General features: G+C 36.1%; 3 protein-coding genes and 2 pseudogenes across 3 annotated transcripts; 3 read left to right on the forward strand and 2 right to left on the reverse strand.

Moving 5' to 3' along the window:
* The first annotated feature begins 18,309 nt into the window (after window positions 1-18,309).
* LOC128053950 (olfactory receptor 4K15-like) lies at window positions 18,310-20,764 on the forward strand. Its single transcript, XM_052646458.1, is given in 2 exon segments — window positions 18,310-19,216; window positions 20,727-20,764. Coding segments are annotated over 2 exon segments (945 nt in total).
* An 8,845-nt stretch (window positions 20,765-29,609) lies between these two features.
* On the forward strand, window positions 29,610-30,639 carry LOC128054103 (olfactory receptor 4K15-like; annotated as a pseudogene).
* Window positions 30,640-33,266: 2,627 nt separating this feature from the next.
* On the reverse strand, window positions 33,267-33,913 carry LOC128054775 (olfactory receptor 11H6-like; annotated as a pseudogene).
* Window positions 33,914-36,803: 2,890 nt separating this feature from the next.
* On the reverse strand, window positions 36,804-37,808 carry LOC128054776 (olfactory receptor 11H4-like). The gene has a single exon (XM_052647346.1). The coding sequence runs from the start codon at window positions 37,806-37,808 to the stop codon at window positions 36,804-36,806; it is 1,005 nt and encodes a 334-aa protein (XP_052503306.1).
* A 14,469-nt stretch (window positions 37,809-52,277) lies between these two features.
* On the forward strand, window positions 52,278-53,219 carry LOC128054249 (olfactory receptor 4Q2). Its single transcript, XM_052646866.1, has one exon. It carries the CDS (start codon window positions 52,278-52,280, stop codon window positions 53,217-53,219), a length of 942 nt encoding a protein of 313 aa, XP_052502826.1.
* Window positions 53,220-60,588: the final 7,369 nt, after the last annotated feature.

The raw sequence follows: 60,588 nt of genomic DNA on the forward strand, positions 1-60,588 counted from the left end.
GACTCCCTCTCTTATTTTTCTATATATTCAGGGCTGCATATAGTCTTTTTCAGGATGTGTTAAAACCTCTCACCAGATTAAAGTCAAAATTTACTGGCCTAAGAGTCACTGTAATTGAATTGAAGAGAATTGACATATGTTCTATCCATTATGTATGCTTATAAAACCTAATTCTCAAATAATAACCATATTTTACTATTGCTAAACACTCATGAGTCATATATCATAGGCAGCAAATTTCATGAAAAGCTATGCAAATGATAAACACAAACAGAAAAAAAGTTAATCTGTTAGGTAGTAAAAATATGATTTGAAACAAGAGAGAAGTGTTATGTTCTCTGTTATACTGATAAGGACTAAAATAAGACTGAAAATTTGGAAATGTGGAAGTTCTATTCAGTCAAATATTACTGATAAATTTTTAGAAAGCAACCTGATATATTTATCAAAATATGTCTGTATTCATAACTGAATAAATTTATCTAGGCATCTTCTATCTTGAGTAATTAAACTCCCAATCCTCAAGCACAAAATTAAATATTTATAAACATTATACATTATGGACTCTAGAAAATAGAGTCCCCATTAAGAACTGGATAAAGCTAGTCATAAAGAAAATATAAATTTTGACTCCTTTCATGCAAGAATGCCATTGAAGACAGAGATTGATATTTTTTCCCCTTTCTGGAAGAACATTCCTCCACCCAATGGAACCAGAATAAACTTCATTCTAAAATTTGACAAGCATCATTATAAGGGAATATTTTAAGTGAATTTCACTCAAAAAAGAAGTATAAAAAATTCCTTTAAAAACAGCAATACAAATTCAAGAATATATAAAGACAGGAAGCAAAAGTGATGATCTAGTTAAGATACCCAGAAATATAATATTGGTTTGAACTTTGACTATCATTCAATATAATTCACTGTACTAACAAAATACAAGAAAATAAACATATGATTATCTCAATATATGGGAAAAGTCTTTAATAACAGTCATTGTTGAAAAACAAAACTTTCATTAACTAAGAACAGAAAAAATATCTATGGCTGAAAACTTCAATATGAGGCACAAAGAACATAATAGTACCTATAAATAGAATTGTTATCTACTAAACTGAAATGCTAGTTCAGAAAACAAAACAATGTCAACAAAAAGTTTTAAAAAAATTTATAAACAAGAAGTAGAAGGAGGTGGGATTCACAGCAAATTGAATTCAGATAAACTTTAGAGGTTAACTAAGTGAGTAGAAAAAATCCACCCTAAAACATTTAAAAACTGCAACCTGGAGAACTTTACACTAAGTGCAATCAACCAGACACAGAAGAATAAATATTACTTGGTATCACTTATACAAGAAATCTAAAATAGTCAAAATCATAGAAAATCTCATAGAAGCAGAGAGTAGCAGTTGCCTGATGAAAAGGAAAGCAAGGAAATACTAGTTTAGTAGTTTCTATTATAAGATTAAAAGCTCTGGAGTTCTAATATTCATCATGGTGACTATAGTAAACAAAACTGTATTTTACACTTGAAATTTGTTTAGAGAGTATATCTTATGTTGAATGTTATTACAAAAGAAGCAACAACAATAGAAAGGAAACTTTCAGAAGTAGCAGATATGTTTGTGACACACATTGTGGGGACAATCTCACAAGTGTATAATTATCTTCAGATTCAGGAAATTATATAAATTAAAAATGTTCAGCTTTTGTATGTCAGTCATACATCAATAAAATGTTTCTTAAAAAGTTAAAGCTCCACATCTAACAAAAAATTAGAGCATGACAAAGTAAATGATATAACATTTAGTGAATATTTGAAATAAAAACATTAGATATAAAAAAGAAGTGTACTTATATGATAAGATGTTACAGTATCATTTAATAAAGTGAAAGATAAAAAGTATAGATCAATTAAAAGGTAAAATAAACCCAACAGAAAAAATAGAAAACTAAAAAAAGAAAAATCCAATAGAGGAAAGAATGAGTAGGAAAAATGAGCAGATATTGATAAAATAAAGGGCTTCCCTTGTGGCTCAGCTGGTAAAGAATCCACCTGCAATGCGAGAGACCTGGGTTTGATCCCTGGGTTGGGAAGATCCCTTGAAGAAAGGAAAGATTACCCACCCCGGTATTCTGGCCTGGAGAATTCTTGGGGTCGCAAAGATAAAATAAATAGAAAAAAACCAGCAAGATAGTAGATATACAGTCATTAAAGTAATTACATGTGAATGGTCTAAGGACTTCACTAAGAAACAGATACTGTCAAGATGAACCACAAGCAAGAACCAGCTATTTGCTGTGTATAAGGAATCAACTTTAAATATAAAGACATAGACTGCTTAAAATAAAAGGATGGAGAAAAGACATACAATGCAAACAGTAATTATAAGGGAACCAAAGAGATCAAATCAATATCTGACTCTGACGACTTCAGAACAAGGAATATTACTGAGAATAAATAGAGATATGCTGTGATAGTTAAGAATTTAATCCATCAAGAAGGCATAGTGATCCTAATCTACTCACACCTGATTGATAAGCTTTTATTCAATACATTGAGCCAAACATTTCTTCTAAATGTATTTATTTATTTGTTTGTTTTTGTGTAGCAGAGTTTTATTAAAGTAAGAAAAGGGACAGGGAAAGCTTCTGACAAAGACATCAGGAGGGGGGCAGAGAATGACCTTTGCTAGTCTAGCACTGAAATTAGCTATTCAGTTCAGTTCAGTAGCTCAGTCGTGTCCGACTCTGTGACCCCATGAATCGCAGCACACCAGGCCTCCCTGTCAATCACCAACTCCCAGAGTTCACTCAGATTCACGTCCATTGAGTCAGTGATGTCATCTAGCCATCTCATCCTCTGTCGTCCCCTTCTCCTCCTGTCCCCAATCCCTCCCAACATCAGAGTCTTTTCCAATGACTCAACATGAGGTGGTCAAAGTACTGGAGTTTCAGCTTTAGCATCAGTCCCTCCAAAGAAATCCCAGGGCTGCTCTCCTTCAGAATGGACTGGTTGGATCTCCTTGCAGTCCAAGGGACTCTCAAGAGTCTTCTCCAATACCACAGTTCAAAAGCATCAATTCCTCGGTGCTCAGCTTTATTTATAGTTCAACTCTCACATCCATACACGACTACTGGAAGAACCATAGCCTTGACTAGATGGACCTTTGTTGGTAAAGTAATGTCTCTGCTTTTTAATATGTTGTCTAGGTTGGTCATAGCTTTTCTTCCAAGGAGTAAGGGTCTTTTAATTTCATGGCAGCATCACCACCTGCAGTGATTTTGGAGGCCCCCAAAATAAAGCATCTCATTGTTTCCATTGTTCCACATCTATTTGTCATGAAGTGATGAAACCAGATGCCATGAAGTGATGAGACCAGAAGCCATGATCTTAGTTTTCTGAATGTTGAGCTTTAAGCCAACTTTTTCACTCTCCTCTTTCACCCACATAAAAAGGCTCTTTAGTTCCACTTCACTTTCTGCCATAAAGGTGGTGTCATCTGCATATCTGAGGTTATTGATATTTCTCCTTGCAGTCTTGATTCTAGCTTGTGCTTCACCCAGTCCAGTATTTCTCATGATGTACTTGGCATATAAGTTAAATAAGCAGGATAACAATATACAGCCTTGACGTACTCCTTTCCCAATTTGGAACCAGTCTGCTGTTCCATGTCCAGTTCTAACTGTTGCTTCTTGACCTGCATACAGATTTCTCAGGAGGCAGGTCAGGTGATCCGGTATTCCCATCTCTTGAAGAATTTTCCACAGTTTATTGTGATCCACACAGTCAAAGGTTTTGGCATACTCAATAAAGCAGAAGTAGATGTTTTTCTGGAACTCTCTTGCCTTTTCTATGATGCAACAGATGTTGGCAATTTGATCTCTGGTTCCTCTGCCTTTTCTAAAACCAGCTTGAGCATCTGGAAGTTCATGGTTCACATACTATAGAAGCCTGGCTTGAGGAATTTTGAGCATTAGTTTGCTAGTGTGTGAGATGAGAGCAATTGTGTGGTAGTTTGAGCATTCTTTGGCATTGCTTTTCTTTGGGGTTAGAATGAAAACTGACCATTTCCAGTTCTGTGGCCACTGCTGAGTTTTCCAAATTTGCTGGCATATTGAGTGCAGCACTTTCACAGCATCATCTTTTAGGACTTGAAATAGCTCAGCTGGAATTCCATCACCTCTGCTAACTTTGTTCATAGTGATTCTTCCTAAGGCCCACTTGACTTTGCATTCTAGAATGTCTGGCTCTAGGTGTGTGATCACATCATTGTGATTATATGGGTTGTGAAGGTCTTTTTTTATATAGTTCTTCTGTGTATTCTTGCCACCTCTTCTTAATATCTTCTGCTTCTGTCAGGTCCACACCATTTCTGTCCTTTATTGAGCCCATCTTTGCATGAAATGTTCCCTTGGTATCTCTAATTTTCTTGAAGAGATTAGGCTATGTTCTCTCCCTATTGTTTGATCTGAGGCCAAACTATGGTGGAGGTAATGAAGATAATATTGACCTCCCTCAAAAGGTCCCATGCAGGCACTGCTGCGTGCAGTGCCCCCAAGCCTTCAGCAGGCCACCACTGACCCTGAGACTCCTGGCCACTCAAGGGCAAGAAGTTTTTCAGGAAGGAGAAACTGTCCTCAAGCAGGATACATTGTTGTTGTGTAATCCTTAGAACAGAGTTCAAACTGAGTTGTTTGTTTTGTAATCATCAGATTTGAGCTTAAAGAAAAACAAGTTTTATGTGACTAAGGAATGTAGAAGAAAAAAAGATGTTTGTCCTTTCCTCCTCCTTGAGAATTCCAGACCATTCTCTCTGCTTCAAGAGCCGCAGACCCTTTTCTCATCCTCCGGGAACCCTGGACTTCTTATCAACCTGCCTAAGAATTGACTCTCTCATTCCCCCCTTTTCTTTTAGGAGAATTATCTTGCCAAGGGAAAGGGGCATCATTTTCATTCCATAACTACTTCCTGCTGCAATAGGGTGCTGTCCCTAAATTGTTGAGGCAACATATTTTCCTAACCCTCTTGAGGGTTTCTGCTCCAGAGGCCTCAAGTAAGAGTTGGAGGAGTCTGTGGTGCTCATAGGAGCCTGAACAACCAATCATTTGTAACTTAAAAGATTTCAAATGGTTAAAAACAAATCCAGTTACACAGTTACAGACGCAGGCAGCAAAGACAGAGCAATTAGAATTATTACGATTAAAATAGTTTTCCACCATGGGGAGCTTCTTAATGTTTCCCAAAGTGAGGTGACTGAGGCTTCAGGAGAATCCATAGCCTGAATCATCTTGTTCATGTGTTTAGTAAAGTTAGTAACATTAGTACTCATATTGGGCATGAATAATGGCACAAGCTCCTCCTTGTGCAGCCCTTAGAATATCTAAGGCCAATCTGTTTTGTAAAACTGCCTTTCTAATTTGTATCTGTTCAGCATCAAGGGCTGAAATTTAGTCACAGCATCAACTCATGGCATAACATCTGATCTGTAGTTCCCAGAGATGGAACGAATATTGCAGCCAGATAATCATACCAGTGAAATACATATCTTGCCCAATTAGTTTTAAGATGTGGCAGATAAGTAGGCTTCTCTGGAAGCTCTGAAACTACGAAGAGTAAAAGCTAGACCTAGGGTGCATCTCCCTATCCAGCCAGGGGGAAGCCACACCCATAGGTAAGAATTTCATATTCAGTAGGTCCCATTTGGTGCAAGCCAGCATGACTGAGGGATCCAGTCCCAATCATTGCCTGGCCAGGCAAAAGGAGGACTTGAGCTGGGATTGGAAAACAGGAATGATTACATTGCATATTTCTTGAGGCAAAAATCCCAATTGTTTCTAATCTTTATAATTAAGTTGTCAGCTAACTTCTGGGGATGGCTCTATTTGTTCCCAGCATATGGGAGCATTAGATAATAGATGTCCCTTTTTAGGAGTTAGCCCTATGACCTCATCCCATATTTGATAAACATCAGGTAGAAAACCACCAGATCTAGACTCTTTTACCTTCTTAAGTGCAGCAAAATAGTCATTAAACCAAGACAATGTATAGTCAAAGTTGAAAGTCACATTATGTCCATAGTTAAGATACAATATGTTACACCAGTCCATCTTAAGAGTGTTAGATGTCATCACAGAGTTGAAGAAAGTCCTTCCCTTGAAGCAGAGAAACCCATCATGGGAGGCCTTCAACTGATGAGGAGGGGAGTGCTCCGCAGACCCAGCAATTACATTGATTGTGGAATGCAGCGTAGGAATGAGCCCAGGACAGGAAGGCATTGTCTTGAGGGTCAAACTGCAGACTCAGGACTTTTGGAGTCAGCAGAAGCAAGCCTACATAGATTCTCAGGCCCATCTTGGTTCCTGGCTCAAACAGTGGCTAGTTTGACTCAAAGCCTGGGTCAGAAGTTAACCTCCCAGTAATGTCTGTTGAAAAGCTAAAAGCTGAGTCACATAGTTAATTTTAATGCCTCAGGATCTATGACAATATCTGTGCATTAAAACAATCTGTCATAGAGACAGTACCTTCTTCTTAGCGGCAGTTCAAGTCCTTATTAAAGCTATGGGTAGAAGCTTTAAACCAACTGTCTTGTGTTTCCTGAGTTAGCTTACACAGATGCCTCTTAATAATGTCATTAGCCTTTTCAACTTTTTCTGAAGATTGGGGTCTCCAGGAACAGTGTAAGTGATATTCTATTCCTAGAGCTTTCAACACCCCTTGAATTACAGCAGCTTTAAAAGTGGAGCATTGTTGCTCTGAACTTTAGAGTTTAAGATCCTACTTACATCATAAGAAGTCAGTACAGTAAAATTTTGCCCATTAATAAACTTATGAGCTTTCAGTTCAGTTCAGTTCAGTCGCTCAGTCGTGCCCGACTCTTTGCGACCCCATGAATCACAGAACGCCAGGCCTCCCTGTCCATCACCATCTCCCAGAGTTCACTCAAACTCACGTCCATCGAGTTGGTGATGCCATCCAGCCATCTCATCCTCTGTCATCCCCTTCTCCTCCTGCCCCCAATCCCTCCCAGCATCAGAGTCTTTTCCTTTTTTTTATTTTTATTTTTACTTTATTTTGCTTTCCAATACTGTATTGGTTTTGCCATACATTGACATGAATCTGGCACGGAGTGAAGTAAGCCAGAAAGAGTCTTTTCCAATGAGTCAACTCTTCGCATGAGGTGGCCAAAGTACTGGAGTTTCAGCTTTAGCATCATTCCTTCCAAAGAAATCCCAGGGCTGATCTCCTTCAGAATGGACTGGTTGGATCTCCTTGCAGTCCAAGGGACTCTCAAGAGTCTTCTCCAACACCACAGTTCAAAAGCATCAATTTTTCAGCGCTCAGCTTTCTTAACAGTCCAACTCTCACATCCATACATGACCACTGGAAAAACCATAGCCTTGAATAGACGGACCTTAGTTGGCAAAGTAATGTCTCTGTTTTTGAATATGCTATCTAGGTTGGTCATAACTTTTTTTTCCAAGGAGTAAGAGTCTTTTAATTTCATGGCTGCAGTCACCATCTGCAGTGATTTGGGAAACCAAAAAAATAAAGTCTGACACTGTTTCCACTGTTTCCCCATCTATTTCCCATGAAGTGATGGGACCAGATGCCATGATCTTCTTTTTCTGAATGTTGAGCTTTAAGCCAACTTTGTCACTCTCCTCTTTCACTTTCATCAAGAGGCTTTTTAGTTCCTCTTCACTTTCTGCCATAAGGGTGATCTCATCTGCATATCTGAGGTTATTGATGTTTCTTCCAGCAATCTTGATTCCAGCTTGTGTTTCTTCCAGTCCAGCATTTCTCATGATGTACTCTGCATATAAGTTAAATAAGCAGGGTGACAATAGACAGCCTTGATGTACTCCTTTTCCTATTTGGAACCAGTCTGTTGTTCCATGTCCAGTTCTAAATGTTGCTTCCTGACCTGCATATAGGTTTCTCAAGAGGCAGGTCAGGTGGTCTGGTATTCCCATCTCTTTCAGAATTTTCCACAGTTTCTTGTGATCCACACAGTCAAAGGCTTTGCCATAGTCAATAAAGCAGATATAGATATTTTTCTGGAACTCTGTTGCTTTATGGGCTTTAGGCATTAGTAAAACAATAGTAATAATTTCCCTTAAATAATGTGGCCATAGCCTTTATTTTCAGTAATAAACAAACTAAACTCAGATCCTGTGGACAAGCTCAAAGTTGGAGCCTGCAAGACAGCAATTTGAAGAGCCTTAAAAGCCTTTTGAGTAACTAGAGACCAAACCGGCTTGTCAGTTTGGGCCTGCTGAGTCTCAGTTTTGAGTTTATATAAAGGTCAGGCAAGTTCTCCATAACCTGAAATCCACATGTGGCCATAGCCTGTAATGCCCAAGAATCCTCTCAATTGTCTTAAAGTCATAGGTAGAGGATGATCTAATATAGATTTAACTCTAGAAAGCATCCTTCAAATCAATGATTGAAAAATATTTGGCTCGTCCAGACAGCCCCATTATGGTAGTGGATTGGGAGGAAAGCAGACCAGGGGCTTTAGTGAGCAGAAAGTTGCCCCAGTGTCCAAAAGAAAATCAACTTATTGGCCCTCCACAGTTATTAATACCCAGGGTTTCTCAGGTGTTACTAGGATGGGAGCTTGTTTGTGGACCCCCAGGCACCTTCGGTCCCTATTGTCGTGAGAGTCCAAGCCCTGGGGCCTACACCTCAGAGGGCAGTCTATTCTCCAATATGGTCTTTTGCAGACAGGACATGGAGCCCGGGGTGGCTTAGATGCCTGAGGGCAATCCAGCTTGAGATGCCCCTCTTTTCCACAGTAATAACAAGTCCATCCCTTTTCACCTGGGTCCTTCTGGGCATTTTTTCTCAGGCTGTTTCAGAGCAGATATATCAGCCATTGTTGGAGCTTCAGTCTTTTGCCTGGTTCTTTTTTGCCTCTTATTTTCCTCCTCATATTCTTTACCATAGTATATTGTCTGAGCCAGCTGCAACAGTTTTTCTACAGACTGATTTTGTCCAAACGCCTGTTTTCGTAACTTAGGGCAGATATCTGGAGCTGGCTGAATGAGAAATAAGATCTTTTCCTCCTTCTGCACTTTCAAGATCAACATCAGTAAACTTGTGGAGAGCCTCCCATGATCTATCTAGGAATTTACCAGGAGTTTCCTTCTCTTCCTGCTCTGTGTCAGCCAACCTAGCATACTCTAATGTCTTAGTGTGCGCTTGCTTAAGTCCTTCAAGAATACATCTGGCAAAGCAGCTCTGTTATTGGAACTACTTGGCTCCCAGTTGGAAGGAGGGCTATTTTGTGTTCCCTCTTTCCCCTTGTCTCACGTCCAATCCATTCATCTCCAAAAGTAGTAACTTCCCCCCAAACTCAAGTTTTCGAGTCAGGAGTCAGTGTCTGTCCCAAGACATACATTACATCTCTCCAAGTAAGGTCATCAGTAAAGTTAGTCCTGTCAAGTCTTCTATGTACTTTTTGGATCCTCTAAGTAGTCTTGACCGCAATTGGGACTGTTTGAAATTCTACCGAGACTGAGGCAACCCTTCCTAGAAGGTTGCCCTGATTCTCAACCTGTTCAGTTGGGAGCCCCAGATAAAGGGGTAAAGTAAGAGAACAGGAGGGAGCTGAAGGTTTCACATGCAAATCTGCACCCTTAGGACATAAGTCTGCCATGTCTGTCAGAGAGATAAAGAGCAACACATATGTCACTTCTACCAGTTTCCCTTATTTTCTACAGGACCAGTCTAGTTGTAAAACAGTAGTAATTGAGATCCTTCAGCAGGTCAGCGTTCCCCGTCTTCCAAAGGATACAGTGGCAATTCAATATCACAGAAGATCAGTTATGTCTTTTTAAACTCAGGGGATCAGACTTGTCCCAGCTTGTTTTTTAAAACACATTTTAAAGGAGTGGTTCTGGAATTGCTAGCTCCCATCTGTAAGAGAGAAAAAAGCGGCATCCACAGCCATGACTTCTTTCCACCAGAGACATCCCTCCCTGCTCTAGATGGGAGTGTAGACAGACTTTCCACCAAAGCTTCCCTTCCCTGGTCAGACTTAGTTTGTCCCTTACCGATGCAGGCATCTTACTCATACCGGTTCTTACCTGGTTCTACCACCTCGGCGGGGAGAGATGCACAAGGGGTAGACCTGATGGTATCCCAGATTGACTTAGTTCCATACGACCAAGACCTTCATTAGATTTGCCCTTTTCTCTGATGCCACCCGTGGTGGAGCAGAGAAGCTTTTTGGAATGTTTCCCAAGCTAGGACTACTAGGGGAAGCATCCATCTTACCTGTGCCTGTGCACATTCCTAAGTACAGTCCTAACCCCAGTAGAAATGGTGAGTCATAAAGGGATGAACAACAACCAAAATGTCCCTTCTGAGTGTCACCACGCCAGTATATATGATAGCAAAAGAGGTGGTGGAGGGTCGGCCAGTGAGGAAAAAGTGATTTTTATCCTCAAGCTATTAGGGCCAATCCTTCCAGTTCATTCCCACAGATTCCACAAAAGAATATCTAAGGAGTTGAGGCAAAAGCCACCTGAGAGCCTCCTCTGGTCCACTGAGAGCGAGCGCTACCAAAGGAAGAAGCCCACTGTATTTCCAATATGAACAGATCCTGGCAATTTCCGATCTGTGTTCTCAAAAACATCATTGTCACCAGCAGTGCTTCTATCCATATAGATAGGCAGCACAGCTATGATAAGACTCACTTTCAGGCCGCTGGCCCCTGAGGCAGGCAGTCAAGAGAGTAACCTCTAGCCTGAGAGGTGTTCCTAGAGCTAGACTTCCACCTCGCTCCATACATGCTTCTAGTAAATTTCAGCTCCTAGCAAATCTAGGCGCTTCCATATTTGGGATCTAAGTAAAAGTACATAGTAACAGCCTGGATCACAAGTCCCTTGAAAGTCTATGATCTGACAGATTAGGTTAGTAGTTCTAATTCCCCAAGCAATTACAAAATTGTCAAAGGGACCAGGAAAAGTTGACTGAGAAAGGAAAGTTCGGTCCACATGCTTCGCCCATTTCTGGCTGCTCTCCTTGCAGGGACATTGGGTGTCTCTTGGCACTGACAGGTCGGTATAAATCCCTGGCAAGGTTCCCCTTTGGGGACTGCCTTCAGTCATTACAAGGCACTGTGAAACCACAGAGCAGGGCTCATCACTTTTAACGCAGGGCGTGTCATTCATTCACACTAGCACACCAAAGAGTTAATAAAGTAAAGCAGAAAATGTGCAGACTGGGAAAGCAGAGAGACTAGAGCTCTGAGTGTTCCTACTTTGTCCTGAAGATCCCGGACAATCTCTCTAGGTGCTAACTTACTGTGAACGATGTCAGATTCGTGATCTCCGAAGAAGATTTAACATCGGGCCCAGGGACCAGGCTTGATCACTCAAGAGCTTTTGTGTAGCAGAGTTTTACTAAAGTAAGAAAAGGGACAAAGAAAGCATCTGACAAAGACATCAAAAGGGAGATGGAGAATGCCCCCATTTCTTCTAAGTTTATTTTAAAGAACACATTCAGTTAAGAAAAAAACTAAATTTTCTACAATGTGAGAATAATCATTTTATTAAATCTACAAATTGGAGGAAGATCCATATACTAAGAATAAAGTTTGCAAATTACATGTAACAACCAGGGGAAAGGTTCATGATTCATGTTTAGAGAACATTAGGCATTAAAAAAAACCTGTATAAACAGGGTGATCCCATCCATCAAAATAAATGATATTTAGGAATTAAATATAGGAATATTAGAGAAGTAGATATCACCCATATTGATGATTTGAGCCTGAATGTTTCCTAGAATGTTAAGGATAACATTAGCAGTATTGGTATTATAGTAAAGGTATATTTAGGGAAAATGTGTTAATTTGGAGGGCTTCCCTTTTAGCTCAGATGGTAAAGAATCCACCTGCAATGCAGCAGACCCTGGTTTGATTCCTGGGTGGGGAAGGTCTGCTGGAGAAGGGATAGGCTTCCCTCTCCAGTTTTCTTGGGCTTCCCTGATGGCTCAGCTGATAAAGAATCTGCCTGCAATAATGGGGACCTGGATTTGATCCTTGGGTTGGGAAGATCCCCTGGAGAAGGGAAAGGCTACCCACTCCAGTATTCTGGCCTGGAGAATTCCATGGACTGTATAGTCTATGGGGTCACAAAGAGTTGGACATTTTGGAGATGATAAATTTGTGGTTCAGAGGCATCTTGTGATACATTTTGGAACTTTAGAGGTGTATACTTAGGGCTCTTTCTGGTGTAAAGTTACTTAAATGTATTAATCATCCAGCAGGAGACCCTAAGGAGAAAATGATTCCAAATGACAGACTTTTGGAGATTATCTACAGGAAAAGGATAGTAGAAAGGATAGATATCAAGGGTACTAGGAAGTACTTGTCAACAAAACATTTAAGAGTGCTTTAGATGCATGTGTTTGGGAAGAGATGAAGAATCAGTTTAGCTCTAATCATGAAATCAAAATGTTCCAAACTGTGGAAGAGGCATCATGGTAGAGAAGAAAGGACATTAGGCAAAGGGTTAGAAAGTGGTATTGGTCAGTATCAACTGAATCAAACAATAATTCTTCGAGACCTCTTTCAACCAATGTATAAATTTAAGATGTTGGACTAGTTGGCTTTAGTGTCCACACTAATTTCAAAATTCTATGTTATAATAAGGAATTCTTTTCTTTAACCTTTTATATATATATATATATATATATATATATATATATATATATATATATATATCTTTTTCTTTTTTTATTTTACTTTACAATACTGTTTTGGTTTTGCCATACATCAACATGAATCCGGGAAGAGAACATAGCTTCACTTAGCTTTGGTTTCCCTAAAAACTTGAACTAAAAAGTTTAAATTTCTGGAAATTACTTGAAGTTTATTTAAAATCTATTCAGCATGATACAGTGTTTCTATTATAGAAGATCTTTCCCTGCCTTACCTTGAAACCAAGCACATGGCTCTTCTAGAGCTATCAACATACCAAGATGATGCACTGTTGTTTAGTACACAGAGGCACAAAATGGCTCCTCATCAATTTTTAACACCCCCAATGGCCCTGTTCTAAAACTCTCCTGAAGCAGAAAGGACTAGCTAACAAAACTGCTCATTGCTCTTCTTTCCACCTTGTTACATTTTGTCCAATAGGACAAAGCATTACCATGAGTCCTCCTGCTTTGTCCATTTGTGAATGCTCAAGGTGATGTACTGTAATCCTGTGAGCAAACAAGCTCTCATGCAATCAGCCTCAATGAAGGTAATTTCTGTTATTACAAGTCTCTGTGTCTCCTGGTCACTACAATCTAGTGACGTCAAATCACTAATTAGCTTCTCACACTCGTGATGGTTTTTCTTATATCTATGTGTTGAGGACAGTGATACTTCAAAGTGTAAATGGTGAAGACTGACGTCCATAAAGACATGGTTTCAGTGCATTTGCCCCCATCCAGGGGATCCTGAAGAATGTTGTTTTTTCCTGGTAGGTACAAAATAGAGGCTATTCTAGAGGCTAGGCACTAGAAGAGAGCTGTTTTTCCTCAGCCTTCTAATTCAGTTAGAACAGAAAACAAAGAGAAGCAATCATACTCTGCTCTTTCAACCTTGGATTATTCTATGTCCATTTTGCTTATTATTGTTATCCAAATATTTATATCTCAAAAGTATTAGATAGCTGTATTTCTTTGCTAAAACCAGGATGGATTTACTTTTTTGATTGAATATGCTTTTATTTTAATACAAAATTTTGTAATAATTTTTATAATGGAACTAACACATTTTGGGGATTATGCTTTCAAAAGGCAGAGAATTATAGAATCATAAAGATTAGGAGGGAGAGTTCTTATCCTCTTTTGAAAAGAAATGGTGCACCTTCATATCGGTAAATTGCCTAAAATTGCAGTTATTTAGTGAGAGGTAGAATAAGAACATACACTTCAGTGACTCAGGCTACTTCTTGTATAGTCCATGATATCTTTGGACATCACCTGCTGATTTGGGTTTCAGGTTATTTTAAAGCTTATAATGTAAATGGCTTTTGTTGGTTCATGACAAAGAAATACCAATATAAATAAATTATGAAAATCAAAATATCCTGCTGAATATATGCCTTACTTGTGAAAAGAGAAGATATGTCATATATGATTACTATATTTTAGAATCTTACTACTACTATGATAAATTTACTACATGGTAAATTCATTATTGCACAAAATGTTTCATTCAAGTGTTTGATGATTATATATCGCTGAGAAGCAGGGGGAAAGTTACCTACACTTTGAATCAAGGGAAAGTAAGATAAGAGGAAGAAAAAGCCTAAATGTTCCCTAAACATGGTTCTGATAAATGACACTATACTCTTGATATTTCAATATTTTCACAGACCCTAAATCATATAATAATCACTATCATTGGTGATGCTTCCTAAAAATATTCTTGCTAATTAAAAACAAAGTTTATATGAAATTGTAGATTAAGTTCACTAAGAGTTTCCCCTTGAGAACAGTGTTTGAATCCTTCAAAAATTTCATCGGTTCTCTGGACCTCTCAAATGAGGTTAAGTTGAAAGAAAGCATTCTCCTAGAATATGTGGGTAAACAATTCTATACTTAAAGCTTCAGTGGAGACTAAAAACTAATTCTCATGTATGCTCATTGACATTTAATTGGTTTTAATTTCTGGAGATCTTTGAAAGTCATTTATGCTAAATTCTTTACAAAATTGTAAAAGAGCATTTTTTTTTTTGCATTTATTCCTTTTTATCTATTGCTTTGTCTTTTAGATTTCTGACTGCTCCAAGTACTCCCCCAGTTACTTAAGATCTACATTAGGACACAGCATCCAGGTTGATGTCCCCTTAAACAGCTCATCCTGGCTACAGACATCTTGAGTCTATTTCCTACTTATTTTAAAGTAAACTTCTTTATAACTCATTTCTTCAAGGCCAGGTCTGTTTTCTTAGAAGATGCAGAAATAACAACTAAATTTGATCCATGAATTAATGGCTATAGATTATAAGCTTTCTCCACACTTTTCACTTCATCTTAGGTAAATGAAAGCATTTTGTCAATATCCTTTTGAAGATGACACACACGCTTTGTCTCCACAGAGTTGGTTAAATCTCTGATCTGGATTTACATGGAGAAGGTAAAAGCAGCAGAAATGTTGGAAAGCTTCTAAAAGATGTATCTTTGACTGGTAGAGTTTGGTGGCCTCTGTAAACTATACTCAATTATTTCACTTCATCTACCAGTATTAAGTTCTGAGATAGAAGTATTGGAGAAATAATTGTTTGATAGAATTTCATATAGAAGGGGACTGAGGGTCACCTAGTAAATCTTATATATGTGTTAATTTATCTTTAATTATTATAAGAAATGAAAAATTGGTGTTTACATGAACACATCTACTAACTGGAACTCATTCTTAAATAAGACAGATAATACCATCTTTGAGCAGTAAAATAATCTGAAAATGGTAATAATTAGTTATTCTGGTCTGAAACAATACATTATTCAGAACATTTGCATATATTTAATCATTACAATTGATTAAAGATGTGTCACTGATGTAATTGGTTAAGAAACATTTTCAGTGTCTCCTTGAGAGCAACATCATTTTCAATATCTGATATTTGAGGATGATGAACCCTGAAAGACTAAATGTTCAGTACCATATAGCTGCCCAATGACAACTGTTTTTATTCTAACAGCTTCATATTTCCACTAGCACAGTAGTTTTATTTGATGTAAAAAGACAGTCCAATTCCTCTAAAAAGGAATATTGTAGGGAATGAAGGGAAATGAGGATTCATCAACTTCTCTAAAAGAAAAAAGGCATTATAAATGTTAATAAATGAGCTTCAGGGAGGCAAGTTATAAACCTAAGTGATCTATCACCAGCTCATGGCACAGAACCTTGGGGAAAATGGACAGTTATGTACTTAGAGAATAAATGAACTAAAAAAGAGTGAACTTTATTAGAAGTAAAGGATTTATACTTAAAGTAATTAATTTAGGATCTTTTGCTCACCACTTTGATCTTGTGTGTTAAGCTCAGATGTTGATTGAATCAGTTTTATCAGTATTCTCTCTGGAAAGCAATATCTTTTCTTTTCCTGGGAATCCCAAGAAGCCAATGACAGTGAAGAATACACATATGCAAAAGACTCAATGGGAGGGTGACTCTTAGGATGATTGTCTCACATAACAGATTTCATTCTAAAGTTGTCAGAATGTCTTCTCTACTCACAAAGACTCCTGCTGCCCCCTTCTGTTCTAGCACCAAAATATCTCTCTTGGAAGCTTCCTGTGCTTAAGACTTTGCTTTTTCTGATAGGGCAGATATGAACCCTTATTTGCTGGTTTTGTTAGATATTAAGTTCTGCCCTGTATCAGAGAAGGCAATGGCACCCCACTCCAGTATTCTTGCCTGGAAAATCCCATGGATGGAGGAGCCTGGTGGGCTACAGTTCATGGGGTTGCAAAGAGTCGGACACGACTGAGCGACTTCACTCACTCACTCACTATGCCCTGTATCTAAGGATTCAGTGTAAGATTCATGTCAGGGGTATAAGAGTCAGGGTGTTTTCCAAGGAGGATACATCAAGATGGGTTCCTGGAGTTGACTTGCTAATACAAAACTCCCGAGAAATGATGAGGAGGGAGAATGGCACTGAAGAGAATGTGGTGGCTCCTTAATATAAAGTTGTTTCCATGTGTAATTTTACTGGCCACCTGTTCTGACTTCAACCTCTACTAGTTAGCTTTTTGAACAGCCTGGGATCATATGTTTTGATATAATCTGGGATAAAATGTGAATTAATTCTTTGGTAGATTTTTTAGAGAATCAGAGATTTGAAATATACAGGTGAGTTCCTGAACTTGATTCTTGGGGGTTGAAATTATTCATTAATATACCCTGTCTTTATGTGTAAACCTTCCAGTTAAACTCAAAGGATGCTAGGCAATTTTAAATTATAATCTAAGAGGACATTAAGTTAAAAAATTGCAGATGAGTAAAAATCAGTAAAAGATATTCTTACCCAAGACCTAATTTAGATCCAGAGAAAGGTTCTTTAAAATCATATGCTTCATTACATTTAATCACACAACTTTTCCAAGTTTTTTTAAAGTTAAAGTAGCTTAAAAGGGAGAAAGTTCTGATAAAATAGAATATAAAATAACTGAATATAAATGAAAAAACAATTTTCCTATGATACAAATTTCTTACTGGATACTCTTATGCAATATAATTTTAAGCCCTGCCAAATCAAATAAAATATATCAGTCATAATTCAATAATATGTCTACATTACAAACACCAATGCCTGAGTTTAAAGAAGCTTAACATCTTTGGGGAATAACTGGGAGGAACTAACAGTACATTCTTTCATATGATAGAACTGCATGAAGAGATGAATCACAGCTCTAGGAAGACTTACAGTAAACTCTGGGTCTTTAAGTTTTGCTGTGGTTTTGTGTTTTAGTTGAGATAATTTGTAACTCAATAGGGAAAGGGATAAGATTTAATTCCATAGGAAGGCAATGACTTCCTAGGAGCTCTCTCACATAATGAAATGCCATCTTTTCTTCTCCTGTTTAAGTTTTTGAACATATATCACATACACTCATAAGCACATGGAGCGGAAGTAGATATCTTGATATCTTTTCACAAAATGAATACTCCTATGTAACTATCAACCACATCAAGAAACAGAACATCACCAGCAGTTCAGAAGGCCCTTCTTATCCGTTCTGTCCCCAATTTCCCTTTAAGGATAGTCATTATTAAAGCTTATTCAACCCTAGAGTTTAGTTTCACCTATTTTTGAACTTTATTTTAAAAGGTTAGCACAATATATACCTCTTTGTATCTAACTGTCTTGGTCAACATTAAGTCTGTGAAATTATCTTCGTTTGTGTTAGCAGGGTAAAAAGAATTTATGCCCTTTACTGCAGAAAAATGATTTAGTCTCTGTAGATTCTTAGACTGGATTTCTGTGATGTCAAAAACTTTTCAGATAATTTCATTTTTAAATTAGTTTATTACATTTATTAAGTTTATGTAATTGGATATGCCAGTTGGTTGAACATCTCTCCCTTCCATCCTTCTTGAATACTGTTGTTATGCTCTCTATATGATCTTTGATGATATGTGAAAACTTAGATACAAATATAAATAGAAACTAGAATCCTAGGGTATGAGGCAGAACTGGGAAATCAAACCCATGCTCAGTTCACTGATGGATATCTGTTTCTCTCACATTCAGGTGACTAAAGAGAAGTCCTTTCCAAAGTCAATGTATGAGACAAATCATTCTCAGGTGACTGAATTTGTGTTGCTGGGACTCTCTAATTCCCAGGAGCTCCAACCTTTCTTGTTTCTCATATTTTCACTACTCTACCTAGCAATACTGCTGGGCAATTTTCTCATCATCCTCACTGTGACCTCAGATTCCCGCCTTCATACCCCTATGTACTTTCTGCTCGCAAACCTCTCTCTTATAGATATATGTGTTGCCTCCTTTGCTACCCCCAAAATGATTGCAGACTTTTTGGTTGAACGCAAGACTATTTCTTTTGATGCTTGTCTGGCCTAGATTTTTTTTGTTCATCTTTTCACTGGCAGTGAGATGGTGATTCTCGTATCCATGGCTTATGATCGTTATGTGGCTATATGCAAACCTCTTCACTATATGACAATCATGAGCCGCCGTGTATGTATTATTCTTGTACTCATCTCCTGGTGTGTGGGTTTCATCCATACTACTAGCCAGCTGGCATTTACTGTTAACTTGCCTTTTTGTGGGCCTAGTCAAGTGGATAGCTTTTTCTGTGACCTCCCTCTGGTGACTAAGTTGGCCTGCATCGACACTTATGTTGTCAGCCTACTAACAGTTGCAGACAGTGGCTTTCTTTCTTTGAGTTCCTTCCTCCTGTTGGTTCTCTCCTATACTGTGATACTCATCACAGTTAGGAGCCACTCCTCTGCCAGCATGGCCAAGGCCCGCTCCACGTTGACTGCTCATATCACTGTGGTCACACTCTTCTTTGGACCATGCATCTTCATCTATGTGTGGCCCTTCAGCAGTTATTCAGTTGACAAAGTCCTTGCAGTGTTCTACACCATCTTTACTCCTATTTTAAACCCTGTTATCTATACTCTAAGGAATAAAGAAATGAAGGCAGCTATGTCAAAACTGAAGAGTCACTATCTGAAGTCTGGCCAGGTTCTGCAGTCATAAGAAATATTGTATTTCTGGAAACAAAGTAAATTCACAGGACTGTTAACACTGTAGTTGTGTCTTCACATATTTACAAATGGAATCACGGTCATGTTAAAACCAATCATTTTAACCAGTGGGAAGCATTGATTAAGTTGAAATAAAGGTTAATAGTAATAATGAAAAATACAACAAACCTTAGCAATTTTCATCTTTTCTTCCTTCTATTATGTTTACTTGCCTTTTTGACTTCCTTTCCTCCTTAATTTTTAAAATTTAAATTTGTTTTAAGATAAAGAGCTACTGACTATGATGTCAGTGGTACAACGTCTTTAACTTTATAAAGTGTAAATACATCGGGCCTTCTTTGGGTGGAAAAAGTATTGTTTATACCACAACGAACAGAATTATTTTTACTGTGTATAAATAAGGCAATGCACTGTTTTAAACAACTTTTCAAAATTGGAAGAATAGTGGCGTGTACTTTTTGTTTTGCTGTTTTATGTTCACTCTGCTGCTATCACAGGAGAATATTGTGAATACTGTTCCGAGTCATTTGTTTGGTGACTTATCATTGGATTGTTAGTTTTCAAGGGGTTCCTCTACCAGCTCCATTTTTCCTTGTAAACTTCCTTGCCATTTGGGTCATTTGGGCAATGAATTCCAATTAAATGGAAGTATTCACAAGACACAAGGTCATTATGGGATTCACTAACAGGGTCAAATAGATGAGCAGCAATGATAACTCTAAGGCTTCTGGAAGAAAATTCTGTACTCTGCAACTCAGCACCACCCACCATTTGAAAAGCAGATTGTAGGACCCTCTTGGGACTTATTCTGAATTGAGTTCCTAACCATGAGTTAACAAGTGGCTATGTGACTAGGATTTCCCACCATTTAAAAAAAAAATCACAATTTCTATCATTCACTGTTCTTACATCAATGTCCATTATACACCATTGTCCATAGAGAAGGCAGTTAAGGTCTGGAAAAGGATAATCTGTTAGCCCACTTTGGTTCTGTATCCCCTCAGTACTTACATAATGGAGACATAAATCAGCTGGAATTTAGGCTATGGATCAGATCGTAAAGAATCTCCCTGGAATGCAGGATACCCGGGTTCTATCCCTGGGTTGGGAAGATTTCCTGGAGACAGGAATGTCTACCCACTCCAGTAATCTTGCCTGGAATATTCCATGGACAGGGGACCCTTGCAGGCTACATTCTGTGGGTTTGCAAAGAGTTAGACACAACTAAGCAACCAACATACACCCTGAAGCACTGGATTCCCTTTCACTAAGGCTTTTTGACTACAACTACTCTTAAAACTTTACCTGTAAGTAGAAGAGATTGATATTGAGAACTTGCCAATCAGTGGCAAGTAAATTACATCAGACCTCCTCCTACACAGGTGGTAGTGACTTGTCTTTACAGGAATGAAATTTTACTTTAGATATGAATTTTCTCTCTCTGCTTGCAGTTCTTCTTCCAAGATCACTATCTGAGGCCTCAGAAAGGCTCTGATCTATGAATTTAGGATTCTACAAAGATTACCTGTGGAACACATTTTACTCTGAAAAATATTGTGACAATGGACACAGGACCATGAGATCAATTTTCCTGAGCAAGTTCAGGCTCAAAGAACAATTGAACGTACAATTAAATGCTCAGAAAAGAGTCTAGCATTATGATTATACCTACTTGGAAACAATGAACTCTAAGATATGATATATGCATTGAGTGCTGGGTGCTGTCATGTCTGACTCTTAGCAACTCTGTGGACTGTAACCCATGAGGCTCCTCTGTCCATGGGATTTCCCAGGCAAGAATACTTGAATGGGTTGCCATTTCCTTCTCCAAGGGATCTTACTAACCCAGGGGTCAAATCCATATCTCCTGCATTGGCAGGTAGTTTTTTTTTCTACCAATGAGCCATCAGGAAACCTATATACGTTGAACTAACAGTTAATTGTAACACTGTGTTATCAACTTTTAATATACAGTTTTGAAAAGTATAGAGTAAAAATAAAAGTGTTCCTCTTTCCATCATTCTTAGTGACCTATTTATGAATTTTTTGCTTCTTGCCACTGCAATTCCAGGCTTTGCTATACTGACGATTCTGATTGCCAGAAGAACAACACTTATGAGAAATACACTATGATTTCCACTGAGCCACATCTTTGCCAACTGCTTGACCGCATTGGTATTTTCATGTTAGTAGACAAGCAGCCCACAAAAGGGGAGTCACTGCATTAACTAGAATAGATGGCATAGTTAACATGAGGAGCTAAATAATGTTAGTAAGTTCAGTCTCTCAGTCATGTCTGATTCCTTGTGACCCTATGGACTGAGGCACTCCAGGTTTCCCTGTCCATCACCAACTGCCAGAGCTTGCTCAAACTCATGTTAATAATGCAGACTGCAAAAACATATCAAAGTAAGACATAGAAGAAGAAAACCTATAAGAAGTTAATTAATGATCAGGTTAACCCTATAGGAACTGAGCCTGATATTCCTAGAAGCCTTTGATGAACCACATGTCCCAGGACCATATTGTTTTGATTACTATAGCTTTGTAATATAAGAAAGGAGAGGGAAATTTATTGAAAGAAATAATGACAGAAAATTTCCCAGATATGAGGAGGAAAATGAACATCCATTTCCATAATACCTAAAGAACCCAAATAAGCTGAGCATCAAGAGATCTTCACTAACACATATTTTAATCAAATGGTCAAAAGTTAAAGACAGAGGGAATTTTGAGAATGGCAAGAGAAAAGATACTGAAGACATAAGAGGGAATTCTTATAAGTCTATCTGCAGATTCCTCTGCAGAAACTTTGCAGACCAGGAAATAGTGAGACAATCTATTCAAAATACCTGAGAGAGAAAAGCTTCCAGTCAAGCTGAAGACCTTAACCCTGATCATCTTGCTGAATGTCACTCCACTCCATATTTATGTATTTGTTCAGCCTCAGCATACATGCAAGTCAGTTTTAGAATTATTAATATATACTCCCTGAGAAACAACTTTACCAACTATAGTACAATGCTAATGTATAATTATTTTTATCTTTAAACTTTCAGGTTAAAATTGGAATGCTCCAGTTGTGTAGGGTGGTTCCTTCCTCCTTCAGTGCAATTATGTCATACATTTCTAACACAGTTAGAGCTGTTTTTCAGATTCTGAATTCTAGGAGGGATGCCTTTACAACCTGGTTGATGTTTTGCTTGTTTGCTTATTTGTTTATGTCTGCTACTAAAATTAAACACTTGTTTACATGTCTATGAGTTTTGAAAAATACATAAAGTCATTTATCCACCAGACTTGTAACATACAGAACAGTACAAGGCCCTTTTTAATGTAAAACAATAAAAACATAAAGAAAAGAATAGGGAAAAAATTTTAAACACATTTACCTTTCCTCCCATAGATATCAAATGTTGGTATTGTACCATAGCTGCCTCAGATCTTTAAAAGTATATGTAATATCACTGATCCAGTTGAAACAAGTTTCAGCTCACTTCCTATTCCTCTTATCTTCCATTCAAATACTACTTGGAATTTGGTGTTTATCATTTCCCTGGATGTTTTGGAACATTTATTGTCTATAATAATTTATACCTGTGAAAATGTGATCACTTAAATTGTGGTGAAAATGTGATCATTTAAAAATGATCACTTCATTTTTAAACTTCCTTAATGTTCATATATAAAATTCAATTTTAACTGTTGGTAGTATGCCATTGTGTTAAAATATTATAATTTTTTTCATTTCCCCATTTATAAATACTTAAATTATCCTCTTATTTGAAAATATTTTAACAAACAGCATTGTGCATGTATCCTCGTACATGTAAAATTTTACTAGAGTATACAGAAAACTGAGTTTGCTGAATGGTACAGAATCCCATCTTCCGTTCTTTAAAAATGACCGGTTATAAATTACAGCAGAATCTCTGAGGACAGTCAGGGATGTAACACATGTAAAATATCTAAACTATGGTCTAATAGACTATAGGTGTATTTGTCCAGGAGATAGAAGATTTGTCATGGAGAAAAAACGAAAGCATCTTCAAATATTTGAAGAACAAATATGTTGAAGGAGGAGATTTCTTCAACTACAGGTGGTAGAACCAGTTGAACATTATAACAACAAACTAAACTGGCTTGCAAAGTAGTGAGCTCCTTGTGAGTGGAGAAAACCTTCCCAAAAGTTGGTGATCATTTATAAAACTGTATGATGTCTCTAATGATAGAAATTTGGGGGTCAAAAAGATTACTGACTAGGAGTCTCAGTGATAATCAAACAATATTTTGCTTTCGTATGTACCACTTAGTTGAAGTTTATTTTCTTTCAGCTTCTGTTAAAATTATTATGTAAAATATAATTATTCCCACTGCAGGATGACTTCACAGTTTTACAAAGGGTGATATTTCACTTCTCCAATGAGATCAGTTTCCTGGCATCCTGGTAATATAAAATGTCTTATCTTAGGATACTGAAATTTTATGGTTGAAAGAAAGAGGAGCAGAGCTTGCAGTACCTTGGCACAGAACCTGAGAGGCTTAGCACATTTCAGTGCAGAGACCAATTTAAAATCATGTCAAGAGTCTATTGAAAATGCATTTGACATGAAAATTCACAGGTTATTGGAAATTTAGAAGAGTCAGAGAAACAAGGACTGGGAGAGTTATTAGAACGTGTAAGTATCATAAGTACATTTTGAACAGATTTTCTTGGAATAGAGAAAGAAATAGAAAGCTGTTTTCTAGATGCAAAATTGACAACTAGAATTCAGAAAAAGAAAGTCACTGTTGTCTCAAACTGGAAACTCCATTTAGAAAAAGCAAATTTCTGTTTTTTTCTCTCTGCATATAACACAGACTCTCCTACTGCACTGGCCTTAGGGATAGCCCTGATAGGAATAGGATTAAAATTTGACGAATTGAGGAAAGTATGTTATAACCATTATCTATGCCTTCTTTGCTCCTTTTATGCTTTCTATTCAAAGGATATTTAGACACTAGTAGCCTGGTGGGCTACAGTCCATGAGGTCACGAAGAATCGGACACGACTGAGCGACTTCACTTACGTCTGTATTTACTGCCTATCAAAATTTACCTGGAATAAAGACAGGAATTGCTGTTCTTTATTTAATTTTGCTTTTAGTCTTACAGGAAAGTAAGTTTTATAAGATACATTATGGACAAGAAGAATTATGCATACCTATGTCTCAGAGTTCTATTGATACTTTCTAGAGAAAGATATTAATGTAAGATTAATTCCCTAAGTATCAAACTTCACATAAAACCAGGAGGGAAAATTTATTTTATGATGGCTTTGCAGTCTGAAAATATTTTTATGCCTGAGATTTATTGGCAGTGAGAAAATACATAATTCATTAACTAAAATGCTGCTGGACTTTTTAAGGAAATTCTAAGAAATTTGAGTGATTTTTCTGAAATTCACATGTTCCCATTACATAACTGCCTCTACATTTCTAATTTTGGGAATGAAAATAGCCTTGGAGATTATCTAGTCTTATTTTCTAAGCTAATAAATGGAAGAAGTTTATTTATCTATACTAATATGTGCCTATCTAAATTACTAAAAAAAAATGCAAAATATTATATTGACCTGGTCTGTAACACTTGTATTAATAGTAAAGTCAATGTGGACAGGATATTCTAGTTACTTCTTTTGTTTTGAAAAGCAACTGACCATTCTATTGGCAAGATGGATATTATATGAAATTGGGAAGTTTCAGGAAATTTTTTAGAGATAAGACAATCTGTACAATAGATAATGTGTGATAACACTTCCTTGTGTAACACTATAAAACCCTGGGCTTTCTTCTCTCTTCAACTCCCATGCCTGCCCTTGTCCCTCTCCCCAAACCTTCTCTCTGAGTATCTATTACGTTCAGCATACATATCTCTTGTCATTCATTACTACAATCTCCTAATGTTAAATCCCCAATCAGTTTCTAACCATTGCAAAGGCTTTCCTTTTATCTGTATGGTGAGGGCAATAATGTTTCAGAGTGTAAATGGTTAGAGTGAAGTCTTAGAAGACTTGTAGTCTCTATTTTGACCTTTATGTAAAGGCTTCTGCAAAATTTTGTTTCACTTGCCAAATGTAGATACTACAAGGCATACATAGCACAAGGAGGGAGTTGTGCTGCCCTAGACTCTTGATTCAGCCAGAAGAGCAGAGAAGGCAATTTTTCTCTGCCTTCTTTTCTTAGGTTCTGTGCTCATTTTATCTATTAACAAATGTCTGAATACCTGACCCTGCAGAGTAATTGATGCCTAAATTTCTTTGATGAAACCATCAGGATTTTACCTTTTCTTTTTTTTAACCATACATAATGTTTCCATCAGTGTAACCAGTTACATCTTTTTTTACATTTAAGCAATTTGCTCTCTGGGGATATTTTCAAATGCCAGAGAATCATAGGCTATTATGGTTGAATAAGAATAGTGCTCATCTGCCTCCTTTTTTCAAAGAGAAACTGAGTACCTGAAAGGTTGCGTGATTTGCCTAAAGTTTGGTAAGATAGTGGGAAAGAAGTAGAAAAGATTTTATCCTAGGCTAATGCTCTGTCTATATCATATGCTACCTTTGGATGTCTTTTATTGATGTGCCTTTCAGGCTATTTTAAAGCCTATAATTTAGAATGGTTTGCTTATTCAAGTCAAGAAGATATTAGTAGATATAAAATATATGTATAGCTATGGCATCCCACTCCAGCATTCTTGCCTGGAAAATCCATGGACGGAGGAGCCTGGTGGGCTGCAGTCCATGGGGTCGCTAAGAGTCGGACATGACTGAGCGACTTCACTTTCACTTTTCACTTTCATGCATTGGAGAAGGAAATGGCAACCCGCTCCAGTATTCTTGCCTGGAGAATCCCAGGGATAGGGGAGCCTGGTGGGCTGCCATCTATGGGGTCGCACAGAGTCGGAAACGACTGAAGTGACTTAGCAGATATAGTTATTAGATATAAATAACTAATGAAAGGAAGAATCACTTGCTATGTACTTAATTGTGGAAAGAAAAGTGTACTGGAGTGACTTTAACTTTCACTTTTGCTTTCCTATATGATGCCTGTGTTTGAGAATATTATCACGAATGTTTTTATTAGTGTATGCTCAGTCATGTCCAAGTCTTTGCAACCCTATGGACTGTAGCCCTCAGGCTCCTCTGTCCGTGGGATTTTCCTGGCAAGAATACTGGAGTGGGTTGCCACTTCCTTTTCAGGGACTCTTCCTAATATAGGGATCAAACCCATATCTCCTACATTGGCCGGCAGGTTCTTTACCACTTGAGTCATTGGAGAAGCTCCACTAATATGGTTAAACCTATTATACTGTTATAGGATAAAATGTCTGATTCAATTATATGAAGATCATACATATCTCTGAGGAGGGAAAAATTAATATGTACTTTAAAATTAAGGAGAGTAGGAAAAGAAGGAAGAAGTCTAAAATTTTTCTAAGCATTATTTTGAGAAAATGATTAAATTTCCAGAAAATTCAGGAACTGTACAGAATCTAAATTTCAGGGCAATAACTATAATTGATTGTGCTTCCAAAAAAAATTTGGAGTGCATTTGATTAATATTTCTGACTAAAATTTTTTCTGATCAGAAAAAGAAGGCTTACATGAAAAAATTATATCTGGAATGTTTTGAGTTCCTCCTGGATATCAATGTTTTAGCTATTTGATTAATTCCATTCATATCTCTGGAGGCTAAGTTGGAAGGTCACATTTCCCAAGGATATGCGGCTGGAATGTAGGTCAGGATTCAGTCTTCTTTATGTGACCTTTAGTGAAGTTTTATTGATTTTGATTTCTAGAAGTCTCTACAAATTTCTGTAATTGCCAACATATTTACTGCTATCATGAAGAAAACAATGTAGCAACTAGGCTAAATCCTGTGCAACATTTGAAAATTTAGTTTCGTCACTTCTTTGCTTCTTTTTACTACCTCTTTCACCACTCTGAGATTCCTGAGAGCTCCAAGTGCTCCCCCAGCTACGAAGGGCTTCCATCAGGATACAGCATCCAGCCCTGTCCCACATCCTTGGAGACAAGTCCATCCCAGGTACAGGCACTGTGCTTCCTACCTTCTTTAGAAGTGAAGCTGTTTTATGGCTCATCATCTGAGGGCCATACCAGTTTTTCTTGGTAACTTGTGCCTGACAACTAAATCCTGTCCAAGACTTAATGACCATAGATAAAGATGTGTGCACACTCTTCATTTTATCCTAGATAAGAGGCAGCATTTTATTTGTGTCTTTCTGAGGACCATGCAACAGTGAGGGACCAGGAAACGAGAAGAGCATGGGAAAAGTAGGCAGTCAAGAAAGTTTCTGATAGTCTTTCTAACTCTGTCTTTGAGCTGGTAGAGTTTATTGGCATCTGTAAATTATATTCATGCCTACTTTATCTTACCTATCAGGCATAATATTTCAGCAATAAAAAGTATTGGAGAGAGGCTTTATTTCATAAGATTTAGGAAAAGGAGGAATCTGCAAGCCACCTAGCAAAAACTCCTATGATTGCCTGAATTCACTCTAAAGTAATAAAAAAAAAAGAAGAATTTACGTGAGCCCATCCAGTAGAGTAAACTGGTTCTTTGAAAAGTTAGATAATACCATCCTTGAACAGGTATTATTGTCAGAAAGAAAATACTCTGATATGAAATAACACATTATTAAGAATGCTCACATATGTGTACACTTTATTAAAAATTTAGTATTTATAACTTTTTTTCTTTTAGCAAACATTTTCAGTGTCTCTTTCAGGATTACATTATTCTCAATGTTTTATTTCTGAGAATAATGAGCCCTGAACAGTTAAATGACTTGCCCAATGTCATACAGCTGCAAGTTGTGATCTTAACCTAGAATATTTTCCCAATAGATTTACATTTCCATTATAGTATAGTATTTTATTGGGTATAAAAATAGTGTCTTTTTATTAAGTGATAAAGCTATTCTTATTTCATTTAATAAAGAATGTACTGGAGACTGATAGAAAAAGGAGGTCCATTACCTTCTTTAAAAGGAGTAAGGATTATAATATTAGTAAAGAATTTTCAGGAGGGAAAGTTTTAAATCTAACTGCTTTATCACCATCCTACCTAGCTCAGTGTTCTGGGGAAAATGGACAGTTAAATTATTATAAAACAAGTTTACTAAAAATAAGAATGGATTTATATTGCAAACCAATACAATATTGTAAAATAATTAGCCTCCAATTAAAAAAAAAAAACCAACTTAGAGCTTTGTTTGCCCCAAATCTTCATCCTACATTCTTAAAATGGAGGTATTGATTTAAGAGCTTTTCTGAGGTCAATGAGCTACTCTGTAACAGAAAAGGAAATAGATATAATCTATATTTTTATCCTTCACAGTTCCCCCCCTCCCCCTTTGGAGCAAAGATGAGAAAGCTAAACTTTCTTCCTCTTATGTCCATAGCCCCATATCATAAGAGAACAAACGGAAAAGATGAAAATATTCATTTATTATGCAAATCTCAATGATTTATGACATAAAATATGCAGCCATCTTGCACTAATGCTGAATTGTGAAAGATAGTTTCTGAAGAAGCCAATGCCCCAAACTATCTTACTAGCAATGAGAAAATAATTTTAACTGTTACAGCAGGAGGTTTTTAGAATCCACAAGGGAAAGAAAAAGAAAATCCCCTTTTTTCTGGACATCCTAAGAAGCCACTCAATTGAATCAAAATCAGACCATTACTAGCAATCCAAAAGCCCCTCCAATGTTTCCTCCTGTCCCTTTAATCCCATCAAGGAAAACTGCTATCCTAGCTTCAAATACTATAGACTTGCTTGTCTGTCTTTAAACTTCATTTAAATAGAGTAATAGAGCATTTACTCTTTTGTGTCTAATGTCTTTTGTACATTAATTTTGTGAAAATATATTTCCTTCTGGTAGCAGTTCACACACTTTTCTCTTTTTAAGAGTTCTTATTTTATTTAGTGAAGAAAAAATGACATTTGGTCTCTGTAGATAATAATAGTGGATTTCTGTGATATATAAATAACTTTTCAGATGTTTATTTGTAACATTCACTTGTAACTCTAATTTGCAAATTAGCTTACTTAACTTACTAAACTTAAGCAATTAATGAATCAATTGGTTGAAATTCTCTCCACCAACCTCCCAACCACCACCCTCTTCATCTAGAAAACTTTTGGCTGAATATCCCATCCTGACTCTGTTCTCCTTTTGATTACTAGAGCACTCTCTGTATTTAGACATGTGTGAAGTCTAACAAGTACATTTGAGTAGAAACTAGACTCTCTAACTGAACTGGAAAATTAAACCATAATTAGTTCATTAACTGATTTCTATTTCTCTCCTATTCAAGTGACTGAACAGAAGTCCTTTGCAAAGTCAATGAATGAGACAAATCATTCTCGGGTGACTGAATTTGTGTTGCTGGTTATCTAGTTCCCAGGAGCTCCAACCTTTCTTGTTTCTCATATTTTCACTGCTCTGCCTAGCAATACTACTGGGAAACTTTCTCATCATCCTCACTGTAACCTCAGAATCCTGCCTTCATACCCCTATGTACTTTCTGCTCGCAAACCTCTCTCTTATAGTTGCCTCCTTTGCTACCCCCAAAATGATTGCAGACTTTCTGGTTGAGCGCAAGAGTATTTCTTTTGAAGCCTGCCTGGCCCAGATTTTCTTTGTTCATCTATTTGCTGGTGGTGAAATGGTGCTCCTTGTATCCATGGCTTATGACCGTTACATTGCTATATGTAAACCTCTCCACTATACGACAATCATGAGCGGGCGTGTGTGTATTACTCTGGTCCTCATTCCATGATGTGTGGGTTTCACCCATACTACTAGCCAGCTGGCATTTGCTGTTAACCTGCCTTTTTGTGGGCCTAATCAAGTGGATAGTTTTTTCTGTGACCTCCCTTTAGTGACCAAACTGGCCTGCGCAGACACTTATGTTATCAATTTACTAATAGTTGCAGACAGTGGCCTTCTTTCTTTGAGTTCCTTCCTCCTGTTGGTTCTCTCCTACACTGCGATACTCATCACAGTTAGGAACCACTCCTCTGCCAGCATGGCCAAGGCCCGCTCCACATTGACTGCTCATATCACTGTGGTGTTGTTATTCTCTGGACCATGCATCTTCATCTATGTGTGGCCCTTCAGCAGTTATTCAGTTGACAAAGTCCTTGCAGTGTTCTACACCATCTTTACTCCTATTTTAAACCCTGTTATCTATACTCTAAGGAATAAAGAAATGAAGGCAGCTATGTCAAAACTGAAGAGTCGCTATCTGAAGTCTGGCTGGGTTTCTGCAGTCATAAGAAATGTTTTTTTCCTAGAAACAAAGTAAATTTATAGAACTGTTATTACCACTGTAGCCTGTGGCTAGATATTTACAAATTGAATAGCTGTGATATTAAAGCAAATCATTTTTACCAATGAGGAGGATTGGTTAACTTGAATTAAAGAGCAATGATGATAAAAAAAAATACATTGAATGAATTTTACTTATTTTTATACTTTCTTCCTCCAAATATGTGCTTTTATTCCTTTTTTTTTCTAATTCTATTTTCTACTTTTTATTTAACCTCTTAAGATACAGCCTTTGGAAACATTGAGAATGGAATTTATGTTTAAGTGGTAATTAAACTGCATCTTTCTCTCTCAAGATAGTACTGCTCAGATGCCAATTTTAGAGTAATAATAGGTACATAACACTTTATCATGGAGATAACAAATCTGTTTGCATAGATAATGGATGATATACTTGAGTAAGAATGCACTGCTCACTGTACTCTGTAACTGACAGCATGAAGACAATTCTAATTATCTAGTAAGGTGTAAAATGGCCTGGTTATAAAGCAGAAGGCATTTATAGTCGACACTTTCACAAATCCTTCTTCATGTTGTTGCTTAATATGACTTATTTATGAAAAACAATTCAGAGGATAAATGTACCAGTGTGTTCTGTGTCTGGTTATCTTAATTTCTGTTTAATACTGATAAAACAATCTGAGAATTTCAGAGATAAATTACAATTCTCTACTTCTCTTCACAATGATGAGAGACTCTAAGATAAAACACTCTCTCCCCCAGGTCTTCATGATTCCTATATTTTCAGATAGGAGTGAAAGTCACTCAGTCATGTCTGACTCTTTGCAACTGCATGGACTATGCAGTCCATGGAATTCTCTAAGCCAGAACACTGGAGTGTGTAGCGTTTCCCTTCTCCAGGGGATCTTTCCAACCCAGGGATCAAACCCAGGTTTCCCACATTACGGGCAGATTCTTTATCAGCTGAGCCACAATGGAAGCCCAAGAATACTGGAATGGGTAACCTTCCCCTTCTCCAGTGGATCTTCATGACTCAGGAACCAAACCAGGGAGTCCAGCATTGCAGGTGGAGTCTTTACCAACTGAGCTATCAAGGAAGCCCTTCAGATAGGTAGGGTAGTTTTCAAATAGATACTTGGTAGAAACTATCATATTTCTATGTGGACTTTTTCTTTAGTTAACATCTTATTTTTTATATTGTCTAATGCATGTCCAGAAAATGACAGAATCCTATTTCAAGGCCTTAGGAATAGTCATGAATTTATCCTCCCAGTCACAAAATCAATATTTATTAAGGATTTCCTACTATATGCTATTTTTGGTTTTTCCTCTTGTATTGTACTCAAGACTTCTCCTATATTTCATACTGTGTTTGATTCCACCGTATGTTATAATGTTAATAGACTATTTTCTAGTCTTACCCTTTAGAGTCTCTGATTGCAGCCATGAAATTAAAAGATACTTACTCCTTGGAAGAAAAGAAAAAACCTAGATAGCATGTTAAAAAGCAGAGACATTACTTTGCCAATAAAGGTCTGTCTAGTCAAGGCTATGGTTTTTCCAGTGGTCATGTATGGATGTGAGAGTTGGACTGTGAAGAAGCTGAACACTGAAGAATTGATGCTTTTGAACTGTGGTGTTGGAGAAGACTCCTGAGAGTCCCTTGGACTGCAAGGAGATCCAACCAGTCCATCCTAAAGGAGATCAGTCCTGGGTGTTCATTGGAAAGACTGATGCTAAAGCTGAAACTCCAATACTTTGGCACCTCATGTGAAGAGCTGACTCATTGGAAAAGACTCTGATGCTGGGAGGGATTAGGGGCAGGAGGAGAAGGGGACGACCGAGGATGAGATGGCTGGAGGGCATCACCGACTTGATGGACGTGAGTTTGAGTGAATTCTGGGAGTTGGTGATGGACAGGAAGGCCTGGCGTGATGTGATTCATGGGGACGCAAAGCGTTGGACATGACTGAGCGACTGAACTGAACTGAAATACTAAAGAATATTTTCACTAAGTCTCGTTGAGAGACTGAGAATGAATATAATTATAATAAATCAATTTTCATTAGAAAGTGAATACAGCTTGTCATATTTTAATAGACACAATAACATTTAAATGTTGTTTTGTAAATTTAGCATGTATAATTATTGACTCACTTGAAAAAATTTTGTAATAAATTTTAGTATAAGATAGATTATATGTGTATGTGTGTGATATTGGTAGCAAAATATTAACTAGCATTCAATCAGAATGCTAACAAGTTGACTAGTAGTTTATTTTTATGATTATTTTTATTTGCCTGAAAAATTTTACTAATTTTTGCTAATTTTTACTAAATTTTAATAATTTTATTAGTAAAAATTAAAAAAATTTTTACTAATTTTGCAAATTTTTCTCTAATAAAAGAACAAATAAACACAGCTTTATTAACATTTTGTTAATTGAATTAGTTCTTCCTCATCCCAAAAGTTATTTTTCTACTTCATTAATACAGCTGAATATTAATACTTTATTTATTTTCCATACATTATTTCAGCTGTCAACACAAATTCTTCAAAGATTTCTTCCAGGTCTTTGATTAAATCTTACAGTCTTAAGTAATTTTATTAAATCTGCCTTCATCTCTTTATTCTAGAGATATACTATAGATCAAGTGGTTGAATAATGAAGTTAATGTGGAATAGAACAGACTCAAACTTTTCTGGTTCTCTTGGATTCCCTGCTCTTGGACTCACATATACAATCACAATAGAGTCATAGAATAGGGACATTGCAGTCAGATGGGAGGCACAAGTAGAGAAAGACTTAAACCACCTACCTGCTGAGAGGACTCTAAACCAAGCTCTGATCACCAGGGTATAGGAGCTGGTAATGAAGAGTAAGGTAGAAAAAATGATGACTGAGTTACAGGTAGCACAGATGATCTCAGTGACAGGAGTGGGCATGAGGACAACTTTATGATGAGATCTGGTTCACATAGGAAGTGATCAGTCTTACTGAGACAACAGAACTGGAGCTGAGAGATTAAGGAAATAGACAAGAGGAAGTACAAGAAGCAACACACGAAGCAGCAGGCTCCCATATGGATATAGCATAGTACCGTCATGACCGTGGGGTAGTGTAGGGGCCGGCAGATGGCAAGGTACCTGTCAAAGTCCATGGCAGACAAGCAGGACTCGGTGGTGCCCATGGAGAATAAGTAGAACTTCAGGAAGCAGCCAGAGAAAGAGATGGTGTTGGTCCCAGAGAGGTTAGCGAGCATATTGGACACAGAAGTGACATACCACATACCACAGAATTTAGGTTTCTAATTGAATTTCACAAGTTTCTTTACACAACTAGAAGCATTTAAAGTGTAAAATTCCAAAGAGCTGTATAACTTGCATGATATTTTCTAGAAAACCATGCCTCCTAGATAAGTACTGGATTCTTTTCAGAGTGGTGGCTCAGATGGTAAAGAATCTACCTACAATGCAGGAGACCCAGGTTCAATCCCTGGGTCAGGAAGACTCTCTGGAGGAGGGTATGGCAACCCACTCCAGTATTCTTGCCTGGAGAATCCCATGGACAGAGGAGCCAGGTGGGCTAGAGTCCATGGGGTCACAAAGAGTTGGACACGACTGAGCGACTATACTTTTTTTCACTTTCAATCCTTTATCAGCAACATTCTAAAGGAAGATTTAAAAGATGAAGTCTTTTTTTTTTTTTTTTCCAGGAAAACACCTTTACTGTATTACTGGATTTACCTGGAGTCTAGTCACTAAGGAATTTAGTGTGTTTCCCCTGTCTTCTTTTCTTTACCCCAAGGGATTTCCTCATGTGAAAGAAGTGAATGGATAGTTGAATAGCCACTGTAATTCCTTCTTATACTGCATTAATAAGCACATTTTTTGCTGCAATTTGGTCACCATCAAAATTGTCCTTATTATAACTTAACTATTTAGCTATAGTAAGTCTTTTTTTCTATACAATTTGATATTTTATATGTATTTAGAGAAAAGAACTTTATTACCACACATTATTTATTTAATTATTATAGTCATTTCATTAATTCTCCATTTTCCACAATTTGCCTATTTTCTTTTATATAAGTAATTTATTTCTCATTCTTTTTTCCTACCCTAAATGATGCTTGAAATGTCACTGAAAGGTACTATTTAATTATAAATTATACGAATAATTTATTTTTAAATGATTAGATAAAGATTTTATAATCTCAGGGACATAATAAAAAAGATTCCTTTTGAAAATGTGTGATAGAAAGCAATCTTTTTGGGAATATCAAGATGGCAAAACAAAAAATAAGTAAGTATGCTGTGACTCATATTGCCCCATAAACTTTGTGACAGATTTAGATATGCCAAAAATTGAAGTTTGTGTTTGATCTCTGGTCTTAACAAATACCTATTAAAATATAAAATGAATATAAAAGTTGGAAAAATCATCTATAATAAAAAATAAATATATAAATAAGCATAGTAGTACTTTTTGTAACTTTCGATTAGGCAAAGATTTCTTAGAGATAAAACCAGCATCACAAGTGATAAGGTAAAAAGATAAGTTGGACTTCATTAAAATTCAAAACTTCAAGGACAATCATAAAAGCAAAAAAGTAACTCACAGATTGATAAAAGATATTTGCAAATTATTTATCTAATAAGTGACTTATATCCAGAGTATATGTAAAGACCTCTACAGTTGAGAATTAGAAAGATGAATAGGCTAATGTTTTAACAATCATCGAGGGTTTGAATATATATTTCCCAGTGAAGACATGCAAGTGGCCAATAAACACACTGAAAGATAATCAGCATCCTTATCATTAGGGAAATGCAAGTGAGCACCATAATAAGATACCTCTTCATATATACAAGGATAGCTAAAGGACAAAAAAAAAAGAGCAAACAAGTGTTGGTGAAGATACAGAGAAACTGAACCCATACATTTCATACTATGGTGATATGATAGTAAAGATGGCACAGTCACTTCGGAAAATAGTCTGACAATTCTTCAAAATGTTAAATAGTTAATATATGACACAGCGATTCCTTTCCCTAGAGTAAACCCCCCAAAGTGAAAATATATGTTCACACAAAAACTTGTTCATGTATAACTCATAATAGACCAATGATGGAAACAAATCAAAGGTCCATCAACTACTGAATAGATAAAATGTGGGTATATCCGCACTAAGAAATGCTATTCAGCCATAAAAAGGAATAAAGTACAGATAAACATGCCCAGCAAAAATGAATCTTGTACACATTATGTTAAGTAAAAGAAGTTGGTCACAAAAGGTCACATATATTGTATGATTCCATTTATATGAAATTTTGAGAATAAACAAATCTATAGAACAGAAAGTAGATTGTTTCCAAGGACTGGAGAGAGGAAGGATGGGGAAGTGATAACTAATGGATTCATGTTTTTTTTGTGGAATGAGGAAAATTCTGGCTGGCAGTATGAGATGCTATTGTTCTTGACAGAGTTAGCAAAGCAAATCTAGCAATTTCTGTAATTGCAACAATACCTGAGGGTCACTTGGCTGTTATCTCTAGCTTGTAGAATGCACAAATGACCTATCAGGAAAAGGCAATGTATGGTTTATTTTATAGAGAATTTATTTTAAAAATAATTATTAAATTAAGCATATAATGGAGAAATAATGGCAACCATCTGGATCCAAATTCTGAGTATTTAAACTAAATCTTGGTAAGAAAGAGGAAGTACAATTATGATAAATTAATTTTTATAAAGAAGTTAATTAATTTTGTCATGTCTTTAATATTGACATGGACATTAAAATTTAAATGTTGTTTTGTAAATTTAGCATGACTTTTGACTTACTAGAGAAATATTAGTAATAAATATTTGATTATTGTGTATACATGTGTAACTGATATGGTAACATAAAAATTTTAGTATTAATTCTGAATGCCAGGAAGAAGACTGATTATTTTTTCTTTGAATATGAAAAAATTTTACTATTAATGTAAATTTTCTCAAACAATAAAAAAATGGACAGATGGCCACAATTAATTTAATAAGCATTTAATTACATTTGACTATGTTCTTCTCCCTTCCTCAAATATATTTGTCTAATGTGGTTAATACAATTGAATGCTAATCTTTCAATCATTTAGTTCACATATATTATTTCAGTTGCACACACAAATTCTTCAAAGATTTCTGCCAGGCCTCTGCCTAAACCTCAAAGTCTTAAATAATTTTCTCAGAGCCTTCTTCATCTCTTTATTCCGGAGACTATAGATCAAGGGGTTGAACAGTGGGGTTAGCACAGAATAAAACAAAGTCACATATTTCTGAATCCCGGCTGGATTGCCTGCTGTTGGGCTCACATATACGACCACAATAGAGCCATAGAACAGAGACACTACAGACAGATGGGAGCCACATGTAGAGAAAGCCTTATGCCGGCCTTCTGCTGAGGGAACCCTAAACACAGCTCTGATCACCAGGGTGTAGGAGCTGGTAATGAAGAGTAAGGTGGAGAAAATGAGGACTGAATTGTAGATGGCACAGATGATCTCAATAACAGGAGCTGGCGCACAAGACAGCTTTATAAGGGGTCCTGGGTCACATAGGAAGTGATCAATTTTATTGAGACAACAAAAGGGGAGCTGAGAGATTAGATATATAGGCAAGAGGAAGTACAAGAAGCCGCACACCCAGCAGCAGGCTCCCATTCTGATGCAGCGTTGCACTGGCATGACAGTGGGGTAGTGAAGGGGCCTGCAGATGGCAAGGTACCTGTCAAAGGCCATAGCAGACAAGAAGAAGGTCTCAGTGGTGCCCATGGAGAAGAAGAAGTAGAACTGCAGAAAGCAGCCAGAGAAGGAGATGCTGTTGGTCTCAGAAAGAAAGTTGGCTAGCATATTAGGGACAGTGGAGGTGATAAACCAGATCTCCAGGAAGGAAAAATTGGCCAGCAGGATGTACATTGGAGTTTGCAGTTGATGGTCGCACCTCACAGCACAAATAATGCACAGGTTTCCAATGAGTGTCAGAATATATGTCCCAGAAAAAGCTGAGAAACAGAGGATCCGAATTTCCCAAGTATAAGGGAAGCCTAAAAGAATGAATTTACTCACAGAGCTAGAGCAATTCTCCACATGAGTATACTTACTTGTTTTCAAAGCTGCAAAAGAATGACAGATTTCCATATTAGAATTGGTCTTACAAAACATTACTCATTAGGGCAGATGACTTGCTTTGAGCCACATTACTTTGTGCTGTACTTAGTTGCATCCAACTCTTTGGTACCCCATGGACTGTAGCCCACCAGGCTCATCGGTCCATGGGATTCTCTAGTCTAGAATACTGGAGTGGGTTGCCATGCCCTCCTCCAGGAGAGCTTCCCAACCCAGGGACTGGACATAGATCTCCCGCATTGCAGGCAGATTCTTTACTGTCTGAATCACCAGGGAAGCTCAAGAATACTGGAGTAGGAAGCCTATCCCTTCTCCAGTGGATCCTCCTGACCCAGGAATTGATCCGGGGTCTCTCACATTGCAGGAAGATTCTTTACCAGCTGAGCTACCTACCATATACAGAGATGTTACCATGATTTTCAAGTATTCATATTCCTATTCTGGATATAATAAAAACAAAGTGAACAAAGAGCTTTCCTAATTTCCTACAGCTAACAAAGTGTTGACAATAAGTAAATATGTATAAGGACTTACCATTTTAAATAATACTGAAAAAAACACAGATTCCCCCCCACCGAAAAACAAACAAACAAACAAACAAAAACACAGCTAAGTTAATTCAGTGTTTGTGACATACAAAGACATTAAATATAATGCTATTCAATATTCTTTGTTCTATTTGTGAGAAATGCGTCGAGTTGAATTAAGGACATATCAATAGATCTAAATCCTTTATACAACTTTTAATTTTTTTGAGTTAGGCTATGAGAAATAGTCCTATATCTTTTTAAGAATAGATTATAAGTCAATATTAAAATGAAAATTTACAAGAGTTCACATTTCAATTCCTCCCTTCAGTAAAAACACACTCTCGAAAATACATGTTAAAGTTAAGTATCAATTACTAAACTCTGTCATGTTTACTTATGCTCACAAAGAATGTCCTAAATTTTGCAATCTCAACTACAAGTAAAATTCCTTGCCTGCTACTCGTTAAAAGTAACAGAAAGTACAGGGGATAGACTTTTCTGAAAGAAGGTGTATCCATTCATTTTCTGGAATTTTCCCTGATTTTGGATCAGAACACCCTTATATAGAGTGAGGATAAAAAGGAGCACCTGGCAAGATCCTTTAAGAGTTTTAGCAAATGTTTGAAGTAACATTTTTTATAAGCTCTTATATAAAATCTCAGCTATGATTCTGGAGAAATAGTACTTTTATAATTCACATATTAAGTTATCAAACAAGAAAGGGTAGAAGAAAGAAATAAGGAGAGCTCAGACACATGTGAGCTTTACCTTACCTGAAGATACAAGCTGAATATCATAGAATTCTGTATAGTTGAATGCCATTTTCCACATCTGAGTATACAGAAAGACCAAATACAACAGTTTTCTCATATCTCAGAAAAACCAGATATAGTAGTGTTCCATGAATTATTGTGGAAATTCATATGAATTGCTGAATAGGCTTTTAGGAACATTATGGGATTAAGAAGTCAGTCATGGGTACTCTTCAGGTTTGCCCTCTGTAGTTCTCCCTTTTTATATAAACTGTAAAGGCAAAGTGACAGTGGCAAAAAAAAAAAAATAATGGTCTAGACAGAATCAAATGAAGAATTTAAATATTGTTCCCTTTTATGTTCTGTAGAGGCCATCTTTGGAAATTGGCCCTCTAGAGAGGGAATTCATACCACAGTAGTTCTGTTGAACCTGGTTTCCTATTTTGGTTTTTATTCAGCGTGCTGGATTAAGTTTCAGATTCTTACACAGTTTTTATTCTAATTTGAAGATTTCTCTTTCGTAATAATGAGGAGGAATGGAAACAAAAAAAATTGGCAGGGAAAGTTTGCTGTTTTAGCTATGATGGAAAGTAAATTTATCTCTAGTGATTAGAAGAAAGTTGTGACTGGCAATGAGACTTGATTTTACATTTGAAGAAAAGTCTCTGGAATAAAGGTTAGCATAGCGATTAGGAGTCTGTGTATTTAACCATATTAAAGACCCCTTTCCATGTGTTAATTCTATCTTTGATACCCTAACCCAAGCTCACCACTACAACCATGTTGAGAGACACATTCTTTAGCTATGAATATGATATTTTAAAATAAAAAGTAATTTATAAAAATTTACCATGCAGTTAGCCACTTTAATAACATGTTTGAATGACTCTGTACTAAAATATTAGTATTATTATATGGATATATACAATTTTACACAATGACTACCTAACTGTTGAGCCCTTAGGTGTGATAACCAGAGTTACAAAGATTATATTATATTAAGCCACTTTCTAGAGAAAAATATTCAAATAATAGAATATTATCAAGTAAGATGTATACCTTAAGAGCTCTCCATTATTGTATCATATGTGAATATAATATATAAATATAACATACTTTTTAATTAATAAAAGTAACATGAGAATGTCTTGATAGATGCAGAAGCAAAAATAGATAAAATTGAAACCCATTTTTAATAAAGTAAACCAGAAATAGAAATAAATGATTTAACTTGGTAAAAAAAACCACCTCATCAGAAATAATTGGCAAAAGCATACTTTAGTAGTAAAACACAAAAACATTACAATTAAAATCAAGGACAAAACAAAATGTTCATATGACAGAGTTATTGCTCTAAGTGATTCATTTTCCTTTTTTTACTAGAGGATAATATTTCTATGTTTCACAAATGTTAGACTAGGCAGTATGACTTGGTTTGCCCAATAAGACAAATTTTCATATGGCACTTATAAAGAAAACCTTTAAGAACCTTTATGCAATGCACCATGGGTCTTTTTCTTGTGCAATAAAGTACACCCATAGCTGATTCATGTCAATGTGTGGCAAAAACCACTATAATATTGTAAAGTAATTCAGCTCAGTTCAGTTCAGTCGCTCAGTTATATCTGACTCTTTGCAACTCCATGAACCGCAGCACACCAGGCCTCCCTATCCATCACCAACTCCCGGAGTCCACCCAAACCCATGTCCATCGAGTCGGTGATGCCATCCAACCATCTCATCCTCTGTCGTCCCCTTCTGCTCTCAATCTTTCCCAGCATCAGGGTCTTTACAAATGAGTCAGCTCTTTGCATCAGGTGGCCAAAATATTGGAGTTTCAGCTTCAACATCAGTCCTTACAATGAACACCCAGGACTGATCTCCTTTAGGATGGACTGGTTGGATCTCCTTGCAGTCCAAGGGACTCTCAAGAGTCTTCTCCAACACCACAGTTCAAAAGCATCAATTCTTCAGCACTCAGCTTTCTTTAAAGTCCAACTATCTCCATACGTGACCACTGGAAAAACCACAGCCTTGAGTAGGCAGACCTTTGTTGGCAAAGTAATGTCTCTGCTTTTTAATATGTTGTCTAGGTTGCTCATAACTTTCCTTCCAAGGAGTAAGCGTCTTTTAATTTCATGGCTGCAATCACCATCTGCAGTGATTTTGGAGCCCAGAAAAATAAAGTCAGTCACTGTTTCCCCATCTATTTGCCATGAAGTGTTGGGACCAGCTATGGTTTTTCCAGTAGTCACCTAATGCGAAGAGTTGCCTCATTGGAAAAGACCCTGATGCTGGGAGGGATTGGGGGCAGGAGGAGAAGGGGACGACAGAGGATAAGATGGCTGGATGGAATTGCCAACTCGATGGACATGAGTCTGAGTGAACTCCAGGAGTTGGTGATGGACAGGGAGACCTAGCATGCTGCGATTCATGGGGTCATAAAAAGTCGGACCCAACTGAGCGACTGAACTGAACTGAAACATGGTGTATGAGCTTGAGAGTCCCTTGGCTTGCAAGGAGATCCAACCAGTCCATTCTAAAGAAGATCAATCCTGGGTGTTTTTTGGAAGGAGTAATGCTAAAGCTGAAACTCCGGTACTTTGGCCTCCTCATGCAAAGAGATGACTCATTGGAAAAGACTCTGATGCTGGGAGGGATTAGGGGCAGGAGGAGAAGGGGACGATAAAAGAAGAGATGGCTGGATGGTATCACCGACTTGATGAATGTGATTTTGAAAGGACTCCGGAAGTTGGTGATGGACAGGGAAGCCTGGTGTGCTGCAAATCATGGGATCGCAAAGAGTCGGACACGACTGAGCAACTGAACTGAACTGAACTGAACTGATATGACCGGATGCCATGATCTTAGTTTTCTGAATGTTGAGCTTTAAGCCAACTTTTTCACTCTCCTCTTTCAGTTTCATCAAGAGGCTCTTTAGTAAAGTAAGTAGCCTCCAATTAAAAAAAATAAATTAATTAGAAAAAAAAAAACCTATTTGCAGGGCAAGAATAGAGACACCAATGTCGAGAATGGACTTGTGGACATAGTAGGGGAAGGGAAGGGTGGGATGAACTGAGACAGTTGCATTCACATGTATTCTTTACCATGTGTAAAATAGCTAGCTAGCAGGAAGCTGCTGTATAGCACAGGGAGCCCAGCTCAGTGCTCTGTGATGACCTAGAGGGGTAAAATGGAAGGGGAGGTACAAGAGGGAGAGAAAATATATATACCAACCAGAAGCAACAAGTCAATGCGAGTAAAAAAAAAAAAAAAGAACTTGCTGTAATTCACTGATACTTACAGGTACTTAAAAGATAATGTAATTTGGGGAAAGTCATTTGATACATCATCATCACTGCTCCTATATACACCAATGAAATGACACAAAGGTAATAACATACAAGCATGAATATTAGGAAGAGAAATTTTGACTGGCTAAGACATGAATATCCACCAAGAAGAAAAGAATAAACTAAAACACAAAATGATTCAATAAGTTGGCTAACTATAAAACATGTAGGTAATAAAACTTTTCTTTTATGGATGAGAAGATTTGTAAATTCTTATGGGTAAATTATTTCATTTTCAATAGCAACACAAATCATCTGGAATAGGACATGCACCATTAAGAAAATGTGAATCTTTGCAGAGGTATATAAAAGAAAACCAGATTTTCAGGAAAGTTATACCATGTTCTTTCATGGATTGACTTCTTAGTGTTAAGTATAAATATTTAACACAAGGCAGTACACAAATCCAAGGCAGTCTAGACAAATCCGTCAGACTGTGGGAAAGAAACTGTTATAGAAGTTTTCAACTTGAGAAAGATATTTTTAAAATCTCCTTTGAAATAAACTCTCAAGATAATAAATGTATTTTGATTCTTACATGTAAGAATTAAAGATTTTAAAATTAAAATTAAAAAAAAAATAAAAAATAAATAAATAAATAAAAATTAAAAAAATAAAAAGTAAAAAAAATAAATAAATAAAAATAAATGTATTTTGAAAAAGTAAAATAATGAAATAGATTTGACTTACCAGATACAAAAAATGAAAAGACAACTTACAGAATGGGAGAAAATGTTTGCAAATGTTGCCAGCATCACCCTGATATCAACATCAGACAAAAATATCACTAAAAAAGAAAACCACAAGTCAATATCACTGATGAACGTGGATGCACAAATCCTCCAAAAAATTTGCAAAACAAATTCAACAATACTTAAAATGATTATACAGCATGATCCAATGGTGCTTATCTCAGAGATGAAAGGATGGTTCAATATCCACAAAGCAATCAACCTGATACACTACATTAACAAATTGAAGAATAAAGATCAAATATCATTTTAATAGATCCAGAGAAAGCTTTTGACAATATTCAACATGCATTTATGATAAGAACTCTATGCAAAGTAGATATAGAGGAAAGGTACTTCAACATAAAAAAGCCGTATATAACAAGACCACAGCTAACATCATACTCAGTGTTGAAAATCTGAAAACATTTTCTTTAAGATCAGGAACAAGATAAGAATGCCCACTCTCACCACTTTTGTTTTTCATAGACTCTTCAGTAGATATCGTTGGAAAACCTGGATAGCTACATGCAAAAAGATTAAACTAGACTACTTTCTCTTGCCCTTTGTAAAAATTAATTTAAAATAGATTAAAGACTCAGTGGGGTAGCAAAGAGTTGGACACAACTGAGCAACTAACACTTTCACTTCACTTTTTTTTCTAAAGTGTAAAGCCTCAAACCATAAAACTCCTAGCAGAAAATGCAGAAAGTATGCTCTCTGACATGGTCATAGCATTATTTTTCTAGATCCATCTTTTTAAGCAAAGGAAATAAAAAAATAAATAAATGTGAATACAGCAAACTTAGCCTTTTGCATGGCAAAGGAAACCATCAACAAAGTGAAAAGGCAGCTTACTAAACTGGAGAAATAATTTTCAAATAATACACATGATATGGGGTTTATATCCAAAATATATAAATCACCCGTATACCTCAACAACAAAAACTAACCAGTTGAAAAATGGGCCGCGAATTGACATTTTTCTAAAGAAGATGTACAGCTGGCCAATAGGCACATGATAGGATATTCAACATCAGAAATCATCAGAGAATTGCAACTGAAAGCCATAATAACAGAATGGCTATCATCAAACAGACAACAAATAAGGAGTATTGGTGAAGACGTGGATAAAAGGAAACACTTGTACACTGCTGGTGATATTGTAAGTTGGTGCAGTCACTATGGAAAAAGTATGAAATTTCTTCAAAAACTTAAAATATAACTGTCATAGGATTCAGCAACTTCATGTCTGGGTATTTATCAAAGAAAACAGAAACTTTAATTGAAAAAGATATATGTACCCCAATGTTTATTGTAGCATTATTTATAATAGCCAAAATATGAAAACAACCTAAATTTCATTACCCTGACATCAAAGCCAGACAAAGACATAGGAAATGAAAAGTACAGACCAATGTCTCTAATGAATGCTGAAATAAAAATCATCAACAGAATACGATCACAGAGAATTTAACAGCATATTAAAAGGATTATACACTGTGACAAAGTGTTTTTTTTTTTTTTTCCTGGAATGCAAGGATGGTTTAAAAGATGAACAGTCAAAGTAACATATTAACTTCATGAAGGACTAAACCCACATAAATATCTCAACTAATGCAGAGAAAACATCTGACAAAACTCCTCACCTTTACATGATAAGAAACATTAAAAAAAAAAAACCAAAAACTAAGTGTAGAAGTGAATTATCTCAACATAATATAGACCATTTAGGAAAAGATTCACAGCTAACATTAGAGCCAATGGTGAAAGACTGAAAACATTTCCTCTAGATTAGAAACAAGGCAAGAATTCCCACTCTTACCTCCACTATTCAACATAAGAAAAAGTCCAGAGCTATTACACAAGAAAAAGAGGTAAATATTATCCAGAAATAGAAAAGGAAGAAGTAAAATAATTTCTGATTGCAGACATGATCTTATAAGTAGAAAATCCTACAGATTCCAACAAACTGTTAGACCTTATGAACAAATTCAGCAAAGTTGTAGGATTAAAAACTCAAAGCACAAAAAATTATTTGCACTTCTAGATACTATAAACAGTTTAAAATAAACAAACAGTCTATAGTCTAGATACTATAAACAGTCATTCATTTACAATAGTATCAAAATTAAAATAAGAATGAAGCTAACATAAGGAGGTTGAAGATACGCTGAAAACTATAATATACTGTTGAAATAAATTATAGAGCCAAATAAATGGAAATACATTCTGTGTTCATGGATTGGAAGACATAATATTGTTAAGATGTACATACTAGCCAAAGTAATCTGTAGATTCAATACAATAATATTTAGGCCAAGTGAATATAGCAGTCACTACAACTGTTTAAAAAATAAAATTAAAGAAAAAGAAATTTGCAGTAGCTCAAAAATAACATAAAGAGTAAAAAAACTAACTAAACTTTACTCTGAAAACTAAAACACATAACTGAGAGAAATTAACTGAAGCAATATGTTCATGTTTATGTACACATGACTCATTGCTGTTATATGGCAATGATCCCAAACAGCTACATTGTTTGACATATATATTATAATTCCAGTTAGTATCCTTATATATGCTAAAGGAAGTTGATAAGCTGATTCTAAACTGTAGGTAAAAAAGAATAGGGCCTGGAATACACAAAGCAATATTAAAGAACAAAGGTAATTAGCCTCCAATTAAAATAAACACATTTATATTAAAAAAAGAATAGTATCAGATATCAAGATTTAATGTAAATCTTAATGTGACAGTGTTGTATTAGTAAAAGTATAAAAAATAGAGAAGATTGAAATGGAGGCCCATATATAGTGTTATTTATCGCATAGTCTCCACTGCAATCTAGCCAAAAATCAATGGTCTCTTTAGTAAATATTTTTAGGTCAATTAAATATCCATATGAAAGAAAATTAAGCTTGACACCCTACCTCACACCACATACAATTACTTTTAAAAGGATCATATCCTTACATGTGAAAACCAAAAATCTTTAAGCATCTATTTTAAAATGAGAATATGTTCATGACTTTGAAAGAAAGAAATATTTTTCAAAAGAGATGTCTTTAACTATCTATGAAAAACTTGGCATTATTAAAACTAAGAGCTTCTGCTTACTAAGACACCATTAAGTGAAAAGGTAAGTGTTAATAGAATTAAATCATTGTAATGCATATATTCAACAAGGGATTTGCTTATACATGATACAAATAATTTAAGTCAGTAAGAAAATACCCATGATCCAGTTAACAATTGAGCAAATGATTTGAACTGGCATCTCATGAAAATGCCTGTATATCTATTTCCAAATAGCCCATAGATATATGAAAAAGATGTCAGTTTGATTTTGGATTTTTCCTACAACACTGAAGATAAAAACTGATATGAGAGAATAGCATGTTTATATTACAAAAAGGGCAACTAGTGATGTCAATAAAGAAAAAATATTTGGCAGTTTCTTATTGAATTGAACACACATTTATTCTACGATTGAAAAGTTCCAGTTGATATACACACACATCCAACAGAAATAAGTGTTGTGTCCATTAAAAAACATGAGCAGAAATGTTCATAGTAGCTTTACTTGTACCTGACAAATGTCCAACAACAATGTAATGTGTAAGTAAATTACAGTGTGTTCATACAATTGAAGAAATAATACAGTTCACTGGTAACAAAAAATAAACACTGATTAGCATAATTGCTTGGAGAAATTTCACAGATAGTATAAAATCAAAGTAATCAAACATATACAGCATTATCATACAATTCCCCTTATTGAAGTTCAAGAAAGCTAAATTAATTAAGAGTGATTAAAAAATCATAAAAAGAGTTTTAGGGTTTTTGACTGAGAGGAGGATATGAGTAGCCTCCTGAGGTACTGTTGATATGCTATGTCTCTGTTTGGAAGTTTACATAGGTAAAAATTGAATCAGTTATAAATTTAGGCTAGGGTTAAATATCAATATTTCAACTATTTGCATCTTGTAATATCCTTGAAATCTAGAGAATTTCTGTACATTAATAATGAAAACATAATAGACAGTTAAGTAATAACACGCACATGAAGTTTTCAGAAGAGGGAGTATTCAGTTCAGTTCAGTCACTCAGTCATGTCCGACTGTTTGTGACCCCATAGACTGCAGCAGGTCAGGCCTCCCTGTCCATCACCAACTTCCAGAGTTTATTCAAACTCATGCCCATTGGGTTGGTGATGCTATCCAACCATCTCATTCTCTTTCGTCCCCTTCTCCTCCTGCCCTCAATCTTTCCCAGCATCAGGGTCTTTTCAAATGAGTCAGTTCTTTGCATCAGGTGGCCAAAGTATCGGAGTTTCAGCTTCAACATCAGTCCTTCCAACAAACACTCAGGACTGAGCTCCTTTAGGATGGACTGGTTGGATCTCCTTGCAGTCCAAGGGACTCGCAAGAGTATTCTCCAACACCACAGTTCAAAAGCATTGGTTCTCTGGCACTCAGCTTTCTTTACAGTCCAACGCTCATACCCCCATGACTACTGGAAAAATCATAGTCTTGACTAGACGCACTCCTTGACGAGACTTCCCTGGTGGCTCAGATGGTAAAAGCATCTGCCTACAATGTGGGAGACCTACAATGAGATCTTCCCAATGGGTTGGGAAGATCCCCTGGAGAAGGAAATGGCAACCCACTCCAATATTCTTGCCTAGAAAATCCCATGGACAGAGGAGCCTGGCAGGCTACAGTCCATGGGGTCCCAAAGAGTCAGAGACAACTAAGCGATGCCACTTCACTTGACTAGATGGAACTTTGTTGGCCAAGTAGTCTCTGCTTTTTAATATGCTGTCTAGGTTGGTCATAATTTTCCTTCCAAGGAGTAAGCTCTTTTAATTTCATGGCTGCAGTCACCATCTGCAGTGATTTTTGAGTCTCCCCCAAAATAAAGTCAGCCACTGTTTCCACTGTTTCCCCATTTATTTGCCATGAAGTGATGAGGCTGGATGCCATGATCTTAATTTTCCTAATGTTGAGCTTTAAGCCAACTTTTTCACTCTTTTCTTTCATTTTCATCAAGTGGCTCTTTAGTTCCTCTTCACTTTCTGCCATAAGGGTGGTGTCATCTCCATATCTGAGTTTATAGATATTTCTCCCAGCAATCTTGATTCCAGGTTGTGCTTAAAGAGTATACAAATAGTTAAAAATCCAAAGATATTCATGAACACTGCTGATGAGGCAAACACAAATTAAGATAATGAACTATTATTTTACCTATCATATTTGCAAAATTACAATAAAGATTGATGTTATCCAGTGTTGGAAAGAGTGCAAAATAGCACCATGTATGTTTTTCACAGGAGGAAAAAACAGTCTGTCAACATTCTTCTCAGAAATTTCACTCTCAGGCCTGTATCCCTTCCAAATACCCAATAAATACCTAAATAACTATGAGCAAAATTCAAAATTTAAAATTGTTCATTGTCGTGCTGTTTGCATAAGTTATAAAATAATAAATGATATGCATATCCATTAGTTAATATTTATTTCATTATAGCAGAACTATTTTTTAAAAATTATGTATTATTTAAAAGAATTAGCATTGCATACAGTATATGAAAGTATATCCATAAATCAATCTTTCTCTCTCTTTCTGTTCTTTCTTCTCCTTTTCTCTCTATCTACCCCTCTCTCTTCTTCTTTCCCCTCGTGGTATGGATGTGGCAGTGGAAGAAAGGGTGAGAATTTAATCTTATTTACATAGTTCTATAATTTAGAAAAATAAAACAATATAAAATCTAAAATGGGAATCCTGCCTAGAGAAGCCACTCCAAATAAAGAAAGTGGTGAAAAGGTTTACTGTTTTTGGCAAGGCACTTGGAACCAAACTTTTCCTAATGTTTCATTATTTTTTTATTAACCTCAGTCCTGGGAACATTTACCTCTCGATTATATAACATTTTTTAAAAAGGTCTGCTATAATGAAATGAATATTCAATTAATGGACATACATATCATTTATTATTTCATAACTTATGCAAACAGCACTACAAAGAATAATTTTAAATTTAGAAATTTTAAATAACCCAGCTGACATACTGTAACTATCACCCAGCTGATATATTGCAAAAAAGAATCTTTTTTCCTCTTTTTTTTCCCCTATCCATTACCATTTACCTCTGCATCCCACTATTACCCTAAAACACACATATTTTTTGTGTTTGGTAATTTCTGGCAATAGATTATGATTTAAAAATTTTAATAATTCCCATTGCAATTTGATTATGAGTACCTGAATCCCTAAATCCCTGAATGCCCAAATTTCCTAATAATGGCCAGTGTAACCTAGGGGCTCCTCCTTATTTGTTTATTTTCCTACATCTGTAGTATTTAGGATGATGGCTCTGTAGCGTTAATGTGTCAGGCTTCTGTGACCACAAGACCAGAGAATCCTCACTTTATATGCAGAAGGTATATAATTAGACTTAAACTCTATTATGTTGAAAGCTTTACTTCATGTTCCTGTTATCTATACCCATTTGCAAGATCAGTATTTAATGGAAATTGCAGAATTTTTCAGTATTAGATCATGTTGTATATGTAATATCAATAATATAAGTAAAAAATACATTTTAGAAAGCTTTCAAGACACACTAAAGTTAATCATGTTTGCTTCTTGGTGTTAGGAAAATTATTTTCCTCATGTTTATCATGTTTCTAAATTTCAGCAATAAATGTTCCTTATTTTTGTAATTACAAAAATGTTTAAACATGAAAATTTAATCGTGAAATACTTTTTGAAAAACATATTTATCATTAAAACCTTGCTTTTAATAAATCTGAGGTTTTTTATGTTATATCTGCTGCTGCTGCTGCTGCTGCTAAGTCGCTTCAGTTGTGTCCGACTCTGTGCAACCCCATAGATGGCAGCCCACCAAGCTCCCCTGTCCCTGGGATTCTCCAGGTAAGAACACTGGAGTGGGGTGCCATTTCCTTCTCCAATGCATGAAAGTGAAAAGTGAAAGTGAAGTCACTCAGTCATGTCTGACTCTTTGCGACCTAGACAACAATAATTGCTCTGTAAAAAAGTTACATGGATTATAATTAAGGGGATTTTTAATCTGAAATTTAGTAACTAAAATAAGCAACAATTAAGTTGCAAATAAAGGACAAAATCCAAATATTCAGTTTTTCAATATAAAAAAAGAGTTTTACTATCAAAAAAGCTGTGTGGATATTTATAACTGCACAAATTCACAGTTATATATTAATCAAAAGTATAATTGAGTTTATTATAGAAAATTTAAAACTATCAATAAGTAAAAAGAAAGTTTCAATTGTCCAAGTAAATGTTTATATTTTGTTGTCTTTTCCTTTAGTATAGCTGTTTATATAGCTTAACTTTCTGTGTATATAAATTTATTTCATGTTTTAAGTATATTTTTGAGTGTTGTTTTATTTCCCTTTATTATTTTACCATTTTCTCTGGTTAATGAATCTTTTTGCAAGCATCATTTTAACAAAATGATACTTAAATTTGGGAGATTTTCTTTTATTATTCCTTGACAATTTTAATTGTTAGCATATAAATAACAATATTTCTATTCATATAATTTTTTTCTTTTTTTCATATAATTTCTTTTTTTTAATCTTAAGAATTTCTATTTTATTTTATTTTTTTTTAATTTTAAAATCTTTAATTCTTACATGCGTTCCCAAACATGAACCCCCCTCCCACATCCCTCCCCATAACATCTCTCTCAGTCATCCCCATGCACCAGCCCCAAGCATGCTGTATCCTGCGTCAGACATAGACTGGCGATTCAATTCTTACATGATAGTATACATGTTAGAATGCCATTCTCCCAAATCATCCCACCCTCTCCCTCTTTTTTTCATATAATTTCTTTAATTGAGAAGTATATACATTTTTACTATTTTCTTTAATTTTTATTTGGCTTAAAATTATCTTTTTCAAAACTTGCATTCTTGTTAAATGCCTAAATGAAGATATTCAGTTCATAGACTCAAACAGGGCATGAACTATGATGGTAAAATATAAAGAATGCTCACTGATATCTAAACTTGAAATTATTGTGTCTTAATTCCTAAAAACATTGCTATGTGTGTGGTAGCACTGTAGACTTCGAGTCAATAGCAGTTATTGCGTGTACTCACAGTCCTCAGTAGACTATTACCCATTTCATTTCATGCAGTAGCACCTTCTAGCTATTGCTCATATGAATGGATGAAATACACAAACACACTTCCTGGACTGCTAATTCTTTCATATAAAAGAAATCATTTCTTTGTGCCCAATTTGATAGGAGTCACACAAAGGAGTAACTTGAATGTATGAGTAGCCATCATATGATTCTATTTAGATCAATAAAAGCATACTATGTACCCATATGTCCACAGCTATGACTTAAGATGAGAAATGTTATTATAGATAATAATAAGCTGGATGGAAGTATATTATAACAATAATATGCAGGACAGACGTTTAGCAAACTTGAGTAAGTATCATTACTTAGGTAATGAGCTAGCAATAAGACCAAAGTGGCAAATAAACTTCCCTCTAGCCATTTTTACAGGGTGGAGCCTCAAGAGTTATCTTCATAGAAAAGGCCACAGGGTTATTATAGTAGCCTAACCATCTACAGTGTGATGATTTTCTTATCTCAGATAAAACCTTTATAGACTCTAATGCCTGCCTGTACACTGGAATTTTAAATTCTATCTTCTAGTTTTTTTTTTCTAAAGATTATAATTTTTTAAAATGTTAATGTCTTAGTGAAATATAACATTGCCTTGAGACCTTGTAAAATAGGGGAAGGAAAATGCTGACTGATGGAAGATAGAGATGCATCAAGTTGAAGTTAAAAGTCCAGTACCGGTGAGTTTAAAAAATGTTGGCTACTTCATCAGTATCTCAAAGCTAGAGTTGTTGGGAAATATGTATTTATATCATCTAAGGAAAAAATAATTTCTTCCAGCTAACCAATCAAGATGCATTCTAGAGAAAAAGTTCACTTTTGAAATAAGGTTCTTACATTTTGTGTGAAATATCTTATCCATTTTTAACATTACTAATGCCCCATTGTTTAATTTTTTTGATCCAGGTGAAACCAGATCAAATGGATGAAAACCAAACAAAGGTAGTGAGAGAATTTATCCTGGTGGGTTTCTCACAGACACAATCTATTGAAACAGGGCTATTTGTACTATTTCTTCTCTTCTATGTGTCCACTTGGGTAGGAAATGTCCTTATCATGGTCACAGTAGTCTATGATAACCATCTGAATTCATCACCCATGTATTTCCTTCTTGGCAACCTCTCTTTCCTCGATCTATGTTATTCAACAGTAACTACCCCTAAGCTTCTGGCCGACTTTCTTGATAATGAAAAGCTCATTCCCTATGGCCAATGCATTGTGCAGCTCTTCTTCCTGCATGTTGTAGGGGCAGCAGAGATGTTCCTGCTCACAGTGATGGCCTATGATCGCTATGTTGCAATTTGTCGCCCCCTGCACTATACCACCATCATGAGTCGAGGATTATGCTGTGTGTTGGTAGCTGCCTCCTGGATGGGAGGATTTGTGCACTCTACTGTCCAGACAATTCTCACTGCCCGTCTGCCCTTTTGTGGGCCAAATCAGGTGGACAACTTCTTTTGTGATGTTCCCCCTGTCATCAAACTTGCCTGTGCAGACACTTTTGTCATTGAATTGCTAATGGTATCTAATAGTGGGTTGATTTCTACCAGCTCCTTTGTAGTGTTGGTTTCTTCCTATGCCACTATCCTAGTCAAGATTCGCTCCAAGGAAGGAAGGCGAAAGGCACTCTCAACCTGTGGCTCTCACCTCATGGTGGTAACACTCTTTTTTGGACCCTGTATTTTCATCTATGCTCGTCCATTCTCCACTTTTTCTGTGGACAAGATGGTGTCTGTACTCTACAATGTTATTACTCCCATGCTGAACCCCCTCATCTACACACTTCGGAACAAAGAGGTCAAGTCAGCCATGCGAAAGCTGTGGGATAGGAGTGGACTTACTTGGAAAAAGCAGGAGACATAAGAAGATGAAGTGAGCTTTTGCAAGCAAAGAATCTTGGGTTAGAATAATTACTTGGGGAAGAATGTGTTAGGAGATGGTAGCTTAGTTGTTTGGTTTTCTTCCATTAAATCGTAATACTCCTATTTGTGGCTTTATAACAAAATTAAACCCAGAAAAACTCCTTTCATACTGAATTGTTCTGTTTTCTGCTTCCTTTTCTTCTCTAAAGAAAATCTGGTTTCTGTTTCTGATCAATTTAGGCTCTTCTATTCTATCCACTTATCTAATAAAATTTTATTCTATACATTTTGTATATTCAGTTTGCTATTACATACAGGTACAATCTACCGTTTCCAAATTCTCATCAATTTCTTCTCCACCTTGCCACAGGTTTTGTCTTGGTCTCAGTTTCAACTTACTCCAACTAAAAGTCTGCAATGAATTAAGTAATGAATTTATACAGATTTCTTACTCTCACAAAAAAAGGAATATCAATTAGATGAGTCAGAGTGGATCAGATTTATATGACTGTATAACAACAAACTGGTGGGATAAGAGTCGGACACGACTGAGCGACTTCACTTTCACTTTTCACTTTCATGCATTGGAGCAGGAAATGGCAACCCACGCCAGTGTTCTTGCCTGGAGAGTCCCAGGGATGGTGGAGCCTGATGGGCTGCCATCTATGGGTCGCACAGAGTCGGACACGACTGAAGTGACTTAGCAGCAGCAGCAGCAGCAGCAGCAGTGGGATATATTAGTCTGCTTCATCACTTCACCACACTATTAATTACCATCTAGTAGTGTAATTGAGACAGCAATTGCCTAATACTGTGGGTTCAAATACTCCTCTTCGAATTACAAGTCAAGTCGAGTCCCTATCTGTAGCATGTATAAATTGATGCCTATTTCCCAGTACTTTGTGAGAGCTAAAAATGATGATAGATATGAAAGCAGATTGGTGCCTGATTCACAACAGGGTTTCACTATTATTTACGCATTGAAGTTGGTACTTTTTCAAAAGATACAGATGGCGAAATTCTAAATTTCTTGATTTGCCTTAATGAAGCAACAGTGTAACCTACTGTAACTGGTTTGTGGAGAATGCTAGAAAGTGTACCAAAATGTCATAACATTTTCAATTTCATCAATTATTGGGCATAGTTTATATTACGGTCAATATTTTCATCAATACATTGGTTATCCTTAAAGTTATATTAAAACTAACTCATAGGTTTGTGTTTTTGTTTATAAGCAAAGATAGGAAAATTAAAATGACATTTAGGTTTAGAGCAGCTAGATACAAATTTAATATAAATGTGAAATACAAGTGAAGCCTCCACTTTTTAGGGTTTTTATGTCATTGGATTATAGAAGCCATTGCAGCAACTAATTTGTGTGACAGAGACAGAAGCCAAGAATATTTGGTTAATTTATTGGATACTGAGGTTTTGTTTTTATTATCTATACATTTCTGAGTCAGAATCAGATTTAGCTCTTTCCTATTTAACTCTTCCTATGTGAAGACTCACATGGTCCCCTAGCCAGAGCTGGTGAATGTGCAGAATAGATGCAGCAAAACTCCAAGTGAGTGTCTGAATCTCCACCAAAGTGTTCTCTTAGCACTTATTATTGTTTAGTCTCCAAGTCATGTCTGACTCCTTTTTGACCCCAGGGACTGTAGCCCTCCAGGCTCCTCTGGCATCGAATTCTCCAGGCAAGAATATTAGAGTAGGCTGCCATTTCCTTCTCCAAGGAATCTCCCGACCCAGAGATGGAAACCGCATCTCCTGCATTGCAGGTGGAATCTACTGCTGAGCCACCAGGCAGGCCCTACATATTCCCAACACTTACTTTTTAAAATGTCCAAAGTAAAATGAATTAAAGACTCAATAAAAATGTGCTGAATAAATGAAGGAAGCATCTCACTGATGTGGCAATGATTGGGGAAGAGATATTTCAAAGCTGAGGCTTTTTTTCCCCTTACTTGGAAAGAGAATTTGCAAAGTTTTCGTTGAGACACAGGAAACATTTTGAGAGATATGACAGAGCAAGAACAGATCAAAGGTGCTTTAGTTCTTAAAACAGATATAAAAACATTTATAGATACACCACCTGTTGTCAGTGAAGACCAGATAGACACCTCAATACTGAGCAGATAATTAGGAAACCTGATTCATAACACAAATAACTAGAAAGCATGTGACTTCATCTATGGAAAAATGACTATTTATAATGGCTATAGTTGAATTATTTGTCAGTCTTTTAGTTTTTATTGCTTAAAATAGTATTACCAACAGAGGAGATAGCGAGAGTTAAAATTCAGCAGGATTGAGGCAATTCATCATAAAGACATTAATGTAGTTTAATTTCTTCTAGAGATTAAGAGAGAGGATCTCTCTTGCTCCTAGACATTTTCCACTAATCAATAATATATGGGGAAAAGTGATACTTAGGAATTTAAAAAATGGTTCAACATTTTGTAATAGGAGGAGAAGATTAAAATTACATAAAATAAAATCAGCATTCTTAGAAAATATAAAGAAACAGTTCAGTTCAGTCACTCAGTCATGTCCGACTCTTTGTGACCCCATGAACCGTAGCACGCTAAGCCTCCCTGTCCATCACCAACTCCCAGAGTCCACCCAAACCCAGTTATAACTATAAATTCCACAGGATAAATGAGAACGCATGTTTAAACAGATGCACAAATAGAGCTCTCTAGAATTCTCAAGAAAACAGCTGTCCCAATAAAATATCCCTAATATCACTCTTTGATGACTTTTACTGCTTCTCCTGACACGACCTTAGCACCATTTTTTCAACACCTGTATATCTGCATTTTTAAATAAGAAATTTAAGAAGTCCATTGTATTTCTATACACTGACAATACAAAAATTGAAAATGTAATTAAAAGTACTAAAATTATACTACATGTAAAGCATCAAAAGCAAAAAGATAAGAAAATAAAATAGTTATATATTCAATTCATAATTATGGAAAGTGTAATTGATGGAATTCATCACTCATTCAAAAATAGCAGGAAACTCCTTATTATTAGAGAGAATATCAATAAATATCTACTGAAAACATCAGCATGTGAATTTTTAAAAACCTTTCCTATGAGATATGAAGTGTGCCAGAGTCCCAGTTTTACCATTTAAATAATATGCTGCTAGACACCCTATCTAGGCTATATCACAAGGAAAAGAAACTGAAAGCCATAAATGTTGGAAACAAAGAGACAAAATTGCCTTTTACAATGACATAATCTTACCACAAGTACGTGCTCTATGATTTCATTCTATAAGCTCAAGAAAAGAAAAAAATAATGTATCCATTAAAAGCCAAGACTGTAGTTATCCTTAGTGGCTGGAGAATAGAAGGGGGAGTGAGGGGACTTCTGATGCTATGTTCCTCAATCTGTGTGTTCATTTTGTGAAATTTTGTTGAGCTACATAATTATTATTTGTATACTCCTCTAAATATATGCAATTCTTCAGTAAAAATGTTTATCTATAAAAGGTAAAAATAATAAATAAAATGTTACTTATTTTTATAGTATTAAAATAACCATCTGGCAAGATAAAAATAAAAATGAGGCAAAAAATAATTGAATTTTGGTAGCATAACTGTCCCTCACTTAATCCCTCTCCTGATACACCAGGCTGTTAAAACTTGGTGGGTGATTTTGATAAATTTTCTAGAAAACACATTTCTCCCCCTGTGCAAAAGTATTCCAGAAAAATAAAAGTTCTCAAAAGTATTTCATAGGACTCCTGTAAATTCAATACCAAATGAAAAAGAAAAAGTAAATAAAATTATAAACAAATCTTACTAATTATTATGAAAGTGAAAGTCGCTGTCATGTCTGACCTTTGTGACCCCATGGACCTGCCAGGCTCCTCTGTCCATGGAATTCTCCAGGCCAGAATACTGGAGTGGGTAGCTGTTCATTTCTCCAAGTGATCTTCCCAACTCAGGGATTGAACCCAAACAGATTCAAAAAGATAACAACACTTTTACAAACTCAAGTTAAGGCTGTATTTGTATTCCTTTATCAAGTAGAATTTATTCGAGTATTATTTATCCAAAGATGGTTCAACTTTACAGAATTTCTCAGTGTAATATTATATTGAGCAGATTGAAGAAGAAAAAAATATTATTATCCTAATGTATGCAAAATATCACTTGACAGAATGTAAAGAAATTATCATTCTGTTGATATATCTCAGAATTTTGCAGGAGAACCACTCTCTACTGTTTAGAGTCAATACTTTCAGTTATAACTGAACAAAACTGTGAATTTACTTTTGAGTTTTCTTGTTTCCCTTTCAACATATTCATGATGAAACTCTCGACATCCAGCACCTCTACTAGCATCTCTACAATCTTATACTCATTTTATTTTAGGAAAAGAATATTTATACTAATCACACAGACCATGCTCTATGCTTCTGCTTAAGATGGAATAATAAGGATTGGATTTACTTTTCCTTCTAAAGTAACTTAACATAAAATACACAAAACAATAGTTCTCAGAATCCTGGACATCAGGCATCGAAAGACAACAATGGTCCCTAAGAAGAAAAACATTGAGTCCTACAATTGCCCAGCTTTTTGCTGTCAGGGATTTTTCTGGGCTGCAGAGATATACCTCTGAGAACACATTCTGGTCCATTAGTAGAGATTTCTCTCACAAGAAAATCCTTCCAATCGTACCTTAATAGCAACTACTCTTGCAGATTGATAATGTCAACAATTGTTCTGTGGTTCTCAATCGTGGTTGTGAATTACAATTACTGAGGCAGCTTACAGGTAAAAAAAGAAGCACATATTATTTGCATTTAAAAATCATTCCAGGTGATTTTTTAGTATAAGTAGCTTTCAGATTACGCTTTGAGAAACACTGTATTATGTATTTAATTTACCTTATCTCAGAATAGGAAAATAAGTTTTATAAATGGTTCCTCAAAACTCAAAGAATTCCTCTATTTAGAATATATGACTTCCTATGAATTGACAGTGGTGAATTTCCTGCAAATTTTAGAGTCTGTGGAAAACAGACACTGATGACTCCTTTCACACTAGTTTTACTAACACATCAAGTATCCGTGTTTATGTCCCGACAGCTTAAATGCAGGCATTTCTCCACCTAGACTGATGATACAATGGTCCACATCCATCTTCATGGATCTGGCATAAGCAACACGGAGAGTTGAGCAGATATTAGAGATGGGACATAGCCATTGGCTGGTTTTATTAATAAAAAGAAACATAGGATTTAGCATATATTTGGGCAGGTACTATATGACTGAGTCATGCTAAACTAAATGAAATGTGTGTGTGCACATACATGTGTGTGCAGTAATATAACAGAATCCAGAATCCTAGGAGAAAGAAAAGCTGAAATAATAAGGGAAATCTTTTCTGAATATCAAAACTGAACTAGGTTTCCCTCTCATTTTCTCTCAGAGCATATCATGTTTATTCCTACTGCAACTTTAATTTAATAATATGCTTTGATTGTGTGTATAACCAACTTTATTCCACTAAACTGGAAATGTGTGTTCTTAACCACTCTATCTTCACCCCTAGTGCTGTGCATTGAATCTTAAATATGGCAGGTGCTTGACAAACACTTGTCAACTGAGTAAATAAATCCATGAATAGTATTAGCTATATCTTTGATGATGAAATGAGCTATGTCCAAAATCTGTAAATCAAAAAATCAGCATTACATCAATAAAAACTAAGGAAATTAATCCCCAAACAGATATTGATTTCCTCGTAAACTTTTTCAGTGTTCACCAATGCAATGAACATGAACTTGGGCAAACGCCAGGAGATGGTGAGAGACAAGAAGGCGTGCTGCAGTCCGTGGGGTCACAAAGAGTTGGACACAAGTGGGCAAATGAACAACAATGTTCACATACACGGGCATAGTCATAAAAATTGACGATGTCCAAATTTATAAAATAGAAACAAGGTATTATCATAATAGCAAGCAAGATGACTATAGAGAAAATTCCCGAGGAAGAAGTTGTTTTCCTTCTATGTTCTTTTATTGTTTAGGCACAGGTGTAGAATTATAGTCAGAAGGGAAAACAGAAGTACCCAGGATCATGCTTCTCTTGATTGACAACAATGTCCAAAATTATTGGAAGTTTCATCCAGTCACTCAAATAATTCATGCATTTCCCAATTCCGTCCTTTGGCTTGCTGTTTCTGAATCAACTTATGAGAAAATTGCTTGAATCCTCTAAACATTAACTTAGTGAATATCAAACTTAGTTCTTGCTTATGATTGTCTTTCAGGATCCAAAGACATTCAAAATTCAGCATAATATCTGAATCTGTGTTATTCTAACAAATGCTTCCTAATAGATGACTCCTTAAGGGACAGCATCAACTCAGTAAGATGCAATGTTTATTAAAAACCTACCATAGGTGAAAATTTATTAATTAAATAGTCCAGTGTATATCATATAGTAAGTTTATGTTTATACCATGAAATGTGTGGCCATAAAATATTGATTTTCCCATGTTAAAATTGACTTCTATAATTCAATACCACCAACATGCATTCAGTTTTTAAATAAAAAGTTTAAATATAATACACATTCAAAAGAAAAAAATAATATGCTTTTTAAAGCAATACGATCCTGAAATTGTGAAGTATTTTTTCCTCTCAGGGTTTCAAAGCCAGGACAAAGACTCACATGGTATTATTTGCTCTCAAGCTACTTTCCCTGTGCCAAGTATCTCATGTCTTGAATATCTGTGAACTGAGAGCCCTTTCTGTGTTGCACTATAATTGTGTATGTGTGTATGTGTGTATGTGTGTTTTCAGTCATGTTTGACTCTTTGCAACACCATGGACTGTAGCCCCCTAGGCTCCTCTGTCCATGGGATTTTCCCAGGCAAGAATACTTGAGTGGGTTGCCATTTCCTTCTCCAGGGGATCTTTCCCACCCAGTGATCAAGGAAGATTCTTTTCCACTGTGCCACCTGGGAAGCCTCACTGGACTATGATTAAGAAATAAAAACTCATTTTTAATCAATTTTGTTAGACAAACTGTTAAGAGAAATCTGGCTTAAAAAATTTGTGGCATCCATTCCAAGGAGGATGTGTGGAACTGAGTAAACATAAGCATGCGGGCCTGCTTAGTAGCTCAGTTCTGTCCAGTTCTCTGTGAACCCATGGACTGTAGCCTGCCAGGCTCCTCTGTCCACGGTATTTTCCAGGCAAGAGTACTGGAGTGGGTAGCCATCCCACTCCATGGGCTTTTCCATGGGCTCTTCCCAGGCCAGCGATCGAACAAGTGTCTTCTGCATTGTAGGCTGATTCTTTACTATCTAAGCCATTAGGGAAGCCCTGAGTAAACA

This window comes from Budorcas taxicolor, chromosome 10 (assembly GCF_023091745.1).
Source record: "Budorcas taxicolor isolate Tak-1 chromosome 10, Takin1.1, whole genome shotgun sequence".
Classification (NCBI taxonomy): Eukaryota; Metazoa; Chordata; class Mammalia; order Artiodactyla; family Bovidae; genus Budorcas; species Budorcas taxicolor.

What these genes read in the sequence shown, in the direction of transcription:
- LOC128054249 (XM_052646866.1), top strand. Translation starts at nt 52,278, where the DNA reads ATGGATGAAAACCAAACAAAGGTAGTGAGAGAATTTATCCTGGTGGGT.
- LOC128054776 (XM_052647346.1), bottom strand. Translation starts at nt 37,808, where the DNA reads ATGGAAATCTGTCATTCTTTTGCAGCTTTGAAAACAAGTAAGTATACT.